General features: G+C 37.2%; 7 protein-coding genes and 1 pseudogene across 11 annotated transcripts in view; 3 read left to right on the top strand and 5 right to left on the bottom strand.

The window, feature by feature from the left end:
* The window catches only part of LOC111803785 (oligopeptide transporter 7-like), a 3,994-nt gene extending 2,422 nt beyond the window's left edge, over window positions 1-1,572 (top strand). Inside the window, exons 4-6 of the mRNA XM_023688328.1 lie at window positions 1-99; window positions 195-377; window positions 490-1,572. The exon at window positions 1-99 is cut by the window's left edge and continues 157 nt beyond it. Coding sequence (XP_023544096.1) covers window positions 1-99; window positions 195-377; window positions 490-1,104 — 897 coding nt within the window. The 3' untranslated portion in view covers window positions 1,105-1,572. The remainder of the gene's footprint in view (window positions 100-194; window positions 378-489) is intronic.
* Window positions 1,573-2,804: 1,232 nt separating this feature from the next.
* On the bottom strand, window positions 2,805-4,681 carry LOC111803788 (thaumatin-like protein 1). 2 transcript variants are annotated; one of them, XM_023688333.1, is made up of 3 exons: window positions 4,239-4,681; window positions 3,399-4,068; window positions 2,805-3,295 (listed from the first exon to the last, which is right to left on the bottom strand). In XM_023688333.1, exons 1-3 carry the CDS (start codon window positions 4,309-4,311, stop codon window positions 3,043-3,045), a joined length of 996 nt encoding a protein of 331 aa, XP_023544101.1. In that variant the 5' UTR covers window positions 4,312-4,681; the 3' UTR covers window positions 2,805-3,042. The 2 variants fall into 2 exon arrangements, with proteins under 2 accessions (XP_023544101.1, XP_023544100.1); XM_023688332.1 differs by having other exon boundaries at window positions 4,230-4,679.
* A 2,760-nt stretch (window positions 4,682-7,441) lies between these two features.
* LOC111804358 lies at window positions 7,442-9,943 on the bottom strand. The gene has a single exon (XM_023689125.1). The coding sequence runs from the start codon at window positions 9,705-9,707 to the stop codon at window positions 7,737-7,739; it is 1,971 nt and encodes a 656-aa protein (XP_023544893.1). The 5' UTR covers window positions 9,708-9,943; the 3' UTR covers window positions 7,442-7,736.
* A 2,991-nt stretch (window positions 9,944-12,934) lies between these two features.
* LOC111803037 (chaperone protein dnaJ 11, chloroplastic-like) lies at window positions 12,935-13,902 on the bottom strand. The gene has a single exon (XM_023687286.1). It carries the CDS (start codon window positions 13,866-13,868, stop codon window positions 13,380-13,382), a length of 489 nt encoding a protein of 162 aa, XP_023543054.1. The 5' UTR covers window positions 13,869-13,902; the 3' UTR covers window positions 12,935-13,379.
* A 5,636-nt stretch (window positions 13,903-19,538) lies between these two features.
* Window positions 19,539-23,058, top strand: LOC111803129 (annotated as a pseudogene).
* An 832-nt stretch (window positions 23,059-23,890) lies between these two features.
* LOC111804275 (calcium-dependent protein kinase 28-like) lies at window positions 23,891-28,853 on the bottom strand. 3 transcript variants are annotated; one of them, XM_023689020.1, is made up of 12 exons: window positions 28,231-28,852; window positions 27,399-27,529; window positions 27,194-27,235; window positions 26,957-27,068; window positions 26,790-26,868; window positions 26,515-26,684; window positions 26,304-26,430; window positions 26,079-26,194; window positions 25,882-25,989; window positions 25,742-25,804; window positions 25,410-25,583; window positions 23,891-24,442 (listed from the first exon to the last, which is right to left on the bottom strand). In XM_023689020.1, exons 1-12 carry the CDS (start codon window positions 28,630-28,632, stop codon window positions 24,311-24,313), a joined length of 1,656 nt encoding a protein of 551 aa, XP_023544788.1. In that variant the 5' UTR covers window positions 28,633-28,852; the 3' UTR covers window positions 23,891-24,310. The 3 variants fall into 3 exon arrangements, with proteins under 3 accessions (XP_023544788.1, XP_023544789.1, XP_023544790.1); XM_023689021.1 differs by lacking the exon at window positions 23,891-24,442 and adding an exon at window positions 25,018-25,198 and having other exon boundaries at window positions 25,352-25,583; window positions 28,231-28,853; XM_023689022.1 differs by lacking the exon at window positions 23,891-24,442 and adding an exon at window positions 25,206-25,303 and having other exon boundaries at window positions 25,352-25,583; window positions 28,231-28,853.
* Window positions 28,854-33,127: 4,274 nt separating this feature from the next.
* On the bottom strand, window positions 33,128-62,104 carry LOC111803794 (transformation/transcription domain-associated protein-like). 2 transcript variants are annotated; one of them, XM_023688349.1, is made up of 35 exons: window positions 61,743-62,104; window positions 60,672-61,390; window positions 59,903-60,028; window positions 59,717-59,802; window positions 59,519-59,627; window positions 58,142-58,237; window positions 57,986-58,048; window positions 57,830-57,889; window positions 57,656-57,724; window positions 56,646-56,727; window positions 56,282-56,334; window positions 56,102-56,200; window positions 54,784-56,016; window positions 51,506-52,513; window positions 51,105-51,440; window positions 49,483-49,741; window positions 48,714-48,936; window positions 48,207-48,591; window positions 47,439-47,588; window positions 47,076-47,297; window positions 46,786-47,007; window positions 43,942-44,595; window positions 43,211-43,471; window positions 42,783-43,130; window positions 41,386-41,798; window positions 40,886-41,315; window positions 39,395-40,693; window positions 38,717-38,977; window positions 38,344-38,634; window positions 37,789-38,262; window positions 35,598-36,029; window positions 34,811-35,089; window positions 34,095-34,646; window positions 33,803-34,009; window positions 33,128-33,490 (listed from the first exon to the last, which is right to left on the bottom strand). In XM_023688349.1, the coding sequence occupies exons 1-35, from the start codon at window positions 61,798-61,800 to the stop codon at window positions 33,371-33,373; spliced, it is 11,679 nt and encodes a 3,892-aa protein (XP_023544117.1). In that variant the 5' UTR covers window positions 61,801-62,104; the 3' UTR covers window positions 33,128-33,370. The 2 variants fall into 2 exon arrangements, with proteins under 2 accessions (XP_023544117.1, XP_023544118.1); XM_023688350.1 differs by having other exon boundaries at window positions 51,506-52,501.
* A 1,537-nt stretch (window positions 62,105-63,641) lies between these two features.
* LOC111804195 (WEB family protein At3g51220-like) lies at window positions 63,642-65,013 on the top strand. Its single transcript, XM_023688916.1, has 2 exons — window positions 63,642-63,890; window positions 64,451-65,013. The coding sequence occupies exons 1-2, from the start codon at window positions 63,741-63,743 to the stop codon at window positions 64,922-64,924; spliced, it is 624 nt and encodes a 207-aa protein (XP_023544684.1). The 5' UTR covers window positions 63,642-63,740; the 3' UTR covers window positions 64,925-65,013.
* Window positions 65,014-69,964: the final 4,951 nt, after the last annotated feature.

Raw genomic sequence — 69,964 nt, 5'->3', positions numbered from 1 at the left:
AACCAGCTCCAATTGCCATGGTGGGGCGTGCTGCTCGCATGCAGTCTTGCCGTGTTTTTCACTCTCCCGGTTGGAGTTATTGCTGCTTTGACAAATCAGGTATCATTTAACAATATCTGCTAAATAGCTATGCATTTGTAAGCTACACAGCTGATAGCATTGTTGTTTAAACTTTCCATTCTGTTGATCAACAGGCCCCATCATTAAACGTAATCACTGAATTCATTATCGGTTACTTGTATCCTGGCTACCCTGTTGCTAATATGTGCTTTAAAGTTTATGGATACATAAGTATGAAGCAGGCGATTACATTTCTTCAAGATTTCAAACTTGGTCATTACATGAAAATTCCTCCCAAAGAAATGTTTACTGCACAGGTTAGTAGCAGACTGACAACAACGTTATGTTAAAGAATAAATTTATGGTAGGCTATTAAGTTTTCGGGTTGAGAGGTGAGTTAACATGTCTTCTTGTTCGCCCTTTAATCAGGTCGTTGGATCGGTGATATCGGCAGTGACACATTTGGGAACAGCCTGGTGGCTTATGGCAACAATCCCCAACATATGCGACAGAGCAATGCTTCCAGTAGGCAGTCCATGGACATGTCCCGGCGACCACGTATTCTATGACGCCTCGGTCATATGGGGCCTCATTGGACCTCGGAGGATCTTTGGGGATCAAGGCAAATATGGATCACTAAACTGGTTTTTCTTAGCCGGAGCAGTGTCTCCATTCTTGGTTTGGCTGGCACACAAGGCCTTCCCAGACAAGTATTGGATCAGGCTAATCACCATGCCGGTGCTCCTCGGCGCGGTGGTGAATATGCCTCCAGCCACCGCAGTTAACTACACAAGCTGGATTGTAATAGGATTTGCTTCTGGGTTTGTTGCTTACAGGCATTACCGTGGGTGGTGGAGCCGCCATAACTATTTGCTATCCGGAGCTTTGGATGCTGGATTGGCGTTCATGGGTGTGTTTCTGTATATATGTTTAGGAATGCAACATGTATCTCTTCGATGGTGGGGTGGGGATTCAGATGCATGTCCTTTGGCTTCTTGTCCTACTGCCCCAGGGGTTGTCGTTAAAGGTTGTCCTGTCCATTAGTTGCTGCGCTATTGCTATTATACAGCGAGTTTGAATGGAGTATGTAGGTACGTCCAATGTTGGTATTTTCCTCTTATCATTGTATTATCATTGTATGAGTGAGAAAAAGGAAGAACATGTTGGATTGGTCTTGGAGTTTGGCAGTAAAAACAGATTAAGAGGCAAAGCAAAAAGCTGGAGTTCCCACTGGAAGGACGGGACGGCCTCCAATTCTCCTCCTGATCTCTTATCTTCATTCAAAAAGGAAAAGAAAGAAAGGTTCCTTTCCATCTTTGCTTTAGTTTTTATGCTCTTTATTTTTTTCCTCTGCAGCTTCTTCCTCACAACAACTTGTTCAGGAATCCTTCCTTCTTTTTACTCCCTTTTAACCCTCCAATCCTTTAATTCCTCTGTCTTCTCTTGAAACAAATCGTATCAATTTGTGATGAATATCGTGTTTGAAATGATTAAGGTTTCGTTTGATAATTATTTGTCTTTTAGTTTTGTTGATGTACAATCTTGAGAAAGAAGACTCACTTAATCTGCATATGTGCATCAACAGTAAATTTAATGAACCATGGAAGATTTAACAGGTTTGAGATGTAGCGAGAGTAATAGAGAATTAGAGTTTGACTCGCCTCTTCTATAATGGTATGATGTTGTATGATTTACGATTTCTCTTTTTTTTACTTCTTTGAATTAGAATCTCGAGAGTTTACCTATTTTCTTCCAACTTAGTATCGAGCTATGGGTGTGAGAAGCTCACCTCGGCCACAATCGAGGTGGGCCCACGAGCATTTTGGCTTATGACTCATCTTGCCCTTGGTTTAGTGACTTTCGTTATTGTCCAAATAGTAGTGAACTTTAGGGGTGTACATTCAACCCTAAATCCGGACCAACCCAATCTAAACTATAAGGATTGAGTTGGGTTGGATTAACATTTTTGGTAGAGTTGGGTTAGGTAGGATTAGCCTTTTTGGGTTGGGTCAAAAAAATCCTTTAACCCAACTCAACCCAGACTATGTACACCCTTAGTGAACTTGAACTCAACCTATTTTCACCCGAGCCCAAATGTACCTTAACAAAATAGTGAAATCGGGCATTTAGTGATAATCAAAAGGAAAAATAGATTTGTTTTGTTGAACAACGTATCAAATTAATTAATGTATTTGGGAGAGAAAAGCAAAAACAAGAAGTGTTGGGGGCATCGAGCGTGGGATTTGAGGTATAAAGTAGAGATACCAAAGTGATGAAAAGAATCTTTCATTCAGCCGTCTTATCAACCAAACACCATTTGGCCTTTCCCACCCTAAATTGCTCACCATGTGCTTCCCCCCCTTCCATTTTTTCTACGTTCTTTTTAACTCATCACCCATACACAAAACTAATCTTTTCTTGGTCGTACCATTTGCAATGAAAACATCCTTTATAATTCTTTATTTTCGTTGCAACTTGGGACGATTCTGTGTTACGTTACAACAATACTGTGATGACTTCTTTTTTGTGTTACAAGTTGCAACTAGTTTTGTTGCGTTGCAACCTCGTCATGTTAGAAATTCATTATAAACTACGAAAAATATATTTTTACATATTTTTACGTGTAATCCTCAAAATTTTGGTTTGATTACTTGTTTGTAAAACATAGTTGTGGCCATTTTTGTGTGGGCCAACTTTCCCATAAATAAATAAATAAATAAATCACCCATTATGGTGTTGTCATAAAGGTGTTAACTTTAAGGCTCCCATATTCCAAATTCCCACTTAATATTAACCTTTCAAGCTTGGGAATCATCTAAATTCAACAAATCCTAAAGCCAAATAAAGTGCCTTTTTTTTCTATTTTAATTTTCTACCATCTCTAAATGAAAAATACAAAAGCTAACTTCTTTTGGCCTTAAATTCTGTACCTACATCAATAGTTGAGATTTGGTCGATGAATTCTGATCTTCATTTTATATTTTATTTTAAAAGGAGAACTAGAGATAGAACGACCAAGAATATCAAATTTGACACAAATTGAAATGCTAGGATTGGTTTTCTAGCTACAGAAGAGCCTCCTATGGCCATATCCGCAAGCCAAGAATTACTTAATGTTGCTCCTTGTAGTGAACCTAATCCCGATTCTGATCCTGGCTTGGTCTCTGGCTCTGATCCCGATTGCTCTGTTGTTGGCTCTGGTATCACTGGCCATGAATCCCTTGAAGATTTCTGACTGCCATTTTCAAATAAAATATCAATATCATATGAACTTTGAAAATAAATTTATAATTTAACTGAAATTAAGTTATTATTATTATTTTTTATGTGTTGGGTACCTCGGGGGAGAAGGGCAAAATGTGATGGTGTAATCAGCCCCATTGCAGGTGAATGTGCTTGTGGCGTCATCATAAGCGTAGCTATACGATCTGGGGCACGCCGATTTGAACATTTCTGAGTATACTGACGGCTGGCAAGTCGCCGGCGAGTTATACGTGCCGCTGCAGCAGTATTCCGGCGAGGCAAATGCCTCACAGGCGCTTTTACACGCGCCGCCACCCTCTGCCTTCAGCTCTGCCGGGCAGAGCTGATTCAGGTCCGTAATGCAGCCGGTCGACGAGCACGTGCCTGACCCACCAGTTCCCTCAATTATCATCGGCAAATTATAGCCGTCGACGAGACTGACGTCGTAGAAATCCTGCGACCCGGAACCGAGTGTGAATTCGGCTAACGTGGCCGGTGGGGTGGCGCCAGCTCCATTACACTCAATCTCACCGGAGCCACAGTCGCCAGTGTTGCAGCTGATACGATCGGAGCCGTCGAGATTGCAATTGGTTCGACCCCAGAACCGACCGGACCAGGCGGTCGGAGCTTGAAAAGAGCGAGAAGTACCCTGTACGAGCTCGAAACCGGTGGATTCCAGTTTGGGGCTGCCAGCACTGGCGAGAATTCCCGGCCAGACAGTGAATTCACACTTGTTAACGAACGTGAATGTAGCGCCGGAGACCTCTGTAAAACAAGGAAAGAAGATCAAAAACAGGGGAAGAAAAACAGAGCAACCAGATTGAACAAATCCTACCACAGATTTCAACAAAATTCGTTAAAATTAAGAAAAACAAACGATTACCCAGAATTCAAACCGACAAAAGAAACTATAAAAATAAATTTACCTTTGAAACCTTTGACAAGAAGAAGCACAATCAAGGTGGAGAAGAAGGGAGAAGAATGGTGGAAAGAGCTGAACAGCCCCATCGACTGACTGAAATTTCCTGGTCTAAGCGAATTGAAACAATGGGTATGGTTAAAGATGAACGTTGTGAAGTGGGGTTTCAATTATTAGGCGTTTGAAGTTATGAGGTGGAAGAAGATAGGTTAAAGAGAGCAATGGCGGAAACAGAGTAACTTTTAGAGCGAGACACGGCGATGAGAGAGGAAGAATATCGGAGAAGACAACGGAGATTACTGCAAATAAAACATTAATTATAATTTTTAAAAGTTTTTAAGAAATTGAGAGTGAAAGAGGGAATAAGTAGGAAAAGAAGGGGAAGAAGGAAGAGAGAGAGAGAGTGCGGTGAGAGAACCTTGGACATGGAGATGCTCCTTATTTATACTTGTAAACGTGATCGATTAAAGGGGAAAGCACAATCTCCCCATCACAGACATCACTCTCACTCACCGACCAATCATTTTCACTTTTAAAAAATAAATAATAAAAAAGAACGACTCTAAATTTAGAGTGAAAAGTTACGGGGAGGTCCAATTTGCACTCCCTCGTTAATTTACAGCAAAATTCAGATGTTATTCCTGTATTGCCAGCTGTCAATTTTATCAATTTTCTTTTTATTTTATTAAACAAAACCTTAAATTTAATTATACACAATTAGAGACATATTAGTATAATTTAATCAAACTTTATTTTATATTATTATCATTAAAACTAGTCAATTAAAAAAAAAAACAAAAACAAAACTTAGAATAATTTTATCGTAATTAATCGGTAAATTAGCAAACTTTCAATTAATAGAATGTGAAATCAATAAATAAATAATATTGGTGTGTGGGGCCTACAGATTTATCCGGAGACATAGGGAAATGTGCCACGTGTCCACCTGACATCTGGATTATTAGCCGGCCGGCGTTTTTTAATCACCGCCGCTTCCGCCGTCAATGCCATCATTTTTCTTTAAATGGCCTTTAAAGCCTTCGATTCACCCATTCGTCCCTTTCAAGAGAATTTCTAGTACTCTCAAATTTAATTTTGTTTTTAAATTACTAATTTATTTCTTAAAAAATTAATAATTTTGGATGGTGTTAATATAAATGTTTAAAATTTTAATAATATATATTTCGACACTTAAAATTCACGCAATATTTGCACTTATTTTAATTTACTCACACCGATTTGATGTTATGTCCTAATGGATGAAAGTCCCACATCAGCTAATTTAGGGAATGATCATGGATTTATAATCAAAGAGTACTTTCTCGATGAAGTCTTTTGGGAAGCCCAAAGTAAAACCATGAGAGCTTATACTCGAAGCGGACAATATCATACCATTGTAGAGAGTCGTGTTCATCTAACATGGTATCAGAGTCATACCCTAAACTTAGCCATGTCAATAGAATCCTCAAATGTCGAATAAATGACTCCAAAAGAAAAATGAGTCGAAGCCTCAATTAAGGGGAGGCCTACTTTGTTCGAGGAGAAGTGTTGGATAAAAGTCTCATATCGGCTAATTTAGAGAATGAACATGTATTTATAATAAAAAAAATACTCTCTCCACTAGGGTGAGGCATTTTCGAGTAGTTCAAAACAAATCCATAAGAGCTTATACTCAAAGTTGACAATATAATACTATTGTGAAGAGTCGAGNCATAAGAGCTTATACTCAAAGTTGACAATATAATACTATTGTAAAGAGTCGTGTACATCTAGCATGCTCAAGTATGTTTAAAATCATTTAAGCTTGACATGATCAAACTTAGAGTGTTCTTACTTATCTTGCATATGGTTTTGAAGGTTTTGAAGGGCATGGCCGACAGTACCCCACTAGGTGAAAACGTGTGTGGAAGGTAGGGTAGGGGCCGGGGCTCCCCACTTGGTCTCTTAATCTTCCTTAAACATTATTCTATCTAAATCCATGGCGTTGGCGTGTAAAGTTTCCACAACACTGGCGGAGAAAGGTGGGGTTTGCGAAAGGGGAAGGAACATGAAACGTTGTGGTCAATTCAACGTACGGCGGTGGCGCTTTATTCAGACACCTATATTGCTCTTCACTTTTGTCCTCACTTTCTTCCAAAGTCGAATTAGAATAAGATTTTTTACAATCAGAAACGAAAAAAGAGGGCTATGCTTTTGGGGCATTCATCCTTGGCTTCTTCTCTACCGCTGGTGCTTGCAATTTACAGCAATCATCCAACTTCACAATACCAAAAGTGAGTTTCAGTGATATCAACTCAAATCCAAGATGAGAAAGAACGGGAGATCAAAACGCCTACACTACAATAATACAATCCATACCTCATCCGTTTAATTCAGCAAATTTCCTTAAAATGGGACACCAGCCGAAAGCGTCCAGTAGGTGTTCGACAAAATGCCGCAAAGAACCCTCGACTGGCTGCGCCATTCCACATGGCGGCCACGTGCGTTAAAGGCGTTTTAGCGCCATGTTGGTGTGGTATGTCAGTGTCGTGGCGACGCAAAAGGCAGAGCTAGTTGCTATTACAGAGAGAGCTCTTGCTGATGGCGTCTCTTTTTCTGGCTGACATTTCCTCCCCTTTTGAAACCGTAAGAGCTTCGACGTAAATTTGAATTTGCTACTCTATCGATCCTTTCGTAATTTCGAATATTTATAGCTTTTGGTTTGACTAATCGGATTGGGCCTAAACAGAAGCCCAATCGTCAGGCTTAAAATGGGCCACTTTATAGCCCGTTTTATGGGCCTGTGCGTTTGTTTGACCCTTTGGGCCCATTAACATTGTGGGTTGTGGAAGGCCCCTATTCCGATATCTTCTATTTAAAAACAAATAAATCTTGAAATATTTCGGAAATTTCACTCCATTACTATATTACAAAATGGAATAAGAAATCAAATATATTAGTATAAACAAGTATATTACTCCCTCGTCGGCCCAAGTTAGGAGGCAACATCGCAACATTCCGTGCTCAACAAGGCTCATATGCCGAAAGACACCTGACTCCACCTCACTATGCACGTTCTGCCACCGCACCACCGTCAATCACCCTTGGGCTCCAACCTCCATGCCCATGCCCCAAGCATATGCTTATGTGCAGGACGGGCGATATAGGGCTACCCATGTGCAAGACGATGTTATTCACTTAGTTATAGTTATCCAAATGTTTGGATAGACACATCTAAGATCATCAAAAACATATAAATTGGATTACAGGCAGATGAATGACAGGGATCAACAACTCCATAGGATGCTCCGGTCGTTTGAAATCAAACATGGAGGAATTTGTAAACTTTGTCTCCATGACAGGCAGATGAAGCAACTAACCAAATTTCACTAAATTATTACGTTACTTTCTAAACAATTGTGGATGAAAAATAAATCTAATACGTACACTCGAACGAAAATAATGGGCTAAAATGGAAAAATTTTCAACTTATGGAAGAGATCAGAAGCTTTTGCCTGTAATGATCGAGTTGAAATCAATGGTATCCTCTTGGACCTCTAGATTGAAACAGCTCTAGCTTACTTCCAGCCTCATGTAAGAGTCTTTCATTTGTTTCGTCCTGCGTCAAATGAGATTGTTTCGACGCCCATTCGATCACGGGAAGCGTCTCGGCCCGTGCAAGCTCCTCTCTATCAGGCAAGTGCAGGGCAATGTAGCACAACAGAGTTACTGCTGCAATTTTAACACTTTGTTCCCCAAAGTACACTAGCTGGACTAATTCCTTTGCCCCACCTGCAGCTATGATTTCCTCGCAGTGGTAGACGTGGAGGAAGTTGTCTGTGCAGGCAAATTTGGTGAGAGCAATGCAGGCCTCCTTGGAGACCTCGGTGTCTCGATCATCCAGAAGCCGCACCAATGGGGTGATCATTCTTTTCTCAGTGGCCCGGAACGTCCTGGCCAAATTTCCAATGGATTTGATACATGGGATGAGGAGATCTGCATCTTCTTTCTCAATGATCTTCAGCAACTGCTCCACAACGGCTCTGCAGGCGGGTGAAGTCGGCTTGAAGGCGGATCTTCTCAGCTCAGGATCGTGCTCAGCCATGGCAGTGATCTCCATCAATGCCATTGCTGAGTTATGCCGCACCTTCTGTTCCCCCTTTTCAAGTAGGACAGCAAAACACAGCAGAGCTCTTGATTCTGTGACACTACGGCAGATTGTCAAGTTCCCTTTCGCAAGCTGCCAAAGGGCTCTAGCTGCCATGGCTTTCATCTGGGTTTTCGTTGCCGGGTCCTCAATCTCCCTACCTTTCGCGCTGGGGCCGGAAGGAGCATGATGAAGGTAAGGGGCATGATGTGGAAGAATATGCTGTCCATTGCTGCTAAGGCTGTGACCTTCGCCATGGTTTGCCTGGGGAGTTGCAGTGGCAGCCGCCACCGACCCACCAGAGAGCATATTCATAGTGTTGGTAACCACGGCGTGCATCTGATTTGGGGTTCGATTTCCCATTGGATGAAGAATCCGACTATGGAGCTGTCGATCATCATCATCTACAGCTTTATACATATTGTTTGTTTTGGGGTTGCTAGCCATTACTAGAGCATGAATCGAGGTGGCTTTATTGACAGTGATATTGTACTTGCTATGTTCTTGAACTGTTTCAAACGCAAGATGGGTAACAAGCGAGCGGATAATATAGTGTTGTTCAAAGAGATCTTGGCATTTTGGGTAACTAGAAACGAGTTCCGATACAGCCCAAGCAACCACAGCCTGAACTATCATCGGACCATCTTTGAGAATTTTCGCAAACACCTGACAGACACCAGCCTGAATCATGGCCTCAACATTCTCAGGGTCACGCCCTAAATGCCCTAGCGCATTTGCAGCGTTTTCTTGACCTTCAACCTTACCTTCTTTCAGCAATTTCAGCAGCGCCCCAACGCCGCCTTCTTCGACTATCCGTTTCCCATATCTCTCGCTATCTTTCGCCAAAGAAACCAGCGACGCTGCCGCGTCCGCTCGATCTTCCGGCAAACCGGTTGAGAGAATAGCAATCTGTTCCCAGATGTAACCTAGAATGGGTTCGTTAGTAGCAATTGGGGGAAGACCCAAATGCTCGTCGCCACGATCCTTGGCGGAGGCGGAAACTCGGAGCAACCACGAGACATCGCCGATGCAATTATCGAGCTGGGAGCAGGATTTTCGGAAGGCGGCAGCAGGGATAATTGTGAAAACGCGCTTCATAAGGCCATTTCCAGTACATTTGAGCACAAGAGAAAGAGCTTTATCTAAGGCCTGTGCAGTTTCGTTGATGATCCGAGTGGCCGGTCGCTCATAGAGATCGGAACTCGCTCGAGCCGCCTGACGAAGAAGGGTAGCAAGCTTCTCGGTCTTGGCTTTGAGGTCAGCGCACTCATGCTTGCAGCTGGTGGCCTGGTCCGCAGCCTTGGTGACTTGGTCCGCCAATTGAATAGGGCGAGCCAAGATTAACTTTATCTCCGCCATGGAAAACAGAGACGAAGGAACAAGAAATCGAAAATCCGAAATGGAAGAAGAAAAGAGGGTAAAATGGGTGGTTCAGAAGCTGAGAATGGGTGGGAGAAGTGAAGAAAACAGGGGAGGGCTGCATCGACTCATCGTGGGTGAAGAATTGGAGAAGGGTCAAACACGGTTGGCTCTAAATTCCAACCCATATTGTACATTTATATTCGGTCTTCGCCTTTACAGTACACACACTGGTGGAGTGGCTTTAACCAAAGGCCATGGGTTTTGTTTGTGGCTTTAAAACTTTAGCTACAAAGACAACAAAGATAAAAGCAAAAGGACAAAATAATTGGTGTCATCTTTTATTAGCCACCTTCCTTTATTAGCCACTTCCACTCTCCGGCTTGATTTCACATCGATGGAAGGGTAAAACGAGTGCTCGTGAAGACATTGGTCCCAAATGGGGTGAATTATGAGACCCCACATTGATGGGAGAGGAAACATAAGTGCAATACTGAACCTCAAAGCAAGTGGATTGTGAGATCGAAGGAATGAGTCTGAGCAAAGACAGTGAGCCCATTTAAGCCCTAAACAGTGAGCCCATTTAAGCCCTAAACGGGTAGGTAAATTATGAGATTCTACCTTTATTGAAAGATGACGGTAAGGTTGAATTTGCTTCTTTTTTTTTTTCTAATTTTATTATTCAGCCTGTTGATGGGAAAGAAAATTAGAGGGTAGGAAGGAATCAAGGCATCAATAAATAAAAAGTCATTACTTTTCCGCATTGGTAATTACAAATTTTCCAATTTTATTAATGACGTCAGCAACCTGCACAGAAGAACCATTCTCGCCTACCTAACAAACCCTGGGGCCCACGCTGCTTTGCTTTTAATTCATTTGGTGAGAGCCTCCACGAGCGCACGTGCACACATTTGGAAATTTGGGAACTCATGATGGGCCACAATAATCATGCCAAGCCCGGTCTTTGTTATTGGGCCCAAATTTCCCAGTCCATCTCTATTAAGGCCCATATCAATAGTCCAGCCCAAAAATCAAATAAAATCTAAATTATTTAAATTCCCAACGGCCACGCTCAAAGGGAGTGTTTGGTAGTAGTGCAAGATAGCAAAAAGTTAATTGTTAGAAACATTAAAAATTAATATTTGGGATTTATACACGACATTGATTTATTTGTGTCACTCATAATATTATATATTAATAACGACATGGGGGCAAGAAGGAGGCGGTGTCGGGTCGGATTCCTATCACCGCTGTACTTGTTGAAATGGTTGGATTTTCCGATTTGGGCCTCAGCCCATTTATGTCATTCCATTGTTTATTGGGCCTGTTCTAATTTTCCACGGCCCGTTTCCGTGAACCGCATATCATTTGTGGACCTAGTACATTTTATTTATTTATTTAAATTTAATTCATAAACTTTTAAAATGGGAACCGACTAGAATATTATATTATGAATTTTCAAAAAATAAAAAAATATATATTTTTAGAAAATTGTGTCACGAGTTACAATTGTGGACCCAAATTGGAATAAGGCGTCCAATGAGAGGAGTTTTGTTGATACGTTTTGGCAAAAATGTCCACACAAAATCGCCACATGTGTGGCTAAATGAGGTTGCCCATACGGCTATACAACGCCTGTGGACCCTCTAAAATTAACGTTCACAACACCATTTCCAAAATGATACCCTCTTTATTGTAGGTTTCAATCGTTATTCTAGACTTTGTTTCACTCTAATCTTTGACTATTGTATTTGTCGAACGAAATATTTTTTAACGTTGTTGTAGCTGTTTTGAATTTTCTACGCCTTTAATGAAAGATTTTAATAGAACGTTCTTAAAGTTTAGTGGTTGAGATGACGCTTTTAAATTTAAGACGACAGCTAAAACTAAATTTTAAATTTATATTTTTTTTAGTTCGTATGAAAGTTAGAAATGTGTAAGATGTAGAGATGGGAAGCCTTCCTCATCTTAGTCTCCACCTCCTTTTTTTTTTTCTTTTTTTTTTTAGTTTCGTAGGAGTTCGAAAAAAATTGTAAGGACCTGTCCATGTTGAGAATTATTAGAAGTGAGTCTCATATTGGTTAATTTAGTGGAAGATCATGGGTTTACAAGTGAGAAATATTATCTCCATTGTTACGAGATCTTTTGGGAAGCTCAAATCAAGGTGGACAATATCATCCAAAGAGAGTAGTGATTTCTAACGGGTCCATACATTACTATCTTCCTTTTGTTTTTTAAATCAAATTTCAGTAAGTATAATCAGTAGTTTTGCACTAATTTCGATATACATTAATTATTTATATTTATTTAGATTTAACAGGAGTCGGGTGAGAAAAAAAAAAATATATATATATAATCTCTATCTCTAGTCTTATTTAATATTTTTGACGATGATCTGGATTATAGAAATAATCGGACCAATGAACAAGATACGTAGCAAAGAAGGGTGTGAATTGATGGAAGATAGGGACGTAGACGGCCGACGCGACGCGGACGGGGTGTGGTTCTAGAAGAAAGATAAGAAGATAAGACCTCTCGTGCTGGTGTCGGTGACTCGTTCAAGGACTGATGGTGAATAATGGATTCCCATTGAGAAGAAACCAAGATGAGAATCCCGTGCCCCAATCTTTCCGTGTAATCTGTAGGCGGAGGCGGCGGCCCCACCGCAAGCTCCTCCGTACTAATGGGAGCTGTTTTCATTCACAGAGGCATAGCTTGTTTTTATCTTTACATATATATTTCTAAAATTCGACATCGACATCATACTCATCATATCCATGCCCATGTATGCATACATAATACAGGCTATGATGGTTGGGGGAAGTAGGCCAAAAAAGTGAAGAAAGAGAAGCATTGAAGGTCGGTGAAGGAGAAAGGTGAAGTATGAACATGAGTTTGTTTATTTTTGTCCCCAGCTGTCGATTCCACTCGGTTTCAATTGAAAATGAAAAACTCACACAATGCAAATTAAAAAATAATGGAAGCCGACGAACCTACAATCTGCTGTCTGCTAATCAGTTTGCTTTTCTAAGTTGTATTCCAAAATGGAAGATTCCTATTCCAAACCATATGTTTAAGAATTTTTATCAGTAAAATATGGAGATGAACAGAAACAACAGTGGATCAATCGCGCCAGAATTTGAATAATCGAATCAAAATCATGATTAGTATGCGTTTATCGTCTAATCAGATGAGCAAACCAGAGAGAAAAGCAGAACAGATCAGTGTTTTGAGTTTTAGATTTTCTTTACTTCTATTTCACTGAAATCCAAACTGGACAAACCCAAGAATTATACAGATCCAAAGGAAAACTAGGAAAAGATATATGCATTTTCCTCTGTTTGTTGTTTACTTGGTGATTTGATTTTCGAGAACTAGAAATTTCTTCCTCGCGATTTTTCCTAAAGATCTGAAGCAAATCTCACTCGTTGTCAAGCGCTGGTGAGTTGCAGAAAAGCTTCGATCCCTCCACGGATCATAATAGTCCATCTCTCGAATCATTTGCGCCGTTTGGATTATTCCGTTATATGTACGAATCACAGCAGAGGTTCCGAATCTGATTCCGATTTAGGCGCTCTCTGATTCCGATTTAGCCCTAACTATCAATCATCATATAGTTCACAAACTCCGATCATTTTAGTTTCGACTTCAATCACTCGGTGAATCAACTCGTTACCAGCACTGATCCGTCTCCCAATTACGACGAGTGTAGCCAGTGAAACCTGAAGCCATCCGCACCGAAGCCACAGGACGATAACGGCGGAGATGCTTCCGATCGTAATCGGCGCGTTTCTCAGGATCAGACAGAGTGGAATAAGCGGCATGGATCTTCATGAAATCAGTGGCCGATGAGTCTTTCCGGTCGACGGCCACTACATCCGGATGGCAAACTCTGGCAAGACGTCGGTATGCCGATTTGATCTCCTGAAAAGAAGCTCCAGTAGGGATCCCAAGGACCTCGTAGAGAGAAGTACAGGAGGTCATTCTTTGAAGGTTGAGATACGGCGAGGCGGTGTCCTCTCTAGAGGCGTAGGCAGTGGAAGAGGCGGTGGCAGTGGAGGAGAAAGCCTGTGGTGGTCGGAATCTGACACGTGTAAACTCCCGGGGAGAGGATCTGGCCGGTAGAGGCGGAAGAGTAAGAGGAGAAGCAGCAGAGAGCATTTTCAATTTGGGGGTGAAATTGGATGGGAGAAGAATGAGTGAATGAATGGGCATTACGCATTATATAAAAAATGGGTGGAGGAACGAGTGGGACCAAGGTTGGGTCAGAAATTTAACCATGGTTAAATTTGTCATTTCCTAGGTTAAATGAAAACCATTTGGCGTTTGAGAGTGGGCCCAGGCTGCCGGATAGTGACTCAGCAATTGGCTTATCCAATTTTATTGCTTTCCTGTTCCTGCAGCTGCAGCCTGTTAAAAGGGAAAAAAAAATTAAAAATTAAAATAAAATAGAATGTTCTAAAGGAGTGGATATGAACGATGATGTGTCGAATATCAGAAGTCCAACGCATCAACAATTAAGATTTCTAATGTCAGGATTAAGTTGATATTAACGTTGTAATCAAATAAATAAATCGTGATTATCATTAATATAAATTATTTTTTCTTGTTCTTATTTATTTCCATACTTAAATATTTAAAATTATATTTTATTATAAAGCAATTGAAGTGTAGTTTATTTCTTGGGGATGTCTAAATGCAATAGCTTTCTTTATAGCCTTTGTTTTCCAGTTGGCCTTCACTTCTGGAACCGGCATTGAGTATCTAAAAATATTAATTAGAACGGATTAAAATAAAATTTCAAAATTTAAGTAATGATCGTTATCTTAGAAAGTGCAGCTTAAGTAATTAACATTAAATAATTTGAAAATGTCGTTGATTTGAAAAGGAAATAATCCAAACATGTTCCGGTCTTTTTTGAAAAGTGTAATCTAATATGTAATCTTAACTTTAGCTCAATTTTAATGTACAGTGAAGCAATTTCAACGCCTATTTAATCTTCCACATGGTGTATTAATTCAAACCAGATCCTATTAGTTTGAAAATTTTGTTATTTCCTTAATTATTTTTATGAAAATCAAACCTTATCTATAATAATAAATACAAATTATTTTACAAGTTTTAGAACAAAAATAATTTTGAGTATATATTCGACAATTATTAGTATGAGTTGTCATGGATTGATTTGAACTCTACTAAACATATAAATTCAACTCAAACCAATCCATAACAACGAGTAGGTTTGATTTAATTATTTTTGTTTTCAATCAAAATTTGTTAGGACGAATTGAATTGATTTATTTTTTATATTTATTCGAATTTGTATTAAAACGAAGTTAGGTCTTTTGTTTTTATCAAAATTCAATGTATATCTAATAAATATTAAGTATATATTTAATATAATTTTATATTTTTGTAAAATTGTTAGCTCCGTTAAAATCTTGAATGGTACTAAAAAAATAAAAAAGAAATTTTGGACTTTTATTTCCAATTTCCGGAGGATAATAAAAGTGGGTGTCAAGCTGTCAACTCACGCCACTCTGTTCCGTCCCATATCCTCCATTTTTTTTTTCCTTTTTAAATTATTTATTCATTTTAAGAAGAAAAAAAATTATTTTTTTTTTTATTATAATCAAATAAATAACTCATTATTTATACTTTTAAATATTATAAGTTTGGTGAAAATTTATAGCGAAAAAAAAAAAAAAAAAACTCAAATAGATGGCAAATTAAAATAAATTAGCAATTGGTCAACCTAAAATGATTTTAAAAGAATTATAGTTAGAATAAGTTTTCTACTAGCAGTAGCCTTGACTATTACAAATAGTATGAGAGTTAGACGTTGGGCGATGTGTTCACCCAAATATTTTTCATTATAATTTTTTTATAAAGAATTGATTTTTTATTTTATTTTGATTTTTTATTGATAAGTATCGCTATCGTCATGAGTTAGCATCTACTAGTAGCATTAAAAGAATAATGATAATAAGTTGCTTTAATTAATTAATTAATTATTAATTAGAACTTAAAGTTAAAAGGGGAAAAGGTTAGTTGACATAACAAAACCCTAATTTCTTGGACTGATTCATATACTGATTGGATTGGGTGCCAAATCACCTCCTTAGTGCATTTTAACGTTCTTAGTTTTTTATATTAAAAAATATTGGGACCCACCTTGTTTCCTTTGGAAAAATCGTTAAAAACTCTAAATTTCAATTTATTTATAATAATTATTTTGACTTTAATTTAAGAAACTTAAGCTTTTGAAGCTACTCGATGTATATTATATATATATATATATATAATAATATTGTAATTTATGGATTAAAAAATGTTTATAGAATAACAAAAAATATTGTATTTTAAGCAGTTGTTTGAATTCTTTATAATATACAAGTGTAACAAGTTTTTGCTACGGAGAGAAGTAGCCGTTTGAATGTGGGGCTGTTCTTATTTTATTTCTCCTGGAATTAAAAAAAGATGGGTAATCTGTCTTTTCAGAGTTATCGTCTCACTAAAAAATATTGTTGTGATAGGACCCGTTACTGATTAGAACTATAGTGAGAGGAAGAAGAGCAGCTGCCTTCGTTTTATTAATAAATAAAATATTATTAAGTAGAAATGTAAAAATAAATAAAATAATTTGTAATAAACAAGCTTATTCGTTGAAAACAAAAGGTTTGGTTTATGCTAAACCAGTAATATTAGGCTTATTGGTTTATGCGTCACGTTAATCAAAACCTCGAAGTAGAAGATGAAGATAAGAACAAACAATAAATAGATAAACATTAAACTATTCAAATTATATGTAATAAATAAATAAATTTAAAAGATAATAGAGATTTATTAATTATTCAATTTTTTTTATAGAAAAATTGATGGTTAAAGGCTTAAAAAACAAGACAAAGGTCCTACCTTTATAAATTTAATGAAGATTATTTTTAATATTATTTAATTGAAGTTTAATTGTGACAAAACACATTTTTTTTAAGTGGAAAAAATCTATTTCCATTATCTAAGGATCTTAAAGTCATTTTTAAATAAATAGGAAAAAGAAATAATTGTAGGCCCAATATGTTATGTCTGGCCCACGTGGTGTTTAGGTTTTTCTCCAAAGTCCAAACCCACTGCCATTCTTAACCCTTCTAGAATGTTGGATCCGACCCGGCAAAATACTTGCTCCACTATGTATATTATTAATAATTAAAAGTGGAAGACTTTGCATGTTTTTTTTTTTTTTCTATAAAAAAGTGAAAGACTCCATAGACCATTGGTTTTTTTTATTTTTAACGATTCTCTACTATTTTTAATTATTCAAAATCAAATTAATATCTGATTTTACCTTTTAAATGTGATTTTCATGTGATTTAAACCGATATAGTAACTTTAATCATTTTAAAATTAATTAATTTTATAGAACTTTACAAAATTCAATAATACTTTTAAACTAAAAAAAGATTAAAAAATATTCAAATATATATTTACTGTGAGTGAAAATATTATTTAACTTTGAAGAGTGTTTTAAAAATGCCATTGAATTTAGAGTGTTACGTAAATCTACTCTCAAAAGTTTCATTAATATCTTTAAGCATTTTTTAAGAACTTAAAAAATATCTAAAATTTAAAAAAATATCCTTACCGCCATATATGAATGAAACTTTAGTACCATGTTTAAATAATATTAATATTTTTAAATGGTTATAAAAAAAGAAGTTAAAAAGGTTATATAGTTAGCTAAAATTAAAGAGATAGATTATCTATGAAGCGTAAATGAATGGTTTTCATACCTATATGGGCAATAATAATTTTATAATTTTTTTTATAAACGTTAAAATGTTAATGCTACTTTTAAAAGTTCATAAGCATTTTTTAAACGTGGTACTAACGGTAAAATTATTTCTTAACTTTCTTAATAAAAGAATATTAATAATTAGTTTTTAAATTTTAAGGGCATTTTTCACCTTTTTTTTTAATGAGTGGAAGGATATTAATGAGATTTTTAAAAATTGAAGGGCATTTTTTTTTATGGATTGAAACGACCAATTATTATAGTTCTAAAATATCTGCAAAAATAATATTTTTAAAATTTTAAAAGTATTATTAAAATATTTTAAAGAGTATTTTTGACATAATTTAGCTAATTATGACCTATATATTTTAAGATAAATTAGACTAGATTTGGAATTACCCATTCTCGAAATTACAATTGGGAGGGCAATGGGGCATTACTGGCAGGGGCGAAGGCCAATACGAAGGCCGGGTTTCGGGCCCAATGATTGGTACAAACGGGCTTCCTCATGCTCCCAATATCATCTATCGAAAGCTCCCGGCAAAGCGGGCAAAGCAACGACCTCAGGGGCAGCCACTGATCAATGCAACCTTTATGGAACGCATGGTTGCAGTTGGGCAGAACACGAAGCTCATCTCCAAGCTCGAACTCCGCCAAGCATATGACACAGTTCCTGGCCTCAAAGGACGACGACGACGTAAAACAATAAGGCGCCGAGTCGCCATATATGTATACAGGCATGCTACTGAGCTGCCTGCTACATGTCGACGAGGGTGGCTTAGAGGACGCCGAGGTCAGCTGACGCCGAAAGCAAGTGAAGAGGGAGATGAACAAAGAGAGCACGAAGGCAGCCGCGATGGCGGAGACGACGCATATGGTAACCAGTCTTTCATGGTGTCCAAATGGACGTTGGAGTAAGGGATCTTTAAGAAGGCGCCTGTAAGTGTAGCCGGGAGCTTGCGCTGAGTTCATGATGAGGAGATTATTTTGTTAAGGAATGAAGCTCACCAAGGTATGCTGCAACTTTGTTGGAAGATCTTAGGAGGGATAGATATTGGAAACAAGTAGGATATAGTTGGATCATGATTCAACCGATCTAGCTTTACACTTTTAACCAAAAAGTTTGAAAATTTTGAAGTGGGTTCTAGTTCATCTTGCCATTAAGGAAAAGAAATCATAATTTTATGTACATAATGGATGCCTAGCGACTCAGCATCCATCTAGAGATACTAAATTCAATACTCGGGAAAGTGGAAGACGACGAATGGCCACACCTTCGTTTATGCACCGCCTATTTCCGTACTTGAGGCTTATGACGTCCCAACTCATGTGTTGGAAGTTGGATTATGCAACTGCTACATGAAATGTATGTCGTAAATGATTTAGTATGGATACGAGAGAGTCCAATGTCCCAAGAGAACTCAGATGGATAGATGTTTAGGATGTCTTGATATGACTGACACATGAGTTAGTTCTCAATAAATGTGTTTGAGCAAGTCAAGATGACTGAGCTGTCTTGAGACATGGAATGACATAACGATTCATGGGTCGTGTTGTTAGGAGTCAAGATGATGATGTGATGGTATGTTGCACATGAGAGACCTTAGCCCCGAGTAAAGACACTAAGTTCCTAAACTTATTTAAAATATTTTAGAGTATTCACAATAATTATAAAAAAAAAAAAAAGAAAAAAAAGAAGAAGAAGAAGAAAAGAGGGTGTACAGGATTTGAATACTAACGGGAGCACTGAAAAAGTTCCCTTTTGTTATCATCCAGATTGGNAACGATTCATGGGTCGTGTTGTTAGGAGTCAAGATGATGATGTGATGGTATGTTGCACATGAGAGACCTTAGCCCCGAGTAAAGACACTAAGTTCCTAAACTTATTTAAAATATTTTAGAGTATTCACAATAATTATAAAAAAAAAAAAAAGAAAAAAAAGAAGAAGAAGAAGAAAAGAGGGTGTACAGGATTTGAATACTAACGGGAGCACTGAAAAAGTTCCCTTTTGTTATCATCCAGATTGGTTCGGGCGCGGGGCGTCCACGTGGTCGTGGCTCGTGGAGTTCACGATTTGGTGCTGGATTTTTCCTCTTGCCTTCCCTCTCAAATTCATTTTTCCGGCGCTGAATTTTCACCCGCAGATTGCTTTCTCCTCTTCGTTTTCCAGATTTTCCCCTTCTCTTTCTTCTCTGTTGGAGGTGGATTCACAGGAACTGAGCTCTGAGATTTACTCGTCCCTTTGCTCTGTTTAAAGACCCTTTCGAGGTCGTCATGGAGCACTGGAAAACGGGGGATTTCTCCTCTCAGTCTATTGTAGCAGCTGATTTAGTTCCTTCCTCTTCTCTTCAGCCTCAGCCGCTCTCTTTGTCCTCGAGTCGCCACCATAACAACCAGCTTCCTGAATCCAGGTTTGTGATGAATTGTGGATTTTGATTAACACTAAGCTTGTATCCTGTTTCGAATCTGGAATAAAAGAAATTTCGATGGTTTTATTGGTTGAATTAAATTCTTATTTTCATATATTATACTGTGAAACTTGATAGTCGATCCTCCTTGGGATAAGGTTGAGTGTTTTTATTGATCTAGTCTTGTTGAATCCAGTCCAGACGAAACTCTCAGCGGTTTCTCATCTTTAGGTCGTCTTGTTGTTTAGGGGATATCGGTTTTTTATTTTGATTCTTATCATATCTTTGAGTTGTATTGTTCTTCTGAGAACGATACCTCACAATTCAGTTCGCGCGTCTCAAAATATGAATTATGAGGAACCTTGGCTGGACATTCTAATTCGTCAAATTTATCACTAATAAGCACTGCTTAGTTACTAAGCCTGTTGTGTCACTATTTCCTTGTTTTGTTCTTTCACCTTTTTAAGAAATGCTTATGAATTTAGCCAAAGTTTTCAGAAGTTGACATAGATTAGAAAGCATAACAAAAAATAGTGTATATATAAGTTCTAAAACAAAGAACAATGTTAGTCAATTGGAAAGATCTTAAGGAACAGATTATATGGATCCAATAACTTCACTGTTTCAAATTTTAACAAAGGGATCGTTTTGGAAGGCTGTCATTTAAATGAAGAAAGGGATGCATGTGAGATCCACATCTGTTGGAGAGGGGAACGAAGAATCCAACCCTAGTGGACGCGTTTTAAAATTTTGAGGAAAAGCATGAAAGGGAAAGTTCAAAGAGGACAATATCTGCTAGGGTGGGCTTGGGTTATTACAAATGGTATTAGAGCCAGAAACCGAACGGTGTGCCAATGAGAATGTTGAGCTCTCAAGGGGGGTGGATGCGAGATCCCATATGTTGGAGTGGGAAGGAAGCATTCCTTATAAGGGTGTGGAAACTTCTTCCTAATGGACGCTTTTTAGAACCTTGAGGGGAAGTCCGGAAGGAAAATCCTAAAGAGGACAATATTTGCTAGCGGTGGGCTTGGGCTGTTACAATGCATTCCTTGTAAATGACATGGACTAATCAAACGAACATGAACCGAATGCATATTAGGGATTCGTTTGCTGAAGGACATGTTTCAGTCTTCATATTGTAGGATTTTGACACTCTTCTGAAGTCTCAGTCATGGTTTTCATCGCACTCACTTTTGTTCCTTTTTTTTTTCGGTATTCCTCAGGTTAAGAACAGATGCAGAAGTAAAAGATCCAATGGCAGTGAAAAAAACCCAAAAGGCAGATCGTGAAAAATTGAGAAGAGACAGACTGAATGAACATTTTCATGAGCTTGGAAACACATTGGGTAAAGTTAAAGTATAGGAAGCCTATGACTTCGTTTTTCATCCTTTCTCATTGTTATACTAAAATATCGCCTGAAAATTACTCAAGAAATGGTTTACTGTTTCCCCTGATAAATTGATAGCCTAGAAGGGCATGTCTTGATGTGTTTCTCCACACTCTTTTACTTAGGAATGAATGCATTGATTTTCAACATCCAAAGAGTTCTTGTTCTCGCTCAATATTTCCTGGGCTCAAGTTTCATTCAACTCAATTCGTATATTTCTTCTCTTGGCAATGCCCTACTTTGTGGAAATTCTAATCGGCAGTACGACGATAACTAATACATGTGTGCACGTGCCCTTTTCTTATATCATCATATAAGGTCGTAGGGCTCGCTTTATACTTCATCATGATGCTGTGGACTTCTCTGGCTGTGTTATTTTGTTTGAGTGGCTCATGTGGGATTTTTTGTGTCTGGCTTGAAGTGACATCGTTGCTATTCATTTTATTGCAGATCCAGTTAGGCCCAAAAATGACAAGGCCACCATTCTAACAGACACCATCCAAACGCTGAAGGAGTTAACTGCCGAAGTCAATAGATTAAAGGCCGATTATGAAGCTCTTTCTGAAGAATCACGTGAGGTCAGTATCTAATTCTTTTACAAATTTTCAATTTCATAAGGTTAGGAGCCCTTTAGGCTTGATATGCTCATCTCATCTGGTATTCCACAGCTAACCCAGGAAAAGAATGAACTTAGAGATGAGAAAGCTTCACTAAAATCAGATATTGAAAATATAAATGCTCAGTATCAGCAAAGACTGAGGGTCATGTTTCCCTGGGCCACAATGGATCCTTCTGAGGTCATGGTTCCCCCATATTCCTACCCAGTTCCTGTTTCCGTTCCCCCAGGACCGATTCCCATGCATCCGTCATTGCAGCCCTTCACCTTCTTTGGAAATCTCTTAGGGCCACGATAAGGGTTGGGGACAAGGTGTAAACAGACATATACTGCTGCTGTCCATCCTCCCAATGGTCAGCCCTCTGCCCAATATGCTTCCAATTCACATATATCTAGCAAACAAGATTCCAGAAGTAGGTCATCAGATCGGCACAGGCGCAGTAATGCAGGAAGCTGCGACGAATCGAACGATGTAGCAACGGACCTTGAACTTAAGATGCCTGGATCCTCAACACAACAGGTGAGTTTATTGCTTTTAGAGCTCACACAAATATTTGTAGATCAAATAAGAACACAATCGAGTATCTTTTTCAGGATGCATCCTCTAGAAGTAAGAAAGGTAAGCAGTCTCAGAGGAAAGAAAAAAGTATTACAGATTGTAGTTCGTTGAGTCGGGTTTCTTCATCCAAAGTTCTTCAAGATAGCTCCTCTAACAGCATTGGCGATATCCCGAAACATAACAACTGAATTCAAAGTTACTAACTTCATCAAAGTGATTAAATTCAAGGAAGCCTCTTCCTTCACCAACCAAATATTGAGTTCAGGAATTTAGATTCGGAAGCGCCTACATAAAAAATGTGAGCAATCATTCCTCATTCAGTGATTACTTTGCCATACCTAACAACCATCGTGAGGTGCAAGGTATTGTGGCTGCTTTCGACATCTAATTTAACGAGGCTTACCATAATTTGAGTTGATTGACAGCATTTGTCCAGTGCATACCCTGCATTTAGGGAGTAGTTCAGTGGAATATCTGCATGTAAATACATACTTGTCCTTATGTCTTGCTTCTCCATTTAGTTGGTTTTTGTAATGCTATAATCCAAAATCCCCAAAAAATTTAACGAGCGAATAATTTTATCAACATAAATCTGTTTTTATTATTTACCATTATTTGTGATCCGTTTAAAATGACTTTTTAAGTGCTTAAAAATATTTTTCTTGTCCATATGAGGGAAGAAACAGGTGTGCAGGTCATGCTTAGACAAGAAGCCTTATTTGGAGTGCCAATATATTTATTTGGAGACATATTTTTGTTCTTGTTTTTTTTTTGTTCTTTTTTATCATCATTATTTTAAAGAAATAAGAGATTGATTTATTTTTTATATTAGAATACTAAATTTTATAATTAATAATCTACATAATAAGTATAATTTATACAACTTTAGAAAAATCACAATATTCTATTTATTAAAGTTAGACGAAAAGAGGTTGCACAAAACAAATGTCAACTTTGAATGAAGCCATTTCTTTAATTTATATTGAAAAATCATTGTTTAGATTTTTGTTTGTTATCAATGAATGGGAACTTAATAATTCATATAATTTATGATGACATACCCATCACCCATGTAGTTGTTAAGAATTGAATAAATTTATTTGTCTACATATTCAAGTCACGTCGAGAGATGAGCGATGAACAGTTGTTAATATGATATGACAACAAACGAAATATATTTTAAAACACAAACTCGTTTCAATCTAGATTTGTATATGGAATAAAGAGTTCGATGATGAAAAATCGAAAACCGTGTGACTGGATTTAGTTACTAAAAAGAATCGATTCAATATATCATTGGAGTAGATAGGAGTAGATAAACGTTCAACTATGAGAAGCCGAGTAAGTGAAGTAGTACATACATTTTTGTGTAAGTATGAATAAGACCGAGCGTGATAATACAATAGCAAAACACCGAGAGGTAGACATAGACAATTCCTTTCCCAAAAAGATTGATTCCATCAAATTCTTCATTTAAAGAGTTTGTTTATAATCAGATATGCCATTTCCAATGCACAACCAAGAAACCCCAGCTACACAAAGGACTACAACACATTCCACATCAACTGGAGCTGCTTGCTTTGAAGCAGAACCAAGATAACTCTATTATCTATGTAAAACGTATTCACAGTCCTATAGAAAAAAAAACTCGTAGTCGAATAATCTTGTCGTCGAATAGTCTTGTCGTCGAGTAGATGGTCAAACGAGTTGCTGGGGTGTCTGAGCAAGCAATGGTTCTTAAAGATGACTCAAATTTGCCTTATTTTGATGTCCCTCTCTTTTCAATCTTCCCAACTTTGCGTTGTTATCTACAGTCTTGGAGGAAGTTTGGGGAGTAGAGGGTCTAAATATGAGGCCTTGAACTAATACTCGCAGTTCTTAAAAGTCTTCTGAATTCTGATAAGCTTATCTTACCATCTTTGTCAATATCCGCTTCCTCAAGCAGTGGATCAATGGAACCCTTTAGGCCCGTATGCTGCAGAAAAACAAGAACATAATGTTTGAACATTTAAAAAACCGAGACGAAATCACGAAAACGTCTGTATGAGAGAGGCAGAAAGAGCTCAGGAAGGGAACTATGTCGGATAGACAATAATGGCATAAGCTGGATTTTCCCTTCTGAGCTTCCCCTCAAAGTTTTAAAACGCATCTAATGAGGAGAGGTTTCCACACCTTTACAAGGAATGTTTTGTTAACCTCTCCAACCGATGTGAGATCTCACAATCCATCCCCCTTTGGGAGCCAGCGTCCTAGCTGGCACACCGCTCAGTGTCTGGTTCTGATACCATTTGTAATAGCCCAAGCCCACTGGTCTTTCCCTTCTGGACTTCCCCTCAAGGTTTTAAAACGTGTCTATTAGGGAGAAGATTCAACACCCTTATAAGGAATGCTTCATTCTCCTCCTAACCCCCTTGGGGACCAGCGTCCTTGTTGGCACCCTGCCCGGTGTTTGGCTCCCATACCATTTGTAATAGCCCAAGCCCACGCTAACAGATATGGTCCTCTTTGGACTTTTCCTTTTGGGCTTTCTCTCAAGGTTTCAAAACGTGTCTACTAGGGGATGTTTCCACACTCTTATAAGGAATGCTTTGTTCCTCGCTCTAACCGATATGGGATCTCACATGACAGCTTTGCACCGGCTTAAGATTAGACATAAAATCAGAGGCAAAAAGTGCTTACAGACGACCTGTGAATGGTTCAAAGACCATCGCCACCTCCACAATAGGAAGATNGCTTTGCACCGGCTTAAGATTAGACATAAAATCAGAGGCAAAGAGTGCTTACAGACGACCTGTGAATGGTTCAAAGACCATCGCCACCTTCCCAATAGGAAGATAGGCGGCCACCAATTCATTTTAAACGGAGTAGCTTAGGAAGGGAAGCTTAAGACTAGAATGTCCGCATCAAACCAGAAAAAGTGCCAACCAAAAGTAAAAACATACCATTCTTAGTTCCTCTGGAGTTATAAATCCATCTTTATCTATGTCGAATTTCTCGAAAGCTGCCTGTGATCGCTGTTGCCACTTTACCGAGTCATGTTCCTCTAATTGATGCACGTGTAATGTAGCTGCGACAAATTCTGTGAAATCGACAAGGCCGTCGGTATTGACATCGATCTGTATCAACCATATAAACTACTTGAGTAACATTCTTTGATTATAGGACGAGTCGGAAAAAAAACAACAAACGAGCGGCACAACGGTAATCAAAAGGTAACAGTTTTCTTGTCTGTCTCTCACAGAATGGTGGTGCGAAAAGGAAAACGTATACTTACAGCTTGAAGAATTTCTAGAACGCGAGATTCTTTCAGTTTCCATGGAAGATCTTTAGCAAGGGCCTGCACATAGACAATCGCCAATTACGTTAGAGAAAAAGAAAGAACTCGTGTTCGTGTAAATAAATTTACTAACTTACCTGTCTCATCTCCTCAAGGCTGATGGAACCGTTCTTATCGACATCGATTGCATCAAACTGATCTCGTAGATCAGCAAGCTCTTCTTCCCCAATTGTGCTAGCCAATGCCTGCAACATAAATAATCATCATCAGAAGGAGAAATGGATTGCAAAGAGACAAACTAGTTTCCTGTTCCAAAAGATGAGCATTTCCTTACCCTCAGAGCAAATTGTTTCAAACGACTGTACTTCACAAATTGTCTCATGTTACTCAGAACGGATATATCGATCGGGATCTCTGATGCATCGCCGCCCTCTCTAACCCATCGATGAGCTGGGAAGCGAAAAGTATGAACGAATAATCAACCCAAATGATTAAATGTGTTATAAGGAAGAGGAGAGGATCAATTAATATGGGTTTAGCAAGGGAGTTTGGGACCTACATAGGGCCTGAGCAGCAGTTAATCTCGCTAGAGGATCCTTTACAAGCAACTTCTTTATGAAATCTTTAGCACTAGGGCTGATGCTTGGCCATGGCTTTCGACGAAAATCAGGCTTGTTTCGCAACACCTATTGGCGAAATACAAGCACAATGAGCTCATTTTTTATGGGTGCATCCAAATGTAAGGAACCGAACTATAAAATGGAGCATACCTCCTTGAATATGCCATCCTCTGTCTTATCCCAGAAAGGGCGCCTCCCACAAAGTAAAATATATGTGATTACCCCTATGCTCCAGACATCTGATTCGGGCCCGGATTTCCTTTTCAAAACTTCAGGAGCGACATAGTATGCACTTCCGACAATGTCGTGAAATTTCTTCCCTGCATAATATACCGAAAATAAGAGGAAAATCGGTGGAGTGTACAGATAATAACTTTGGAGTGTACAGATAGGATATGAACGTTCCATCAGATTTTTGTTCCTACCAGGTTTGATGAAGTCTGATAAGCCAAAATCGGTGGCTTTCAGGGGGGAGTCCTCTTTGGCTGATTTGAAAAGAAAGTTCTGTATATACGAAAAGCACGGGTGAGAACCGAGTTCAAGAAGGATACAAATAGCATGGCTACATATGATGAATGGCGCTATCTTTTACCTCCGGTTTCATGTCTCTGTGTACCAAGCCGTGTAAATGACACTCCGCTGCAACTTTCAGCATCTGCCTAACAACTACGGCTGCATCTTTCTCGGTATATCGGCTATCCTTCCTGTTAAAAGCACTCTCTTTAGATATCAAAGCTATTTGTGAACTAACGTTTTATTTTTACTTTATGTTAGCAAAATGATCAGCTGGAATGTACGCGAAAAATCGATAAAGCTAGACATTGCTTACTTGGACAATATCCGATCCAACAATTCACCGCCTTCGCATAACCTGGTAAGATTGTCGGGCATTGATCAAGATGTAAATTATTATGAANCAACAATTCACCGCCTTCGCATAACCTGGTAAGATTGTCGGGTATTGATCAAGATGTAAATTATTATGAAAGCATTGTGGTTTTTAAGAAAGACAAGACCAAAAAGGAAAGGCTTACTCCATCACAATATAAACATATGAGTCATCCTCGAACGCATTATGGAACTGAACCACATTCTCATGGCCTGTAAGTTCTTGCAATATCTTGACCTCTCTCTTAACGTCCTCGACCGCGATGGGAAGAATCATCTGCAACAACATTAGAAAGTTTCGCTATCAAACTCCACCCGAAAACAGCAAACGAAGCACTTCGAAATAAAAGTTTATAATTCTCTAACCCAAAAGCCATTTGCAGATGAACTCCTATATTCTTGATCATACAGTTCTAAAAGGTTGTAAACTAGCTACACAATTATGAGCACAAGCATTCTGAATCTTGCCTAATTAGCAGAAAACCATGACTCTTAGATCCAGGAAGAGGCTGTATTCAATTAGAACAGCTCGATCTCGTGTTCGAAGAAGATCTATCCAAGTAATTCAGATTATTCATAAGGATCCCAAAATCGGTTCCCTCATCATCCATCAGTCATGATCTTGTAGAACTGTCAATTCTAGAACTACTTTCTTTATGGCCATGGCGATGAAAGGGTGAAGGCCCCATCAGAGGAAGATGAATCTGTATCGAACATATACGAAGCTGGCAAATTCAAAACCCCCATTAGAGGAAGTTCCTTCGTTCATGCTCCAATACTCTGAAAACTCGTTCAATTACCAAATTAAACCTAGCGAGCTCGCAAATTTCAACTCAAACCCCTGTTCCAAACGATTTTGTAGGGGAAATTTAACCCAGATTGCAGATATAAACAAGAATCAAGCATTAATTAAAGCCGTAGATTCACAAAAACGAAGGGGGGGGAGGAGTGTTCATCGCAATCTCTAAGAAACAATACCTTGTTCTTCTCAATTTTCTTAACAGCAACACGATCCCCATTTTCTTTATCGATTGCTACATACGTATAACCAAATTGACCGTGTCCAAGCAATTTCCCGATCGTGTATCGTTCATCAAAATTCTTATGATACCCAAAATCGGTGCGTTTCCCACAAGGAATCACCCCGCTCGTCCGCCGCGAAACGTTTTTCTCCTTAATCTTAAGCTGTTGACTATTCCTCTTCGGATTCTCATTGGGTTTCTTCTGATTTTGATTTCCTGAAGCATCTTGTTTAGTATCGGGTGTGGTCGGTTGAGGGTTAGCGGTGCTTCCTCTCCGATTTTGGTTAGCGGCGGCGGCGGCATTGGTGTTGTTGCTATTGGAACCACTGACTTTGGAGGCCGAAAAACAAGCACCCATTATTCCGTTCCCAAAAATGTGGTGGAAGAATCAAAGGGTTTCAGGGAAAAGAAGCATTGAAGCTCAATAAATAGTTGCGATCAGTGACAGAGAGAGAGGAAAGTTTAGGGGAGATAGAAGGAAGGAGAGAAGAAGGAGAGGAACGAAGGCGACGGCCAATCAGATTAAATCTCTCTCTCTCCCTTTTCTCTCATCCTTCTTTTTTTTTTTCTTTTTTTCTGAAGAAAAGTAAAATCTGGGAAAGGTTAAGATTTAAGAACAGAAAATGGGAGCAAACCCATTTTCACAACTCAGCTGTNATCTCTCTCTCTCCCTTTTCTCTCATCCTTCTTTTTTTTTTTTTCTTCTTTTTTTCTGAAGAAAAAGTAAAATCTGGGAAAGGTTAAGATTTAAGAACAGAAAATGGGAGCAAACCCATGTTCACAACTCAGCTCTAATCTGATTCCCCCGCCTTCCCTCCTTCCCTCCCCCTTCTTTCCCAATATGTTGGAAAGAATGGGACCAAATTTGGAATGTTCATACAAAATTCAGACTCGATTCACAATCTAAATGGGAAAAGGAGGATTTTTTTAGAAAAAAAATGTTTTTTTAATTAATGGGTTAACTTTTTTATTTCTAAATATCATGAACAGCAAAAAAAAAAAATCTAAATTTGCAGTAAAAATAGATGTTTTTGCTCTTGCTCTTGCTTTCCTCATCATGTTTTCTATTTTGGGAAAATTAATGAAATGCATTAANAATGGGACCAAATTTGGAATGTTCATACAAAATTCAGACTCGTTTTTAGAAAAAAAATGTTTTTTTAATTAATGGGTTAATTTTTTTATTTCTAAATATCATGAACAGCAAAAAAAAAAATCTAAATTTGCAGTAAAAATAGATGTTTTTGCTCTTGCTCTTGCTTTCCTCATCATGTTTTCTATTTTGGGAAAATTAATAAAATGCATTAATTAATTAATTAATTAATTAATAATTAGAAAAACTAACTTTAAAATAGATTGGTCTATTAGATTGAAGCTGGCAGTGACATTATAAAAAAAAGAAAAAAAAAAAGTGTAAAATCTAAATAAATAAATATGGTAAAAATGGCTCCATTCACCAACTTGGAGCCAAAAGGAGTTTGCTTGGATGTTTCTNAAAAAAATTAAGTGTAAAATCTAAATAAATAAATATGGTAAAAATGGCTCCATTCACCAACTTGGAGCCAAAAGGAGTTTGCTTGGATGTTTCTTTTGTGGTCAATGTCTCTAACTAAGCTCAAAGCCTTCATTTCATNCACCAACTTGGAGCCAAAAGGAGTTTGCTTGGATGTTTCTTTGGTGGTCAATCTCTCTAACTAAGCTCAAAGCCTTCATTTCTTGGTCTAATGTTGACTTGGTCTTCTTTTCTCGTTGATTATCAAATTATCGAGGAAGACGAGACTAAAGAAATAAAATTTATTTTTTCTATACATGATCTGATTGAATGCACTTTTTAAAAAAGTTTTAAGCTACCTAACCATCGTGACTTTAATTTTATCAATNAGGAAGACGAGACTAAAGAAATAAAATTTATTTTTTCTATACGATGATCTGATTGAATGCACGTTTTAAAAAAATTTTAAGCTACCTAACCATCGTGACTATAATTTTATCAGTTAAAATATATATAATCGATTAGACGGACTCCTTTTTATATAGTTAAAACATATATGACTCGACATTTTCTCGGATCGTTTCATCATTAGCCAACTCAGTATAAAATTTTCAACCCATCAACAGCCCCCACTTTCCTAGATTTTGGAGCTTAACTATAATTCTATAGAATAAATATATTTAAATATATTTTATTAAAAGATTCCCCGCCCAACACTCTTCCAACTTTGATTTCTTCTCAATTAAACTTTTAATTATTTAATAAAAACGTGTTTGAAGCTGAATGGTTAAATGTTTATTTAATTTATATATAAAAAAAATGTAAGCACTTTGGAAAAATATTTAAAATAAAGTGTTGAAATTAAATGGTCATTACTTGGGAGAAAAAGAAAGTATTGAATTATGTATAAAATTGCTAAATATATAATAATTTTTGAATGATTGTAATTAGATTAAAATAAAAGGAGGTAAATAAAAGAAAGGGTAGAAATTAAATAAGAAAGAAAAAGGAGGGCAAGTCAACGGAGAACGTGTTTGAAGTTTGACCAGAAAGATGTCTGTAGCTGACATGTCATGTCGGTTAATTTGGCAAGAAATCCGTGTGTGACAGAAAGCCAGCAGGTGAAAAGACTAAAAAGGACAAAGGGTTATTTGGACATTCTACTTTATTATATTTTCCGCGTGGACAAAGTCATTGCTTTTCCAAGCTTCACCTAATAATGACGGTGGATTTTCCTTCTGTTTTTTTTATTTATTTTTTTTTTTTATTTTACATATCAACTTTATTTAGTTATTTATTTTTAAAAAGTATTTCATAATTCTTAAAATTTTAACGCCTAATTATTAATTTATTTGACAATCTAATTTTTTAAAAAGAAAGTAGTATGCATTTTTAGAAGTTTTAGCGTAATTGCCTTTTAATTTAATTTTTTAATAACGTATTAAGTGATTTAGTGAAAATTCAGAGGGGAAAAAAAAATTCATTGAAGAAAGTAAAGTTCAAATTTCTATATTTTTATTTTTTTTAACTTGGAGAAGAAATCATCCTTCAAATTTCATTTGGTTTATTATCAATTAATTTTAATCATGGACCAAATTAAAACTAAATTAAAAAATGTTAAAGCATAAGTTGAAATAATAGGAATCAAAATTTAAAAAACCTAAATTACATATTTAGGCTCCTATATCTCTCTCGTTGGAACTATATGACTATAAAAAAATTTCAATGACATAAATAAGTATAACGGAAATATAATTTTCTAAATAATAATTTATAATATAAAGAAAATTTGTAATGAGTTGTAAAGAAACAATAAACTATTTGAAAATAGAAGTTGTATGTATACAAATTAAAAGGAAGAACTTTTAGGTCCTATAAGAGCATGGATATTAATGGCATTTATTATCTGTTATATACACATCTTTTAAAATATGACGTGGGCGTCATCAACATTTAAAAGATATTTATAAATATACAATTTAGATAAGGTTGCAGGCCCACATAAATAGGAAATTTTTTACTTTTAGGCCTCCTCCTAACCATAGAAAACTTATTTTTAAAATAAAATTTGTAAAGTTTTTAGAGCAATTATTTTGAAAAACTAGACTTTCTTTCCACTATTTTTTTTTTTCGATTTCAAAGCTCTTTTACAATACATAAAGAACTTTGCAACACCTAAAAATAAATTTTTGAAAATGGTAAAAAAATACATCAGAAATCTAGTAATTAGAAAATTGATTGAAAAAATGAGGGATATAAACCAAAGAAGATTAAAAAATGGACCTCAGAATTTGTGTAAAAGTAATGAGAACACAATTGGGCCCACGAGGTTCGGCAGTGGGTGTAGGGCCGGAAATAAGTTCATTGGGCCCAAAACGGAAAAAGGTGGCCCAATGTGGGCGCCGTTTTGTTTTGACATTCGTTGAAAGAGACAATAATGGAAGAAACAACCAATCATCTCTCAATACGTGGCATCATAAGCTCCACAATATTAATTAACCTCAAATCTCATAAGCTTGAAAATAAGGGCAAATCCAGATGGAATCAGGAAACATTTCCTTTGGAGTTACAGTTCCAAGCATACTGAGCACTCAACTCTTCCAGCTTATGAAAAGAACTTAATTACGCTCTCAAATTGGCAAACCCCAACCTCCATTTACAAGACAATTTATATCAGATACATGCCACATGCTTTCTTAGGGCAAGCTACTATTTGTCAACAACCAACATTTGTCCTCATAAATCAAAAGGACAACACTTAGCACTTAGCTAAGAAACTACAGAATTTGATTTGCTATTTTTCTGTTTCCTGACCACTTCAACCTTCCTAGATGTAATAATACATACATTAATGAAGGAAAAAGATCAAGCAAGAGATAGTATGTTAATCGTTATTGTACATATGGGCATCCAAAAATATCCACAGGAATTGTAATAAACTGACGCCCAGAAACTCATCAGTAAAAGTAGAACTTCAGACAAAAATTTGAAATGTAAATTTTGTTTCCATGGTATAATTCCACAAAGAAAAGTTGTTAAAAAAAAGGGCAATGCCCATAATAAGTATTTCACTTAAAAATAAAAACTTGGTTTAAGAACACATCAGAAAGCATGATTGTCACACCTTTAAGAATATGAACCAGTCTATAACATTATCTCTATGAATTACAAGGAAAAAAAAAAAGAAGCTATTAACTCTAAATATTGTCATCGTGGTAAAACATTCATTTCTTTTCCTGGAAGTAACTTATATTTATGTGTTTATGTGCCCCATTATGGTGTCGGTGATGCAGTGTTCTCTACGACTGTGAACAAAGTGAATATTTGGTGTTGGAACCGATGTGAGAACTCTAACATCATATGACCCACAATATACAAATACCGTACCATTTTATATACACATGGGAAACAAGATTGACAATGGTAGATAGAATTCGTCTATCAACACTAGTAATCATCTACAATATCAAAGGGTCGAAAGGAGTCATCAAGAAATCATAATTAGCTATGCACAACAATAATATGTTAGAAGCGGACCCCAATTATCAACGTTCAAAATTTATATCGTTTCCCTTCTGTTTCCTAGTTGTGGATTGTACCTTAATCAAAACCAGGGATGCCATGTCGGGTCCATCATGCACAGATTCTTCGGCTGCAAGGCAGCATCAACCAGCTCTGACACACCCCTTTGTACCGACTGGGGCGGGTCCATGGCATTCTCCTCCTGGAGACAGAATGGAAGGTCAAGAGAAATTGTGGATATGTAATATGATAAACTATAGTAATGACCTTATGACTTTCTATAATTTCCAGTATCACTTATTACACGTAAACGATAAAAGGTAAGATCAGACAGTTTTCTACATATACGAAGCATATAAAGGACAACCACCGACTTAAGTTTAAAGAAAAGAAAGCAAAGTGATACTGCTTTTGACTGCACACGTTAAGTTCGAGTTACTAGTGGAACCCTAATTTTACTCTTCAAAAGAAGGGGCATACAGCAATTATACGGGATTGAGGTTAGAAGGCTTACTTCCTCGGAGACATATTGAGGCGATATCCCAGTAATCCGGCCAATGACGAGATCAACATTGGTAGTGACCTTATGCTTGAAGTCAGCAGGGTTCATACCACCACCTGCAAGGGATGCTAAAGGCATACCAAGGGGTCTTCGCCAGGACCACGACAGTAACTCATCACGGAAGAACATTGCAAGTTGATGCCTCAAATGATGACTTTGCTGAGATTTTGAAACCAAGATGTAAGTAAACATGTAACCAACAACGATACAACAGAGCTATAAGAAAAGAATTTCCAAGACCTACCTTTGGAGAAACAACTGCCTGAGCAGCAGAACACATGGCAGAAACAATTAAACCTTCCACTCCAAAATTTGAGAAGAAGGCTTGCATATTCCTGGTTAACCTGAAAGGCACTGGTTCATTGAACTCAATCACACCACTTGCATCATATGCAGGGTGAAAATCTGTTTGGAAAATTTTCCCAGTGTTCTTAGCAAAATAAATCTTGTTGGGTGACCTTCCCCCAATCTGTAGCATGTAAGACATAAAACTAGAAAGGGCTAATTGGATGGCAAACTGCTTTTTAAAAGCCCACATGTGATTTCCACTGAGTAATGTCTTATACATATACTGCGAAAATATGCCCTCGTTTACAAGGTTTCTTGTTATATCACCAAAAGCTTGGAGGCGAAGGTCTACTACAGCTTCTGGTACGATTTGGCCAGATATGGCTTGATTCAACTGCTCTTTGAAATACGTTATTGGAAGATCTGCCTCTTGGTCGTTTCTTGCACAGTGATTTTCGTACACCTCAAGAAAAGTGCTATACATCAAATCATCCTCCACCATGCGGACCTATGCATACAAAAACCATAATCAGGAAAAAACAATATATATCTCAAGTTAAAAAATTTAATGCAACCACAGTCAGTCAGATGATGCCTGGCATTTAAGTTAATCAAATCCNTCAGTCAGATGATGCCTGGCATTTAAGTTAATCATAAAAACTGGATTCTAACCTGAGACCAAACAGGAATTATGATTGGGGTGTGAATACACAAGTGGCGGCGTCTTGATTCCTTGTGCTTATCAAACATTTGATTCATAACTCGGAAGAGCTGCAAAATACGCTCATCACTTCTAGCATTAGGGGTCAAGGATGTTTGGACTATAAAATGACGCTGCGAACCATCTGAACCAATTAAAGTCAAGCGTCGGAAACTACTCCCATGTCTTCGGACAATTGGAATGTCTGCTCCAACTCTGTCTAACTTCACGGTATGGTCAGGTGCAATTTCCTGATAATGATTACAGAAGCTTGTCATCATATGTTAACAGGACTGAGATGCCAGCAGCTTGAATGGTATTAGTTTCTTCTACTTAGAATGGTTCGATCGATTATTAAATATAAATAACTAAAGACGAAACATTTAAAACTCACGACGATACAACATAAGTACATCCTATTAGAATTTCTTTGTGGGTTAAAGAATTGTTTCATTATAATAGACATCCTAAGGTGTGGTTTACACCATACAATACCTCTTACTAGAATTGCTTTCGGGCGAGCAAACCGTTTCATTACAATAATGGGATATATTGCAACTAAGCAGTAAGCACCATCGCAACCTCACTCTTTTAGGGAAAGCACCCTTTAAGAAACTAATTAATATTTTTCTATTGGCACTTCACAAAATAAAATAAAAAAGGGTCAGTTTTCATGTGTTCTCAAATAAAACCCAAAAGAGCTATTGAATTCTAGTACACTAGCACGATTAACACAATTAAGGGCCTGTTCAAATATACCTGATCGGTAAAGTATTGTCCTGGTACCTCCACATCAACCACATGGAAGTCACGCAACACCCGGCTTTCTTCTTCTAATTTTAAGACTGCAGGAAACCTGTCCTCAACATTTCCCTGAAGAACATTTTTCCAGTGTTTCAATCTCTCAGTCAATTCTGACAGGGTTGCTGGGAAAGTGGAAGTGCTCTCTGGATCGAGGTCACGCTCAAAATCTTGCTTGTACTCCCTCACAAAATCAACATGCTTATTAACGGCATCAGCTGAGAAGCAAGCCTTGCAAACTCCAGAGAGCTCCTTTTTCAGTGATTGAGGAACCTCAGCTGTCGTGGCAGTGGGATACTTGTAGCAACGATGGAGCAATGCATTAACCACAGCGAGAAGTCTCTCCTCTGGCAAAGTAACAAACCTCGAACCAATTTCTGTGAGTAGAATCTGCAGAAGGAAACATTCATTATATGCACCATCATCCACCAGGGATAAGTAAATATATAAAAAAACTCATCAATCATCTCTATAACCCATATGCCTACTCAACACGAGGACAATCTCCTCAAAAGACCTGCTCCAAAGCAAATAAACAAGATCACAACTCCAAAGAATATGATCAAGATCCTCAACCTCCCACCTATAAAGAATGCAACACCATGAACCAAAACAGATGAACACCTTTATCGATACCCGATCAACATGTCAACTCTTTCATAGATAACCTACCAAGTAAAAAACTTAGCCTTCTTGAAAATTTCAAACTTCCACAACAAGGCAAAGACCGAGACCTCACAAGGAGAAGGATTGACCATGAGAAAAGGACTAACACGAAAAACTATCGGTTGGTCTAGGACTCCAACAACGAACATCTATTCTCCCTGGATTACAATGAAACTCTCCAAACACGGAAAGAAGCGCAATAGCATTTGTTGTTTCGCTATTGGACAAGCTACGGTGAATGCATTTCGCTATTGGACAAGCTACAGTGAATGCATTAGGAAAAGGAAAATCAAAGAAAGGGAAAGAACAACGACCGATTGATTCCTCATTGAGGATAAATGGTAATGACTCGAAAAAAGAGAGTAGAAAGGGCTTTCCTCAATCCACTCATCCCCCAAAAAAAAAAAAAAAGGCTTCCTCCCGCTCCCATGGAACATACGACAAAAGGAGAAAATGAAAGGTGAATCTTTATGATGCCTTTCCAAGGGTTTATGAATGTGCCTTTAATCCCCTTACCCCAAGAACTCAATCAACAAAATCCTAATTCACATGGTCATAAGTCTTTTCAAAATCCATCTCAAAAATCACCTCCTAGAGGTTATGAGATCTATACTCCTCAATGGCCTTGTGGGCAATTAGGGATTGGTAAAAAAAAATTCCCTACCGGCAATAGACGCCCCCCAAGTATCAGCAATCATCGTAGGGAGAACCCTTCTCAACCTGTCAGACAACACCTTAGCGATGATTTATAGAAACTACTAACCAAACTGATAGGTCTGAAGTCTCTCTGTATTTCTTAGGAATAAAGCAACTGAAGGTCTCATTTAGGGAACAATCCAAAACACCTCCTTCATAGAATTCACAGAAAACTCTCCTGAGATCCTCCTCGACACTCTCACCTACCCTTAAAAAAAAAAAAAAGCCATAAAAAAGACCATCTGAGCCTGAAGACTTACTCTGATCAAACCCAAAGACCACCTTCTTAATTTTCTCTAGTGAAAGAGGCGACTCTTGCCTGTCCCAAGAGGAAATCAGGCTCCTGTCTAAGCCCTCGGTGAAAGTCAGGCTTTCTTCATGAGAAAATTTTCCCTTGCCACATCACCCCTTCACTCACGTGAATTTTTTAAAAAAATATAAATAAATCAAAGCTTGTGGCATCCATTGTAATTTACCACCGACAGTTGTAAAATAGACATCAGAAGATGTCTTCTCATTCACTCAAAGAAATGTAAAGCATAGATAAGGACATATTTAATGCATTAAAAAAATATTATCGTACAGTGGGAATACTTTAATGGAAGAATATTGAAGAGATCTTACTTGTCACAGTAGCCATATATTCATCACAACAAGAGGACTAAGGAAGCAAGATTATTTTAAGTATTAAACAAACAAAGGTAAATCACTGTAACTGTGACCCTGACAGGGAGGACAGCGGAAGACAATAATAAGGAAAAGGAAAATATAAGGAAATGACAGTTACCTCAAGTTCACTAGCTAAATTAGTGTGCTTGCTTCTAAGAGCCTCCATTATATCCTTTGCAGCATCAAATGCACTAGCAGCAGAACCAACTAAGCCCAAGGCAGCACTACGCCTGAATGCATTTTGAGTACCTTCATTGACATTTGAAGAAGGTTGTGGGAGAGATTGATCATTTCCAGCATGTGTGCCGCTGTCTGCTCCAGTGGTCCTTTCAGGCTCTTGGCTGTGAGCATTGCCACCATCATGAGATCCAATCCCAGTACCTGATTGAGTGCCTTGGTGAACCTGGCTATCAGTAGGGGTAGAACTGCCACTATGACCTGCTCTAGAACCTCCGTCAGCCAGGCCAAGAGAACCAGCAGAAGCGGCATTTTGCTGCATTCTTTGTTGAGCCATTGCCATCCTTCCTAGCTCAGACTTATTTGCAACATCTCGCCTTTCAAGCAAATAAGTACGGAGCCAGTAATACAATGCCTGAAGTTTTACAGGTAGTTTTCAGATAATAGAAAATAAGTGAAAAGAGAAATATTATTTAAAAAAGTACACAAGATTCACCTGAGGATAAACATTAGCAATTTTCAAGAGAACAAGTTTACAGTGAGGTGCTTCAGTCCTTTGCAGGGAAAGTAAGAGTTGAGGAATCCAGGACAGCCAAACCCAATGTGGTATTTGATCCAGAAACTTGTCAAAAGCTCGGCCCACAGGTTCATTGGGGGTGTCGAAGCTGAGAAGATATAATACACGAGCTAGATGGTTTCTTGAGTTGGAAATGCCAAATTTAATGCCTTGAAGAAAGCAGCTAACAGCATATTCCAACCAAATCTCATCATGGGATTCTTCGTAAGCCTGAAGGGGAATTATACCCAACTGAATTGAGATCACATCTAAAAAGCTGAAATAAACAAAGGAAGAAGATAGAAAGAAATACCATGTCACAATAGTTCCCCCAACTTATCCATCCCTTGGGCAAATTCTTGAAAAGTGTTATTGCATTGGAGTAAGATTGATTAGCACCTTCCGAATCACTTAACTTCAGCTGGAAATCACCCTTAAGACGGAAAATTTCTGCTTTGTGTTTCACGGGAAAATACTCCAAATTAGTGCTGTTGATCAAATTCAGGCCACTGGTGAGTTCTCCCTTCATTTCCAAGTAAGCCTTTGCCTGTTCTCTTATCTTCACAAAAGCCTCCTACAAACGTACAAAAGAGGACCAATGAGACTCCACATCCTACTGTTTCATACCCCAAACGATCAATAAAATGACATGAATAAAGAAACGGGGCTGATGCAGCTTGCACAGATTAAGAAGAAGTGATATCATTAACCCGCATCTAGGAATTTGAACTAGTTTGGCGTGTAATCAATTGATGTAAGGTTACACGAACAACTAACCAAAAATCCAATCAGTAGTTGATATACATTATAGAAGATAACTAATAATAACAAGGTGATACGCAGATAACACTTGAAAAACAAATAACTCAACGACAGTTTAGAAGTCCTAAAATAGATGATATAAACATCTCAATAGAACATAGAACATAGATCGTAAACCAATACAAAATTTTCTCAAAGCTCATATGAAGTAGGAAATACTTAATAATACCTGCACTTCCATGGTTGAATGACCATACATGCTATCAAGTATTGATACACAAACATCGTAAAGTCCTTGTTTACGAGCAACATGAGCAAGCTTATTGACATTCCATGCTTTGTCACGAAAACCAAGGTGATGAAGTTGGGAATTTGTGTTTCCAAAATCCTTAAATGCATCAATTACAGCATTATACATCTCATTCCTCCATTGCAGTAAATCGCACCAAACAGTCATACTATCCCATTCATTTGGAATTCGCAGTCTCCAAGTCTCAAGGATATCCTTTAGATCTGCATAGAGATTTGAATGCACACCTCCAATAGAATTTCCAGAGAGTTTGTTTCCATTGGCTATGTCAACAAGAACTCTAGATGATTCCTGCACTTCAACTAGCTGCTGGAATTGTTGCAAAAGAGGAATTCTGGCATGAACTGACATTTCAGGTAATTGCCACCATTGTTCTAAAGCAAGATCAACTCCTTTTCCCACTATATTTTCTGCATCTGCTACACCATTTGTAGTCCTATCATGAAGAGCAAAATATGCTTGAATTAAACGAAGTTTTGGTGTTTCTTCAACTTGAGCTTTTGGTATAACATGCTCTTTCATGTATGCCCAATCAGGCACTTTCCATAGATTGTCAAGCAAGATTTCATAATTTTCAATGCTCTTCCCAAAGTCCACCAAAGCTTCCCATTGACTGAGTTGACTAGCACAAGAAAGCCACTGTTCTTCCCAAAGACACATCTCAGCCTTTGGAACAGTGTTATTATATGTACCTTGGGTTGCTTTAACCATTGATTGATAAAAAAGGCTTTGAGCACGCTGCCAGTAACCATGCTGAACTAGTGAAAGTCCAGCTTTAGTTTCTGCAGTGTTTGCCTTCCTCTTCCACAGTCCACACCTCATATCTTCTTCATTGAGTAAGCGGTATAGCTCAGCTAGAGACTCGGCACATTTTGTCTCATTCATGAACAACATAACATGACTTTCTAGAAGAGCCAGTGCTATATGCCATGCATTGTAAGTCTTGCCAATATATTTAATGAGCTCACTCGGCATCCGAGGCTGAGGATGACTCAGCTGGAGCCCTTCTAGAAGTGCCTGCACAACATTTGGTCTGCTTGCTTGCTGTTTCTTGTGATAATCCTTTGACAAGAGGCCAATCATTGGTTTGGCCAGTGCCACCTGCTCTTCCTTGTGTAGAGTTACCCAGACAATAGGGAAAACCAAAACCCATAGATGGTAGGCAACATTTGCGTCAGTATGGGCCAATTCTCTCAATGGAATTATAAGATCAGCCACCTACAGAGTAACAAGTGTTAAACTTCTCTGCATCAGAAAAGACTAGTCTACCAAAACTCTTCAAAACAACAACTGTAGTACCAGTTAAACAATTACAGTAACAATTGACTGGTAATATCTTTCATAAATAACCAGAGACAAAAACGAGGGATAGAATGCTAATAGTTCTTAATGAACAAGACATTCAGTTACCTGAAGTTTACTCATCCGATTTAAAAATTGTGCATGCTTAAGAACAAGGGAATCAAATGTTAAAGGGGCATCCTCGATGCCCTCTTGCGCATCCATAACCAAGTGCTGCACCGCAGAGGAATCTGCAACATGACCAGATACCAGAAGAGGTGGTAACTTCGCAGAGTTTGGGGCAAGGGTAATAGGCTTATCCTCAACTAAGACTGCCAAAAGGAGATCGAGGCCCTGTTTGAGCCAGAACACATCACTTAAAGCTTCCCAGTCCTGTATCTGGATGATGTATTGCAGCCTTGTAAACAATGTTTTCCCAAGAGATTCATGATACAGTGTGAAGAATTTCTTCCTAATTTCAGGATCTCTTGCCCTTAGACCCAGCATGAACTGACGTTCAACCTTCTGAAATACTTCTTGACGCAGAGACAAGGGATATCTAGAAAAAAAAAATCAGAGCGTTATAACTTTATTCAAGCTTATGGAAGTTTAAAAAAAAAAGCACTAACTTATTTGAATCAGCACAGATTTCATGAAGGAGCTGCAAATATTTTTTATCCCACTCTTCTGCAGCGCTGGAAGAGAAGTTTTGCTTATCCACTTGTGATAGCTTCTGAAGAAAAGAGACAATTTCCTTAGGAGCAAGAAAAGAACTGGAAGAGACAGATGTGCCCATTTTACTGAAGTCATCCTCAATCCACCCTTTTATCACGTCAAGTATGCAGAGCAGCACACTGGCATCAGTGCCTTTTTCTGACAACAGCGAATTCATGATTTGAGTTACCGAACGCTTGCACTCAGGAACAAGCATGACTCTATCATTAATGAGTTTCAAAACAGATTTCAAATTGGAGATGACTGTTCCGACATCAGCACTTTGACGAGAAGAAGTTACTGCAGAATCAGGATCCATCCTTTGACCCTGATGATAAGATGTTAAACTTTTCAATGTAACACATGATATCAATCGTATGTACTATAGAAATGAAGTTTACATTAAGGGTCTAAAGATAATTCGAGATATACAATCAAATACGTCTAATCATAAGCTCAACACATTTTAGAATTTGAAAAGAAATATCCCTATTTCACAAAAAGTATATGTAGAGGAATGATGACTACGAGAACCCCAGACAATAGAAGGGCTTTCCAACCAATAATTATAAAAGAACACGTTAATCATAAGAATAGAAGAAAACAATATTTCAGCAATACAAACCGAAAGTTAATGAACAGAGATCCAACATTATGGCATGTAATGATAATTTAAATTAAAATTCTGACTTCTACCAAAGAGATTCATTTTTTCCCCAACGCTAGAGATTTATTTCTGTACAACCTTTATTCACTTTTTACCCTTATCTTAATTGGCTAAAGTAAATAGGCCCCCTTTATCCAAAAGAGTCTTTCCACACAAACCTTAGGTTGAGTTCCTGGAAGTAATGTGTCAAGTGAGTTAAAAATATACGACTGGACAACATTCCCACTGAAGAAATTACGGAGGTTATCTTATTTCTCCCTATAACTTCAAACATCCCAAGAAAATCCAATGACCCTCTCCAACCATGCTTCTACAGCCTCAAAAATGGCAAAAGAAAAAGAAATCATGTTTGGCATGAGGAATGTATATTGTACAAAGTTCAAAATACGGCAGACACGATTAAAAAATTATTCTTTTGTTTCACTGAATTAATTAAAAAGAGACAAACACATGGTAATAGATTTATACAGTACCAGAACATTAATTGATTGTAATTTAGAATAGCAAACAAAAAAAAAAAAGGAAATCCAACAAACACCCAATTTAATGCTCCAAATGAGGCAACCTCAAGCATTAAGTAAACACATTCAATGTAGAAGATAACTAGGGTTTGTCAATAGAGAATGAAAAGTGATGATTTCATACTTGTCTCAAATGAGAACCTGCTGACATTCCCATATCTCGTGCTAGACGCTGAAGAATGCGGCCCAGGTTATATGGATCAATTAGGTTCTTCTGCACCTCTGTCAAAGTTTTAATTACTAACAGGACAAAGCTAATGGAAGAAGCAGTGTTATCCTCTGATGATGTTTGAGGGGCAGTTAAATTATTAATGTGATTTTTTATTAGCTCGTCAACTTTCTGATAAAGCAACTTCACATCTGGTGGTGTGGTGACACCTTCCAAAGGATAAGCCACGAATACCATCCTTAACAGGGAGCATAATGATTTTCCAGCATCTAACATCCTGTGCTTAAAACATGGCTCTAGAATCTGTCCAAGAAGATAAGAAACGTTATCTTAATTCAGTAGAAGTATATGCTATTATGATAATAAAAGACTCAGCAACATACTTGAGATATCTGATTGATATTGTTTCTGACGAACAGATGCGGCTGCTTCTCTAAAACTTTGTTCATTACATCCAAGCCCTGTGCAAGAGCAGTGGAAGGGTCCTTGGACTGAGATGGCTGGATGCTACTGAGCAATTTCTCCAGATAATTGAATTTGACATTAGCGTTTGGCCACACCTCCAAAGCCTGTGAGAGAAGCTCTAATGCTTGCTTGTACATGGCAGTTGCCTCCTTGTCCTTAGGCTCTATCACCAATGCAACCTTTATCCATAAAACGTTATGACTGTTAAAAAGCCTAATAAGACGAGATATCAATTCAAAACAATATCATGATGAACAACAAAGATGGCATTTCCACAATATTCTGCAAATTATATTGTTCTATTTCAGTTGTTTGGCATCTTTTACTTATATAAAATTCTATAGCAAAACAAATAGCGAATAGCTTGAAGAAGAAACAATAATAGTACCGGAATTAAGGAGAGCAACTAAACATTACCTTCCGGAAAGAAGAATCTGCCATACATGCACTCTAGGGAAAACAATGAAAAATAAAGTTCTTTTTAACTAAAAACAGGCTTTTCGTTCCGGTAATCCAAACTATCGAGGCATTACACATACAACCATTTTATGCAATGATGCAATGGAACTACATAACTACATTGACAATAATTAAAGCAGCACTGGTGAACTAATGATTCATGAAAGAACAAAATAAAATGTGCGCCTACCCTTATTAGAAAATTTATAATCATTTCCTCCATTGCAGCATTTGGTTTAAATTCTTCATCAGGTTGTGTGGCTGACCCAGGAGTCTCTACATTTGGCATTGATGATGCACCACCAGGAGACATGACACAAAGAGATGGAAGACCAGGTTCAACCTTGACCCGCTTGGTTGAATCTTCAGGGAATGTAGAACCATCAACCAAACGCTTGGGATCGGTACCAGGAGGACAGGAAGTTAATCCATCATTGCTGTGGCTAAGGGCATCACTTTCAGTTACATGCTTCATTTCATTTTGTCTTTGTCGTTCCCAACCAACCACCAATCCAGCAAGATCAATTGCAAGTCTCCTATTTTCTGCTGTAGTATTATAAGGCAAACCTAGACGACTCAGAGAATTCACCATCTGTGGAACAAATTGAGCTCTGCAACTGTAGAAGAGATCCGAATGTCGTACAATAAGTTGAAAAATATGAATCAAATTAGGAATTGAGTGGCCCTCCTCGACCAGTATTTTTTTGGTATATCTAATCCAAATTGGCATCCGAGAATCACCAAGCGGCAATCTTCGTGGAAGGGCTGGCATTAGTATATCAAGGGCCTGCTTGACCAACATTTTATTCTCTGGTTGACAAGTTCTAAGAAGTGCTACAAAAACCTGCACATCCACGTAAGAATTAGGATACTTTGACCAAGAACAATTCCATAATGACATTGTAGATATGGACTATGTATTCTGACATCCATTAGTCACAGGCACCAATACAGACGTCATTTGTGGTGACTTCAACAGCAGCACATTCCCCCATTGATCATCCATTTACCCAACAAGGTGCAAATAAAAAGCATAAAAGGTATTTTATGAAAACCTTAATAGAACAATTAAAATGAGCATATTAAAAGAGAGAATATATGCATATATATAGAACAAAACCAATCTTTCATTGAGAATAATGGAAAGAATACAAAACAAAAAGTCCACATGGATAAAAAAGCAGCCCACACCAAAGAAGCCAACTAACTATACAAAAGAGGCTCCAAGCCTCCAATCCATAATAATAAAACCTCAAGAGTAATTATAGAACTCATTAGAGACTGACAACCGAATAGAGGCATTAAAGGAGTTTTCTATCAAATCTGCTCTATTGTTTTCATTGGGAACGTTCCAATCACTCCTTAGCAAAGTACCCATTTGGATATTGAGGACTAAGATACCCATAAAAACCATGGTTCTTGTAACCATCCTTATTAGACGAGGCTTACACATGATACACCATATTCAGAAGAATGAATAGCTGGTCCTGATTTTGAATTGTGTTTAGTTGTCATGGTACACCATGATACACCATCCTTATTAGACGAGGCTTACACATGATACACCATACACATGATACGCCATAAAATCCATGTTTAGTTGTCATGGTGCTATCACTGTTACCATTCTCAACGGTTATCGGAAATGTTATTCAAAGGGTTTATAATGAATAGCTGGTCCTGATTTTGAATTCTGTTTTGAAAGTTACTTTGTGGTGTGTCACTGAAGTCAGAGGCTTCCACTTCATGGTCTTCAGTTTTCCATATAGTTTTATGTCAAACTCGGAGACAAACTTAAGAAATTTTTTAAATAGGGTAAGAGATTAATAAAAAAAATGTGGGATATTATTCATTTGGTCAATTCCTTATGTTTGCTATAGATATCAATTGGAGAACAGTCCTCAGGCTCCATTGGGTTCTCTTTTTTTTTTCCCCCTGCCCTGCATACTTTTTCATCTTATCGACTAAAAGTCTTTCTTCTAAGTAAAAAGATGACATATATTTAGAGGAATGACACATGATGGTTTGTGAAGGTCTGTGACTTTAGCAAAATGCAAGATGAATCTAAAATGTCAATGACCGACTGAAATATTATATAATAATCAGGAAATTATCAATACTGTAAAGGGTTATTCAATAGTATAAAACATGTTGCATTGGAGCAAGATGTCATTAAAAACAAGGTTGGGAAGGGATCTGATAGAATCTAAAACAGAACATGAGAGTTCCAAGATAAACCAAGTATTCAAGGTACTTGAAAACGTCCTCTTTCTTGAGTATACTAACTCGAGCCTAAAAGCATCTAAACAATTCTTTAACTTCCTCATTTCCTCCTTCCTCTATTTACAACCAAGTACCACAACAACCTCCCTAACTAATTACTAATATATCCTTAATACTTTAGTAATATCATAATAGTATAGTCTAGTAACATAGTAGTATTCCAGGGTCATCACTCTAATTTATATACTGCCCAGCTTTCAAATGGTCTCTTCCAACTAAGGCACTTCCTAAAACCAAGTCTGAAGATCTAAAGTTCAAGCTTTCCTTGCTCATATATACGCAAGCCTGAAGGGGCAATGAAATATACTCGAGTGCAGAGACAGTGTGCAGGGAGAGAGAAGGGTAGAGGAGAATAACTATTATTTCTGAATGTCAAATCAGGAATAACATGTAAGTTAAAATATTTTGTACACCACATCAGCATACAAAATTGCACGACCTAACTACCAATACTGCAGCTGGCAGAAAAGGTTTCATTGGACCAAATTGAAATATAGAAAACTTGAGTTAAATTGTGACTTTTAAAACTCGAGGATTAAAGGGTAGTTTTCCTTGATACTTAATATCGCTGTTTTCCTTAATATTAAAACTGAAATCTTTCCTTGTTTCTTTAAAATTTCCCTATACAACTTTTAATTAAGTTTCCTTTTTCCAGCTTCCTGTCAAGTCAAGCTTTTTCCTACTAGGGTCATAGGATTTCTGCAAAAGATGTATGAAAAACCAACCATCTCTAAAATATATAATGCAATACCTGAAGGATAATTTTTTCAGGTGCTTGATAGGCCTCCAAGAAATGGCAGACATTCACAAATGCCCATTGCTTACTGGCACTGTCTTCCCTTTTTAGATGGTTCCAACCAAACTTGATTAATTCTTTCCTATGATGTACCAGGTCACTCTGAAGATACTTGAGAAGTAAGGTTGCAAGCTGTAAAAGTTCCACTCTCAAAGGTTCATCGTACTCAGCAGTCACCTAGACAGGAAGTTCAGACGAGTAAGAAAACTAAGGGAAACGAACACAACAATAAATAGCAAAATTACCTCTTCTGGAGGATCAAGAAGTTTATCGACAATTGTTTTAATAATAGCTTGATCTACAACCTCCCAACTTTGTCCATTCTGGAAGGCATGAGCAAGCATAGGAAGAATAAGCATTTGCATTACAACCACTAAATGATCGTGCCCAAGCTGTTTTGATTGAAACAGGTTTAAAAAATGTAAGAGGAGGGCTTTCTTCATGTTCGGTGGATATCCTTCAGCAACCTAAGAGACAGAATAATCATTGCATGTATCAACTATTTATATATTTAAAAGACTGCAAATATCTATTTTTATATGACTGCAAATATGAGGGGGACAGAAAGAATAGAAATGTTCACAAAAAGAATTTGAGAAGCAGATTACCTCAATAATATAAAATTCCTTCAGAAATGTATAGTCAATTCGAGTGTGAAACAAAAAGATGGAAAGAATGTCAAAGAGCACATTCACTTCTGCTTTTTCATGCCGCAGATAATTCAGGAAGCATTTTACCAGCCACTTGCTTTCTTTCACCTACATTATAATGTTCCAAGCTTTTAAGAAAATCAGCCGTAAAAAAATCAAATATAAATTGTACATCTTGCTTAATAATTGATGAAGCATCTTCCTATCAACTAGACCCAAGAGGGGGGGAAATAGAAGAAGAAAATCATGTGTTGAGATTGATGGAACAAATTCTAAATAGAGGGAAGAAATGGAAGAGGAAAATGAAGAAATTAAATTGAAAGGATTAATGAAGCAGAAGCAGGTCCATCTAAACACTAGGAAAAATATTGCTAATGACACTACTTTCAAATGGATTAATGAGTAAACTTTTTATAGCCAAATGGACCAAAAAAATCAAAATATTCAAAGGGTATTGCTAAATCAAATAGTAACACATGAGCTACACGCAATCAAGATCTTTACAGACAGAGACATCTGTGAGATGTAAATGAAAGAAAATAAGGTTAGGAACTACCAATCCTGAGTGTAAGTGTAATGAATCATTCTAAACCAACAACCAAGATATAGATCCACAGCTTAAAAGTAATGTAACTTCCAAAAAGTAAAAATAATGAAAACAGGTAAGCAATAATTACTTCCATAAATTAAGACCTCCATCGGACATATAGTAATTAATAATCTTACTTGCACTAGATTTAGCTCTTGCTCATTGTGCAGTCGAGCTATTCTAGCAGGTGACTTCCAAACAGCTACCAGAGTATCAAAAACTACACGATTGCTCTGTAGCCAACCAGGCATCAATTTCACCAAAGTTTTAACAAGTGCAAGGCCACGAAAATAAGCATCAGAAACCACACTTGAGGGTGCAGATGGTGTATCAGAGACATCAGGAGTTACAAGGCCTTCATCACCTGATAAAGGAGCAGGAGGGGTAGATGAACCTGGAGTTAAAGCAGCTTCAGATTTAGGTACAAATTCAGGAAAGGCACTAGCAAGTATCTTTTGTGGAGATTTTGCAAGTTCTTCTCTTAGAGGCTGGCCAGCATCTGATCGGATAATATACATAAACCTGTGAGCATAACTAAAATCAGAACAAGCAAATAGTGACAAGATTATTGCATTTTTAGTAAGGTTTTCTATGATTGTCAGTTGCTAGGAACTCCACAAACAAACCAACATCCAAAACCATACCGTCTGAAGTATTTTGGTTCACTAAGTCGAGCAAGGAAGTAGTCGACAGCAAGCGGTGCATATCGGTTCAAAAATTTAATTAGTGGAATGCGGTAAGGACTGTTAACTTCACTATACACTTGTCCCGGGGGAAGAGCTCCTTCCAAACCAATTGTCAATGTAACTAGTTCGTCAAGAAACTTGGATGCAGCCATGGGAAGCAGATGAAAAAGTTCAATGATAGCTGAAAGGAAGAAAAGGCAAACATTAGTTATCAGTGTCCTATGCTAGGGGAAGTAAATATTTAAGTAACTCCAGAAGACACAAGTAAGACCTACGGGGAAATTCAGTTTTTACCCTTGCATTTTTCTTGGGGTCAATTTTAACCATAAAGTTTTAATTTATCAAATTAAATCGTGAACTATATGAGTGGTAAAATTAATACTTCCATTAGTTGACTTTTCATGTCCTTGTCTTTTCTTTTACTTGATTTGTACCTAGTTGTTGGCCTTCTCGTGGCTAGACGGGGGAATTTTTGCTTTAGTTTTTTATTCCACTGGATGCTTCTTAATTGGGATTGAACATTTTGGAATAAAATTTGAACACTTCTTATCGGCTTGATTTTGTGTCTGAGTTTGGGCACTGATATTGTTGGATTTGAGCATTTTTATTTTGTAGGTTGAATTTTTTGTAATTTTTTGGTGGATTCATCGACAATTTAAAAAAAAATGAAGACGTATTAGTTCAATCTATCCAAGAAGTATAAGGCATTTTTCCCTAAAAAGTTTACCTGCTGCAATTTTTGGTTCTTCACCTGCCTTCCATGCTTTCTGACTTTGAGCAAGCTTTTCAGGCTCCAACCATTTCTTGAGGTGATCTAACAGTTTACCTCCCAGAGTAACGTTAAACCAACTGGCCAAAAGTTCAAGAAGTCGACCCAGACCTTGAAGAAGAGGCATGCTAAGGTTTTTGGTGTGTGCCAAATTCACCAGAATAGGTCTAAGGCTACCTTGCAGCAGATCTCTGGGCATCCTTTGCTGATTAATAACCTGAACAGAAACAAAGGGCAAATCCTAAAATAATTATGCACACTAAACCAAAACCTATTAAAAATATTAGATAAACATGGGTTCCATCTCAAAACCAATTGACTATAAGAGGAGTAACCCATCTTATAAAGATTGTGAGATCATTCATCTTTTTAATGTGGGATTCTCAGTATGCCCCATCAATATGGTGCGTTGTTTTTGTTCATCACTCATGGTTCGGATCCCAATTTTAGACCTCAAGGGCTTTTATACCATATTAGATAAACATTGGGTTCCATCTCAAAACCAATTGGCAATAAGAGAAGTAACTCATACATCTTATAAAGATTGTCAAGTCTCTTTATCTTTCCAAAGTGGGATCCTCACCAAAAATAAATAAATAAATAACACCTCATAACGTCTAACAAAAAAACCATTCTGTACCACTAACATCCATTCACATATTCATTTTTTTATCAATGGCTGTCTAAGTCACAAACTTGTATATACTGCAATTAAGCTCCCAAGAATGCAATCTAACCCAACAGCATAGCATTAAAACAATTTAATTAATATAAAATAAAAACAAATTTTATAAAAATAATTGTTAAATTACATAAAATACCCTTGAACTTTCATATAAGTTTCAATTACCCCTAGACTTTAAAAAAGTTCATTTTAACCCTTCAACTATGAAATCATTCTAAAAAATATCAGGAAGACTTTGTGATTAAGATGATGAATGAAAATTGCTGTAACAACTAAGGTGTAAAAATCAAAACATGTGCCTAACACCATCTACAATATTATTCATATATATTGACATGATAACTCGGTTGAAAAATTACCTTGGGAAATGATGTTGTAAATGTGACAACAATATCTTTTAAGTTGAAATTAATGGCAATAACAATATAATCTTCTACATAGTTGAAACTGAGTTGTAAAGGATGCTAATGATGTTTTCCAACTTTTACAACCAATTGTCGCGTTAATTTAGGTCGTTTCATTTTAATGGAAAAGAAAATTCCAAATGTACTTTTTGAAATAATTTCAAGTTTAAGAGTTGAAATGAAACATATAAAAGTCTAGAAATATAATTGAAACCTACTCCAAAGTTCAAAAGTATTTGTATAATTTAACCAAAAACAAATAATTATTCAACAAAATTCCTCAATTAATAATCAATACTTGACAAAATATTTTAAATAAATAATAAAAAGGGATTTAACCATAAGCATATCATTACTAGGCCAGATATGAATAAGTGAATTCTTACCTAACATTGAGATCAGATTTCATTTGTATTTATTGAACATACCAATACGTTCTAATGATAACAGAAAACAAAAATATTGACAATAAAACAAGTGAAAAACAAAACCTGTCTTAACCCCTCCTTTGCAACAGCAACCACTTCTGGAGACCGACATGTCAATGACTTGAAAAACATTGAGATGATCTTGGCACGCAATTCAGAATGACTGGGAGTTTTAAAATCCGCCCATGCCATGGTGGTACACAATAACTCAATGCAAGCTGTTCGGAGCTTGTTCAATGATGTGGCTATTTTTGGGTTCATAAACTTTACAACCCATACAGTTTCATCCGCCTCAGCTATTTGCAAAGCTTCTTGCAGAAAATTAACCAACTCCTGAGTCAGCTTTAAAAGAGGCGGCCTTAGTGCCAAGCAGAAATTCAAGGCTGTGACAGTTCCAACCTGTAGATAAGAGCAAGTTAACATAGAAACAAAGAAAACTATTTAAATAAAAAGCAATTCAAGACCTGTTGATCAATAGTCTTCAACCGAAGTGGTCGCAATAAGAGAGGCTGAAGCAAAGGTTGATACAGAGGTTCAAGCAACTCAGACACCTCACTGCCAGTCCGACTGGCCAAAAGAGCTAAGCATGACTGCACATTCTTTCTCACAATAGTTGAAGAATTGGGATTAAACAACTCAGAAGCAAGAACATCTACTACTGCTTGAAAGCTTTGTCTGCGTGGCTCACTGTTTGCTTCATCGACATTATTCACAACACGAAGAACATGATTAAGTACTTGACTAGTCTCCTCTTGCTCCTTATTAGCATAAATGGGTAGCCGTTTCAGAACGTATACCAGGCCTCGTACAATCTTCACTTGAAAATGGCAAAGAGTTTCAACAGTAACCTTCCCAACTAAAGCACCAAGTCCCATAACACCACCCATTTGGGCTTGCCATGTACAACCATAACAACAATGCAAAAGCCGTGGCAAAAGTTGCTCAAAAACTGGAATACGGACACTTGGAGGTGGCGAATATACAGGGCTCATGGGACTGGAAACACTCATTGGACTGCCAGACCCTCTCGTCATCATTACATCCGTTTGTTTACCACGACCAAGGAAAAGAAGCATTTCAGAGAACAAATTAAGAGCATTCAGAGCAGCTTTTGCATGGAACCTGTTTTCATCTGCCAGCACCTCAACCAAAGCATCCAGAAAAGTGAGAGGGTCTAACTCTTTGAGGTTACAACAGGCACTACTTTTTAATCTGGAATTGGCATTAACATTTGAAGGAAGCAAAGTACTCCCAAGTGAGGCAGATGCAACTGGAGGATTATTTAGAGAAGAATCAATATGGAACAGAATAGCAAAATGGCGGCATACATTAAGAACAAAATCATCCTTTGGTTCATTAAGATCCTCCTCTGAACCAGCAGCAATAATGGTCATCAATAGAAGTTTGAAAACAGATTTCTCAGCCATAAGTTGGGTTTTAGTCTTTACACCCAAATCAGCCTGCAAAAATTCCTTCTCATTAGAGAAGTGGCAGATATTACAGTAATTGGCTATAGGAATGCATTACCATCTAGGTAGAATAAGTAATGTGACAAAATGAAAGAAAAAAAATGATGAAGAATAATATCAATATTACCAACCAGAAAGATATCAAATTAAAACCAGACACCATCGTTATTTCAAATAAGATAATGGATAGGATCAGGAGGCGTCCATTAGCATTCAACTAAAACACACACATCCATACTACAGGAGGGAGAATGTACAACCAGCAGAGACCTCTACAACAAGAAGACTGGAAAAGAAATAATCACAAAGTTTTTTAGCAAGTGACCGCCAATAAAAGACATAAAACCACACCAAATGTCAAATTTCACTCAACTCTCCTCCTTAAAAAACTGTCCTATTTCTTTCTATCCAAATCTCCCACAAAACAGGTACATAACCAAAATAGAGAATAACTGCCAAGCTTGAGACTAATACTTCAGCCAAGATCAGATCGTAACATGGAAAGGACTACAAAGCACTCCCCAATCTACATAGTTAAAATGCAATCGTTAAATCGACAGGTAACTCTTTTCCCGTTAGTACAATCCCAAATTTGCTAAATTGTAGTGCTGCTATTGAAGTTTAGAAGAACCTTTGTGGTTTCATCCCAGCTTCAATTGAAACCACTGATCATAAAAGGGAAAAATCTTTCCTTAGATTTGGGGGTACCGCTTCATTTGATTTTTCTTATGCCTTAATGTCTTCTAAGAGCACTTAAAATCTAAAAGACTCGCCANCCCCCCCCCCCCCCCCACACCCTAACTCCCTCTATTTATAACCAAGACTTCCTAGCTAATTACCACTATGCCCTGACTAATATCCTACTAATATTACCCATATATCCCCACAAAGAATTATGCCAAAATGTGCACAATCCAGCGGAAATTGGCATGGCTCATTTCCTTAAGATCAGAAATTCATATCGAATCCCCATACCCCCACGTATTGTACTCAAAATATATATACTCCCATAAGCAGTATCACTTTCAAATCAGGTCACAGAACTGTACAGAACCTCTGTTCCCGGCCACAGAGAATATAAACAGAATCTGTAGAAGTGTTGAGAAGGATCAAGCCTTCATTGTCTCGGATGGCATTGGCTGAGCACTGGTGTGATACCTCCTCTTGCAGTCCTCAACTCGTATAACTCCTTCATAGATTGTTTATGGTCAGATTACCACCTCCTTTATTACTTCTATGGCAGTCCTTATTAACCAATCTCCTCCTTTGATGAATTTTGGGTGAACGTGGAGCTATTTTGGATAACAAAGGACAAACCCACTGCCACTGGTAAATGGAGAAAGAACACTTCCAAGGAACTTGGTTTAGTTTGCCAGAAGTTCCATCCTTAACCATAGCATTCTTTACTTGGTATGGGATGGGCGTCTCTATTAAAATTACCATACCCGCTGTTATCTCTCCTATTTTCTATGTTCAGTAGTTGAGATTAAATACTTTTTTTATGCGAGTATTTGGACCAATTTACACTTGCCCCAGTAACGGCTAGGCCAACTCAGTGGTTGAAGGTCAATTAACTCCATCAGTTCCATACTGCCACCATAACTTCAGATTTTTAATTCCAAGTATTCCTCAGAAAGCCTAGTTGGAAGTGTGTCCTCCATTGACAAAAGCCCGAAAGCCCTTGATAGACATAAGTCCTTATCAAACAATGAAAACAATCATAAGCATCTGAGGGTACTAGTCAGGCAGGATAACATCTAATCTCCACAAACAGCAAAGCCCGAAATCTCCAAAACATCTAAATGCTTATATTGCACAACATTTGGAACCAAGTAATTGTAAATAATGTGTTTGTAACAATAAATTCAAAAGGACGGCAAAGAATATCAGAACAAATGAGCAACAGAGTATCGGTTCTTTAGCACATTGGTAATGCATTTATAAATTTGAGATATAGTCCACAGGAAACAAAAAGGCTTTGCATCAAAAAGCAGAAGACTATCATGTTAGAGAGTATAAAAGAAACACAATCTAATTTATTTTGGACCAGAAATGAGACTTTCCATTGAATAAATGAAAAAAGTACTATTACTCAAAGGATACAAACTCCACAAGAGAGTGAATAAGTATAGTTACAACAGAAGTAATAAATAAATAAATAAATAAAAAGCAATCCAGTTACTACATATATCATAAGATGAAAAATCAGCATAAGATTTAGAAAAAGAGCACCAATATGAAGCAAGAAGCAACACAATCTAATCAAAGCTAACCTTTGCCTCTGAAGTCTCAGACTTCCGCCAAGAGGAATCAACAGAAGAGACTAGCAAAGTTGACAATTGTCGGGGTGTATAGCCATCATCAGCCACAATTCCAGGCAAATTAAGCTGAGAAGACAAGCAGACACGAAGAAATTTCAAAGCTTGCTTTCTGTAGAAAGAATCAACACCACCAGTTTTATTCATTACAGCTGATACAGCAAGATTAATGCATCTATCCAGTGGCACCAAAAAGGGAGTAGCTGGCTCGAAGGTAAGAATTAAACGAAGCCCATGTTCCGGGTTCTCCTTGCATTCCAGTGCAAGTGGCTCTTTGAGAAAGCGTCTATTACGACCACCTAACTTTCCGAGAACCTGCAATGCTTTTGCACCCCAAGAATAGGGCATTGGCCTCAAATGAGACCATAAGGCCAAAATCACTTCAGACATCACACTAGCCATACTAGGTTCCAGGAAATCAGGGTTTAAACTATCAACCCAGAACTCAAGGGTTCGTAAACCCAGACCAACTAAGTCATCGCTTCCTTTAAGACATAAAACAAGAGGCTTCATTAAACGGGGAAGGTGAGGCAATAATGAGCTTAAGCGAGCAGGCAATGTGAGGCATAATTCCAATAACAGATCCCTCATATCTTCCCCAGTTGGACCATCAAGCATGATCAGTAACATGTTAAGGCAAGGTTGAAGCAAAGGAATCAGATCACGAAGTAAAAGTTCAAATTTACACCCTGCTAATGCCCGAAACATTATGCGAAGAAGTTGCATGTACCCAAGAGGTCTTTCAACTTCAGTAGCACTTTTTACGCAAACTTCCATTATGACAGTCACATGAGGCTGTAAAATACGCTCAAAATCTGAAGGTGCTTTAGAAACAGCACCAAATACAAAGCGAAAGAGATGCAAGACCAATTTTGCACCTGGTGAATCTGGGTGCTTCAAAACATCAAGCTTGCTGCTGACAAGAAAATTAACCAAAACATCCGCAAAAGGCCTATATACTTTAGGCGTTTGCAAAAATGTTGAAAACAGATGGACAAGCTGTGTGTTGGAGATCATGCAGTCAAAAAGTTCAGGCATGCACAACGAAAACATATCCATCAGATCCCGAGGTTCCATAACAGTAAGTATCTGGGAGAACAGATGAAGCATTTCTACTTCTTCATCCTTTTCCTTGAAAAGTGTTAAGCAATGAACACCACTTTTCAGAACACCAGAGGCTTTACACACCTACCAGACCAAAGCTATGGTTAGATTTTAATCACACCAACAAAATAACACACAAGCACATTAACCATCACCGATTGTATTATACCTCATCCTCTCTCATTCCCTTGAATGCTTGAGGTGTTGCCAAATTTGATGATGGTGTAACAAGCATCTGTGGATGTGTACCATTTGGAGAAGGAGAAACCTGAACCATAGATCAACAAATTACATTACATAACCAAAAATAGCCAAAATGAAACTATCATATCTAGTATTAATGATATACCTGAGATCGGGGTAAATGTGCATGAGTGATACTCCAAATGATAGTCTTCATTCCTAATCAAAAACAGAGCCAAAATTAAAACTTGTCCTTATAACAGAGTATGCTGTTCGAAATTGAAAATACGAAACATAATTTTATTGAATTGGATCAATACTTCCAATTGAAGGAATAAGGGATCCATGGATAAAGGTGGAATTTTTTCTAATCATAACTAAATCTTCAATTTTTTCTTTGTATAAGGGAGATTGAAGCAAAACAAAATAGAAGAACATGAAAGGTGAAAGTGTGCTATCTAAGGAACACAGAAATCAGCCCCTCAACATACTGAATTCAAACAAAATGATCACAAAAGAGAACTTATTACCCATGATTAACGTCTTAATCAAATGCTTACAGTCATTGACTTCCTTAGAATGTTCCACAGGAACCTGCAAATTTAACACTGCCTGCAAGAATATGGAAGACAACGGGTCAAATAATATGCAGCAGAGTGCTGGAGAAACTATAAGGGCATATCAATCATAAAGCTTAATAACATTTCCAAAAGTTTGTAGACGAAAGAAGTTAACTCGGTAATATAACCAACACCATTTATATAGTTAGTTACATTTATTAGGTTATTACAAACTTCCCTCTGCATTTTTAACCATTGAGCTGAACATCAACAACCAGCATTCATTTTACGTCTTTGAGAAGTTATATTGAAACATTTTTCATTACAAACAAGATAACAATATGACCTCTTAGACCGATAACCAAATAGCAATGGACTCCTTAAACCTTCAATAGTCACAACCGTTGAATGAAATTCAATTTCTTTTCTTCTTTTTTCTGGCCCTGCTATATTCGGTTTCAAAGAGATTCTGTTATTGGGTACTTATCTTTCTAGTGGACCCAAAACCAAAAGTGGTAGTTCTAATTCAATCATGTTGCCATTATATGGAATTGAGTTCTACTATGTCATTTTCATTCACTTATCTTTTATCCTCCTTATTCCTTATTTCATTACATGGAATCTAACCACAAAAAAAAAAAATAAATAAATAAATAAATAAATAAAAATTGATGAAATTGTCTCTTATCAAAAAAAAAAAATTCTCTTCCATCATTCCTCTAGTCCATATGTTCGATCGTTCAGCTCATGTTTCCATTCCATCGACCGGTCTATTAAATAAATACATATTTATTGGCCTTCATTTTAAGTAGGACTAAGTCCCTACTTTCTCATGGGAAAAATACGAATTATGAGCATTTTCTAGTAATAATGATACAAAATAAAAATTAAAGAAAATAGTTATGATGCTCAAAACAATCACGGCCATGAATATATATGTGTGTGCATATATAAAAAATAAGTTAGTGCGTAAAATCAACCTGCACAGGGAGCTCAAGCTTGGACCTCAAGTTTGCACGATCTTTTCCTTCCTCACCTTCCTCCAACAACTGTAAAATATGAGGGGAAAAACTCAATATGGACATTTGAAACGAAAAACACAGATTAACCTTTTTTCAGGTTGGGGGCATATGTCGATATGGAAATTGCAGTACCTGAGGTATAGTATGTTTGAATGCACTAAATTTCCCAACAAAAGCATCCAAAATACGCCCCTGTACAAGAGAGGATTATAATGTTAAACATAAAATTCACTGCTTGTGATTTTGCTAATTGAAAATGTAATCAACAAACATATGGTTATGCCAGACCAAGAGAGTTCGTGATTCATCCATAGATGTTTGGTCAACACCCTTCTCAAAGATTGGCTCCACCTATATCCAACATCCATTTTATTCAAGCAGGCCAAACAATGGAAAATAGGAAGAAGTTCATAACATTGGAAGTAAAGCAGTTAGAAAAGGTACCAAGTTCAGCATCAACCGTGCACAAGTAGTATGAATGCTAAGTGATAGTGAGGCATCATGCATGTTACTTGAGAATAAGTAGATAATCCGTGATAGCTGCAGCCATCACACAGCATTTATCAGATGATGAAGCATAACAGAGTTCTGTAGAAACTGAGTTAACTTGGGACAACGAGATTATAAAGAAACAAAATGTTCCATTAAAAATGTGAAAAGTAAAGCTATATACAATAGCCTCACTTTAAAAGAGAATTAGACAGACCCTAAAACCCAAAAAGGAAAAAAGATATATTAAAACAAATATCAGTTGAAAACTTTGACAAGCATGAAGCCTCGAAAATGGATGAAGAACAAAATTTCCTTCAAGAAGCCCGTCTGACTTTGAAAACCCATAGCAACTTCTTCTGGCCAATCCTCAGGGAAGCGTTAACAAATGTGACCTATATCCATTCTTTGCTTTGTAGAATTTACTTAATAGCACCAAAACTTCCATAGGAAGAGCTATTGATTCCAACCTTTAAACAAGAGGTGCAGGCGCAGAAAACTGCAAGTCTTCAAAAAAAATACAAAAACAAAAGCCCAACCATAATTCCCAAACCCTGTTTAGTCTCGGAAGCACACTTCTCTGATCAAAAACTTCATTTTCTTCCCAATAATAGACAGCAAACCGAGAATGATGTATCTAAAAACTACCAGCTTCAAAAACAAATGAGAGAGGAGCTAAGGAAAACCTGAAAACACCTTAGGCAGCTGGGCACTCATGCTCCAATAAGAATACAAAGCTCCACAACAGAAGGAAAAAGAAACTCCAACAAAATGTCAAACCAGACCAACACGGTAATTCCATTTATAGACCCTTAAACGTCTTTTCATTCTGTTATCTCTTCTTTCACCTCATCAAACAACCTTTTTAAACTAATGATTCATCTTTCAACCAAAATTACTAAACAATTCACTTTCTGTTTGACTTTCTTTCCCTTTAGAATATTATTTTTTCAATTTTCTTGTTGCTAGAGATTGGCACCAGACTAATTCCAGATTTCTTCAAAAACTCTAAGCCGCAATTCCAATTTCCAAGCAACATCTTCAAGAGGTCAATCCAAATCTTCTGATGACATCGTTTGAAATGCAGGAGAGCAATATTACAAGTACAGTAGCATAATCTTACAGTGGGAAAGCATATAAATAACAAAAGGATAAACTTTGTTGTTTTCAAACTTCAGTTCACGACAAGACTGTCAAGAAAATTCATATGCAATATCATCCTAACAAAGAACTTCAGGAACCTCAGAAAATTTTAGGAACAATAGAATTAACAAATTAAACAAACTTATCACACTCAAGGATTATCACGGAAAATTGCACAAATAAAAATACCTGAGACAGGGAAAGATCCCCCCGGACATGATGCACAATTTCTGCCAGTAAACTATAGGCCAATGGTCTTAGTGTCTCATAGCATGCCCGACCAGCTCCGACTAGAACCCTGAAAATGCGGAAAGATGAGACCACAAAGTATTAGTACAAACAACGGCAAAGCTCTGCATTAGGATGTATACAGGTCAAACATATTACTTCTCTTCCAACAGTGTATCAATCAGTGGAAATAAACCCCTCTTATACTCTGTTCCAAGAACATGTTTCAGGGCTACTAATAATTCCTGCATTGAGCAACATAAAGATTAGTTCTCAGATTTTCCTTTCAACAAACCGACTAAGTTGGAAAAGTAACCCAGAATACAAAAGGACAAAAGTTCTCACCTTCCGTATTGACACAGAATCTGAACATGTAACCAGCAAATTTACAATACTCTTACAAATACTTTCTTCATGCGGCCTGATATAATCAGCAGAACTCCTCAACAGGTATGTTAAAAAAGAAACCGTCTGCAATCACAAAGGCATAAAATAAGTACATTTTTAATTTACTTCCTCATTGACTGCCGGGGCTAATGTGCAGCCTGATTGACTGCTGAAGTTAGAGGTCACTATACTACCTGTTGTATTCATACTTCATAGCGTGGCTTATGGTAAAAGACAGATATACATCTCTAGAAAAAAATTATTTAATGCAATTTCAATACAGAGTAAATCCCTAACAGTACCAGGCTTTATCTAATCATCAAAAGCATATAATATCCATTGCTGTCATACTTCATAAGAACGAAAGACCCTAATGATATTAACTCAAGCTCAACAAAACCAACGAGGAGATACACTCCCCTGACCCGTAAAGAGTACTTGAAGATGCTACCAACATGACATAAAGATGCACAAAAGGCATAGACGTATTATAAAACTGTGTGAATAATATAATGGGAAAAACTGAAAGAAAATTTAAAGGAACTCTCTAAAACAATCACAAGTAATGTACAAGGGGCTAATTATAAATTTTTACGGACATTTTGGATGTAAAACCTGTGAGAATAAAGAACAAAGTTACCGTTACAGAAATTCAAGAAATCATGTCTCGCCTTCCCCCACCAAAAATTTAAATAAATAATACGACAAGTATCCACATACAGCGTACCTTAACCTGCGCCCCCTTCAGTTCGATGAAATGAGTCTTCAAAGAGGGAGGAACCTTTTCAGGTCCTGGAACAGAAATAGCAGAAACCATCAGAGGCAACAAGAGAGGGATATTTGTTTGAACAAGCCGACTGTAAAGCTGGAAAAGAAACATGACGACCAGTGGACTCTCAGTTACTATCTTAAATGAACGGGTACTAGGATTAAGCTGCGCAGTCCCCGTGCATCCGGTAGTCAATGCCTGATCCGAAGAAGTGGATACATCCATGGGTTTTGTATCTTCGCCAACAGCAGCAGTATTTTCAAAAAAATGGTTCACGGTCAACTTAAAGTTCTGGTAAATTTTACACACGAAGTCCAGGAATGGCTGCACTTCATTTTCTAGAGTCGGTCTAAAATTTCTGAGAAGATCAAAGATTATGCGGATACAAATTAAGCCGTTCTCCTCATTATCTGTGGTGAGCACTTGCATAGCAACCTTTAACAGGTCCTGCACGAAGGGTCTTAAAACTTCACTATGAGGAAGCCGATTAAGGATCTCCACCACGATGTTCCGAAGTTTATGCTCATGATTGTCAGTAAATTGAGGCTTTGTAATTTTAAGTAGGATTACGGAGAACGCACGAAAGTAGCATTTCAGAAAATTTAAGTACTCAGGAGTGTGAGCAATCTCCAAGCTATCTCGAACCTCCGTTGCCATCTGAAGCCTCATCTGAATATCTGCTCGCAAACACATATTTCAGAACAAACAAAAAACGTACGGGTAAACCTAAGTATAGCTCAATCTGATCGCTGAAAACCGAATGGAAAACATGACAACAATATAGAAGCTGTGACCTTACGACTGAAAAAAGAAAAGTACAATTTAAGCACACTGCATACTCCATAGCTTAATTTAAGCGGACTTCGAAACCAAATGTTATGACAAATTAGATAAACGAGGTAGATAACTGCAACATTAAGCTCAAATAACCTAGCTCCACGGAACTAAACCCAGCAAAGCAAATATTTTCGAGCCCGAACGGAGAGAGAGAGAGAGAGAGAGAGAGAGAGAGAGAGAGAGAGAGAGTACTAAGTTCAGGCTCGACGAGGTGGCGAGAATGTTGCTCGAAGTTCTGAATGGGACTCATGGCGCCCTTGAAGTGACGATGAACGCAAAGAGAAGGAGCTCGGTGGTTGTAGTAACGTTAAACGACTAAATATTCAGAGCGTTAGGCAGTTCCAGCAGCTTCTTCTTCTTCTTCATGCTCGTACAGGCTTTGAAGCGCCTTCATCGACTAGTATACGAATAAACGAGAGAATCAAGCGACTCTGGTGCAAGAATTATGCAGTGTATACGATTCCCAGTCCGGTGCTTAGGGCTCAATGATCTTGTTCCGCAATATTGGCAACAATTCCCAGTCGAATTCCTGTTTCCCGGGTAGACTTCGATCCCTCCCGCTCCGAAATCAACCATCACTTAGAAAGAGAAACCCGCTACTCGTAGTCTTGGGCTGGACCGGCCTACGCTACTCGGCCCATTGCTAACATCGGCCTATTAGATTTTGCGTTAAAAAAAAAACAGGTTTTTTTTTTTTTTAACCTAATCTGACCTTTTTGACTCGAAGGAAAAGATAGAGTAAATTTTCATTTTTTAAATTAAATAAATGGAGAGAGAGAGGATAGATAATGTTAAAAAATGATTGGAGAGTCGTGTTCGTCTAACATAGTATCATAGCCATGCCCTAATGATATGTGGAAATCACTACAAGTGAGTAAGATTCGGATTATCTTGTTGATCAAATATCTCAAGGCAAGAACATTATTTGAGATTTGAATCATTCCACAAGCAAGATCGATCATGTCTAGCTTGAATGATTATTGTTGATCAAATATCTCAAGGCAATAACACTTGATTGAGATTCGAATCACTCCACATGCAAGATTGATCATGTCGAGCTTGAATGATTCTACATAGCAAACTAAATTACATAGAATTGCAAATAAACTTAGCTACTGGCTAAAAAAAAGCACAAATGCTCATTTTACTATATTTTCCAAGTTACTTACAAATACAACATGTATGTAGCCTTAAAATGAAACTATTAAATACATTCCAAGAGTTGTAACATTATTGCTTGATCATAATTAACCATATGTAATTGTAACATAAAGTAAATAAAAAATCTCAATTATAATCCACCCAAAATTTATAACATGAAACTTCATTATTCTTCAATGTGACATGAATTGAAATATCTTTTGATAATTTCAACAATATTTTATTCACAACTTCATTGAAGTATATTGTATAATTGATGTCTTTTGTTTCATATCACCTAACTTAGCCATGTCAACAGAATCCTCAAATTCCCACGTCCACTGATTTAGGGAATGATCATGGATTTATAATCAAATAATACCATCTCCATTGGTTTGAGGCATTTTGTGGAAACCCAAAGTAAAACCATGAGAGCTTATGCTCAAAGTGAACAACATGATACCATTGTTGAAAGTCGTGTTCGTCTAACAATGATAATTTGAAATATAAAAAATTAATGTGAATATATTAAGAAATTAATAAATCCTCTCTACTACCCCGTGGATTTGTTTTTTTTTTTTTTTTTAATATATTAATAAAAATAGTATTACTTATAAATTTATAAAAAAAAAAATTATTAATTAGTCAACATAGGACTCGTCCCCATCATCGAATCATAAGTCTTTGTTCTCTCGGATGACGTGGTGGAGTGGAGGGGAGGAAAGGTGGTGGAGAGACATGAGAGAGGAGAGGAGTCATAATCTGAAGACACAGCCCGCCAGAACTAACGGAATTAAGATGGGTTAACCACCCGGGTTGTCAACTTCAATCCAACAAAATTCCAGTGAAGTGGACGCGAAGTAAACCAAAAAAGGACTCCCTAATCAATTTCATTAACCTCCTCCATTTTCAGCCCACTCCAAACTCCAAACTCCAGCCCCTTTAAAACCCGCCACCCATCCCATCCATCTTTTCACACCTCCCCAACCGGATAACGTCTATTATAACTTTCCCACTCCCGGAGGTTTCAGCGGCGGCGCTGCAGCAACCATGGACGGAGAAGACGGTGGCGGGAGGCTGGTTGTGAGGGGAAGAGCTGAGATTGACACTAGAGCGCCGTTCAAGTCCGTTAAGGAGGCAGTCATGTTGTTCGGCGAACGAGTTCTGGTCGGAGAAATTTATGGCAACAAAATTAAAGAAGTACGTATTTTAATTTTCTTATATATATATATATATATATAAATATAATCTAATTTTTATGTATTTATGTCTATTTAATTTTTTAAAATATTTAATATATAAGTAATTAGCAATCTACAAATTCACAAAAAAAAAAAAAAAAAAAAAAAAAAAAAAAAAAAAAAAAAAAAAAAAAAAAAAANATATTAAAACTTTATGTTGGTTTTCGAGTTAAAAATAAAATCGAAAAACCATATTACACATGTGGATGTGCTTTTTTATAATTATTTTTTATTTTTTATTTTTATTTTTTGTGGTTAGGAACGTATATTTGAATTAATTATAATTAATGAGTTGAATTATGTTATATCTCCTTTGTTACTTCACTTTGAAGCTCATATTTATGTCCAACTCATCATTTATACCCAACCAATATGTAACTAATAAATTACCATCAAAATTGGGGTAATCAAAATGCGTTTGACTGACAGGTTAATTCAACACGGTTATAACAGTGTGACCGATGATTTTTACCACGTAAGATTAATATATGTTAAATAAAAAAATTATTATATTATCAGATGGCAGAATCCGGTGAGTCGCGGAGCAGAGTAGGAGCCTTAACGGCGGAGCTAGAAGGGGCAAAGGAAAGACTAGAGAAAGCCAAAGAAGAGAACGGGCTACTATCCTTCTGCCTCCAATCCCTCACAGACGAGCTCGACCGGACCAAACAAGAGCTCCATAAACTGAAAGCAACAGACCAACAAGAACCGCAGCTTTCACCGCCAACCACAATCCACCCCGACGTTGACGAAGATCTCAAATTCGTCGAGAATGAAAAGGAAAGCAGCAGCAATAATAACACACCCCAAGACAACAAGAGATGCGTGAAATTTGCAAGCCCTCCTGACTTGGACCGTGTCATCGTTTGTAAGGACAAATTGTTGGCCCATAAATCATCGCCCCCGGCTTCGGCTAAGACTCCCACAAGGTCGAAGAAGAAGAATTTGGTCCCTTTGGTTGGATGGCTTTTCGCTAAAAAGAAGGGATATTGATTATAAGGCCGGTTTTATAAACACCTAATATCATTTCAAAACCGACCATAATCTGGTTAAACGGAATAAATATCAATTTCATAGATGAATACGACTCTCCATAATGACATGATATTGTCTACTTTGAGTATAAGCTCTCATGACTATACTTCGAACTTTGATTATAAACTTATAATCATTCTCTAACTTAGCTGATGTGAGACTTTCACAATAGAACACCACTTTTCATAAGAAACACTTTTACTCTATAACAAAAATTACAAGACGCTCTTGTAAAAATTAATATACTTTTGCAATTTTACATTTTATTTACAAAATAATATATTTAGATCACTTTCTATAAAATATATTTAAAAAAAATAACTTTCGACCATGGAGAGAATTAATATAATTAAAGTTTTTTTATTTATTTATGTTATATTCTTAATTAGACGTGTAAGTTTAACGGGGCCGTTGGAGAATGAAAACAAGAGCAAACGGTTAAAAAAATAAATTATTTTAAAAGAAATGGTCGGTAAGTCGGCGGGGACGGGCATGCAATGCACGGCCGAAGGTGAGAGAAACGACGCCAAAGCCAACGAAATGTAAATAGTCCAAATTTTATTTATATTATTACAAAAATAATAATAAAAAAATTTACTGATTTGTGCACATGAAGCCATGTGACGTCCCAATGATACAAAACATTCAAAGAAAGAAGCCCATGTCGGCTGCAGGGGAAATGGCTAGAATGCCCCACGTGGCTAGGCTCGTGAGCCAACACATATTAACATAAATGTATAATGATATTTAGACCTAATTTAATTTCATTTAGAGATGTGACACTCGAATAGATAAAGAATATATGAATAAATTGATACTTCAAGATTTAAATCATAAAATAATTTCGAAATATTTAATAATTTAAGTGGGTTATTATTGACCCAGATATGATGGGTGATTGTAGTGGGTTTTATTTAAGGAGATGAATCTGGTAGGGTCCATGGGGAAAATAATATATTGGGTGTGTTTGGAATTTTGCAGCAAAAATTGGAGTATGAGCTGACCGTATGAGGACCCATCCACGTAATAAAATTCAACAATATAATAACGGATGCGTATGAAAATTGGGAAATCAAAGAATATGGTTGAATCGAGTTGGCTCTGCACGTTACGAGACAATAACAAACCACCAAAACTCTTCCATTCTTTAATGCCTTCCATGATTTGCTTCTTTACTAAACACCGCACTCACTTTTGCTTTGATGTTATATATTAGATGAATANACCAAAACTCTTCCATTCTTTAATGCCTTCCATGATTTGCTTTTTTACTAAACACCGCACTCACTTTTGGTTTGATGTCATATATTAACGCTGCGACTCTTCATAATAGTATGATGTTGTCCACTTTAAGCATAAGCTCTCGTAGTTTCGATTTGGGTTTTCCCAAAAGACCTCACACAAATGGANCTCCATAATAGTATGATATTGTTCACTTTGAGCATAAGTTCTGGTAGTTTTGATTTGGGNTCTTCATAATAGTATGATGTTGTCCACTTTAAGCATAAGCTCTCGTAGTTTCGATTTGGGTTTTCCCAAAAGACCTCACACAAATGGAGAAAGTATTCATTGATTATAAACTCATGATCATTCCCTAAATTAGCCGATGTGGAGCTTTCATCATCCAACAGACTAGATATGAGATCCAGCATGGATTGGAGAAGGGGGTAGAAACCTCTCTATAATAAATATGTTTTAAAGCTGTGAGACTAATGACGATATGTAATGGGCAAAAACAAACAATATCTACTAACGGTGGGTTTTGGTTGTTACAAATGGCACAAGAGTCCGACACCGGACCGTGGATTTCTTAGAAGTATGTGGAAATCTCTCTTTGATAAACGAGNCTCATGATCATTCCCTAAATTAGCCGATGTGGAGCTTTCATCGTCTAACATACTAGATATGAGATCCCGCATGGATTGGAGAAGCGGGTAGAAACCTCTCTATAATAAATATGTTTTAAAACTGTGAGACTAATGACGATATGTAATGGGCAAAAACAAACAATATCTACTAACGGTGGGTTTGGGTTGTTACAAATGGCACAAGAGTCCGACACCGGACCGTGGATTTCTTAGAAGTATGTGGAAATCTCTCTTTGATAAACGGGTTTTATAAACCTTGATTGGGGAGAGGAATGATTGTTGACCTATCTCATAAATGAAGAGAGAAACAAAATATTTTAAGTCTCTCTTTAGTAGACGCGTTTTAAAACCATGAGATTGACGACGATGCGTAACGAACTAAATCAGACAATATCTATTAGCCGACAATCGACCGTGCATGGTTTTCAACTTTAAATANCTTTAGTAGACGCGTTTTAAAACCATGAGATTGACGACGATGTGTAACGAGCTAAATCAGACAATATCTATTAGCCGACAATCGACCGTGCATGGTTTTCAACTTTAAATACAACCATGTGACGATGTTACAACTAAGTGAACATCTAATTAATTAAACAAGGTAGATTGATGTGATTTAAATGGTAATGGACATCTGTAGTTGCCACTTAATAAAGTTGAAATTTCACTTGGTGATTAAATTTGAGCAATATTATAATGGGTATGGGGCCATATGATTAGACAAACACAATAATTAAGAGCTCGAATTAGAAATGTAATTAAAATTAATCAAATTGGCTCACATGTCAATGTCCCATGTCATGGATTCTCATATAAAATACAAGAACCAGCCACCCTTTGCAAATCAAATCAATGGCGGAGAAAACCAGAAGAGTGGCCGGAAAGGCGAAGCTCAGAGGCGACGACATGAAGAACAGCAAGGCCCCACCGGCGATGACTCTGTTCGAGCGCCTCCGTGAGGCCGTTTTTCGCTTCATAATGCTATGTGCTCTTTCAAAGGCTACAAATCATCATTCTGCTGGAGCCGTCTTCCAAGACGACGTCGTTAGACGGCGGCAGTCATATCAAAACGGCGACCACCACCACAGTGAAGCTGTCGCTGATTGCATTGAATTCATCAAGAAGAAGGCGTATTCCGACGACCAGAGAATTCTCGACCGTGGATCAGTGGACGCCGATGATGATATGGCTGTGTCGCTGCCGTTGCCGGTCAGGTAAAAATTTTATTTGGGTACCTGGCGGCGGAGCAAGGGATTGCTTGCATTTCAATTTAGCAACTTCGTGTGTTTGAAGTTAATGTATTCGGTTTTACAGTTTGGCTTTTATAGTCTGATAGACGTGTAATATATACTTGATAATAGAAGAATTTATAATTTGGTGTGTAAGAAAATTCTCGTGTGGAATTTTTTCAATAATTTTAATATTAACAAAAAAAAAAAAAAACTCGGGTGGCACCATTAGAGAGGTTCTGATTTTCCGTTTAGACGGAGAATGAAGAGAGAGTGAGAAATAATTTTTCCGCTTTAGATAAGTGGATGGGGACGAAATTATACTGTTCGTCCTTATCTTTGTCTAATTTTATGTCCCACTTAATTTAATATAAATATAGTTTTAATATTAGCTAATTTTGAGATTCTAAATAAAATTTAAATTTTTTTTAATGGTTAAAGAAGGCGATGTAATATTAAAATTTAAAATTTTAAGAATAGTGTGGGAAGAATTTATTATATTATATTTGCTTGTCAAATATATCTATTTATTATGATTTTTAAATATATTTTTTTAATAAACATTATATGGAAAAATGAAAGTTTTTAAATAACTATATATTAAAAAAAAACGAATAATAAAAGGGAAAAAATTATATGCGAGGAGGAGTTCGATCCCCACAAATTCTTCTCGATCAATTCTCGACAAAAATAAATGGGAAAGGAAATAGGTGGCAGAGAAGAGGACGAGTAGGTATTTCTTATATACATCTCTAGTCACATGTTTAAAAAAAACGAATTTATAAATTTTAATTTTAAATTTAATAAAATTCATCTTACAAAAGGTGCAGTGTGAGATCCCACCTGGGTTGGAGAGGGAGCTAGAATTTCTTGTAAGGATGTGGAAACTTTTCCGTAACATACTTGTTTTAAAACGTTGAGAGGAAGCTCAAGAACAATATCTTAGTGGTGGGCTTGAACGGTTACAAATGGTATCAGAGCCAGATATCGAGCGTTGTATGAGTGAGGACGTTGGTCCCTAGGGGGGTGAATTATGAGATCTCACATCGGTTGAAAAGTGGAACGAAACATTTCTTACTTGAGCGTGAAAACCTCTTCCTAGTAGACGCGTTTTAAAATCGTGAGGCTGAGGACGATACGTAACCAGCCAAAACGGACAATATTTGCTAGCGATGGGTTTAAGCTGTTACAAATAATATGAGAGACAAATACTAGATAATGTACCAGCAAAGACGTTAGACTCTAGGGGGACAGAAAGAGAGTAATAGGAGGAAGAAAAGGGAGGGGTTGTTACAGAAAGAGCGTGGAGGAATATGGGCTGCAGAGAGTGTCAGCTGTGATCAAAAGCAGCAGGAAGGTAAGGGAGATTTGATACTTTGAAAGTGTCCAAATTGGAAATGAAAAGAAGGAAAAGGGCATGCGTGGGTGGATGTCATTTGGGCCATGTTACTAGTAAAGAACATTACGTAGTGGAAGCCTGAAAAAGCTTTGAAGATGTTCATGGATCCACAGCTGAATTTGAGTGTACATACCCACCAGCCATGAATAGAAGGTTAATCTTGAGCTATTTAGACTGACACTCAGCGCTCCCCCAAAAGACATTAGAGTCAATGGAAAGCCATAAAGTATGACAAATTGTCAAACCAAACAGAGAAACGCATCCCCGCCCAAAATCTTTCTGATTGGGACCTTATTTTAGACGCATGGTGGGATGAAATTAACAACATAGTGTCTACCAACCTCTTTTAAATGCAATAAAAATAGAGTATGTTTTTTTAAAGATAGATTAGAAGAGGTGAGCGTGGGGGGCCATGACAATGTCGACGTTGAAAGTATATGAAATTGGATAAGTCGCTCTTCTAGTTGAAAGGTCTGAAATATACAACGCTGTTCTAGCCGCT

The sequence above is a fragment of the Cucurbita pepo genome, chromosome LG10 (genome assembly GCF_002806865.2).
Source record: "Cucurbita pepo subsp. pepo cultivar mu-cu-16 chromosome LG10, ASM280686v2, whole genome shotgun sequence".
Lineage (NCBI taxonomy): Eukaryota > Viridiplantae > Streptophyta > Magnoliopsida > Cucurbitales > Cucurbitaceae > Cucurbita > Cucurbita pepo.
Note: the sequence above shows the minus strand (reverse complement) of the source record. Positions and strands in the feature narration are given on the sequence as shown.

Excerpts from the sequence above, each read along its gene's own strand:
- LOC111803037 (XM_023687286.1), bottom strand. The coding sequence starts at position 13,868 with ATGCTCTCTGCTGCTTCTCCTCTTACTCTTCCGCCTCTACCGGCCAGA.
- LOC111803788 (XM_023688332.1), bottom strand. The coding sequence starts at position 4,311 with ATGGGGCTGTTCAGCTCTTTCCACCATTCTTCTCCCTTCTTCTCCACC. Across the intron at positions 4,069-4,229 it reads TCTTGTCAAAGGTTTCAAAG|AGGTCTCCGGCGCTACATTC; the intron begins GTAAATTTATTT and ends CTTGTTTTACAG. Across the intron at positions 3,296-3,398 it reads TTTTGCCCTTCTCCCCCGAG|TCAGAAATCTTCAAGGGATT; the intron begins GTACCCAACACA and ends TGAAAATGGCAG.
- LOC111804275 (XM_023689020.1), bottom strand. The coding sequence starts at position 28,632 with ATGGGTGCTTGTTTTTCGGCCTCCAAAGTCAGTGGTTCCAATAGCAAC. Across the intron at positions 26,195-26,303 it reads AACTGCTGCTCAGGCCCTAT|CTCATCGATGGGTTAGAGAG; the intron begins GTAGGTCCCAAA and ends TTCGCTTCCCAG. Across the intron at positions 24,443-25,409 it reads CTCCAGAGGAACTAAGAATG|CATACGGGCCTAAAGGGTTC; the intron begins GTATGTTTTTAC and ends GTTTTTCTGCAG.
- LOC111804195 (XM_023688916.1), top strand. The coding sequence starts at position 63,741 with ATGGACGGAGAAGACGGTGGCGGGAGGCTGGTTGTGAGGGGAAGAGCT. Across the intron at positions 63,891-64,450 it reads ATGGCAACAAAATTAAAGAA|ATGGCAGAATCCGGTGAGTC; the intron begins GTACGTATTTTA and ends TTATATTATCAG.
- LOC111804358 (XM_023689125.1), bottom strand. The coding sequence starts at position 9,707 with ATGGCGGAGATAAAGTTAATCTTGGCTCGCCCTATTCAATTGGCGGAC.
- LOC111803794 (XM_023688349.1), bottom strand. The coding sequence starts at position 61,800 with ATGAGTCCCATTCAGAACTTCGAGCAACATTCTCGCCACCTCGTCGAG. Across the intron at positions 56,335-56,645 it reads GATTAAGACGTTAATCATGG|GAATGAAGACTATCATTTGG; the intron begins GTAATAAGTTCT and ends GTTTTTGATTAG. Across the intron at positions 48,592-48,713 it reads GAACCAAAATACTTCAGACG|GTTTATGTATATTATCCGAT; the intron begins GTATGGTTTTGG and ends TTATGCTCACAG.